We start from the raw sequence: 72,089 nt of genomic DNA on the forward strand, positions 1-72,089 counted from the left end.
GCTGTGGCAAGAAGGTTTGCTGTGTCTGTCAGCGTAGTGTCCAGAGCATGGAGGCGCTACCAGGAGACAGGCCAGTACATCAGGAGACATGGAGGAGGCCGTAGGAGGGCAACAACCCAGCAGCAGGACCGCTACCTCCGCCTTTGTGCAAGGAGGAGCAGGAGGAGCACTGCCAGAGCCCTGCAAAATGACCTCCAGCAGGCCACAAATGTGCATGTGTCTGCTCAAACGGTCAGAAACAGACTCCACAGGTGGGGGTTGTGCTTACAGCCCAACACCGTGCAGGACGTTTGGCATTTGCCAGAGAACACCAAGATTGGCAAATTCGCCACTGGCGCCCTGTGCTCTTCACAGATGAAAGCAGGTTCACACTGAGCACGTGACAGACGTGACAGAGTCTGGAGACGCCGTGGAGAACGTTCTGCTGCCTGCAACATCCTCCAGCATGACCGGTTTGGCAGTGGGTCAGTCATGGTGTGGGGTGGCATATCTTTGGGGGGCCGCACAGTCCTCCATGTGCTCGCCAGAGGTAGCCTGACTGCCATTAGGTACCGAGATGAGATCCTCAGACCTCTTGTGAGACCATATGCTGGTGTGGTTGGCCCTGGGTTCCTCGTAATGCCAGACAATGCTAGACCTCATGTGGCTGGAGTGTGTCAGCAGTTCCTGCAAGAGGAAGGCATTGATGCTATGGACTGGCCCGCCCGTTCCCCAGACCTGAATCCAATTGAGCACATCTGGGACATCATGTCTCGCTCCATCCACCAACGCCACGTTGCACCACAGACTGTCCAGGAGTTGGCGGATGCTTTAGTCCAGGTCTGGGAGGAGATCCCTCAGGAGACCATCCGCCACCTCATCAGGAGCATGCCCAGGCGTTGTAGGGAGGTCATACAGGCACGTGGAGGCCACACACACTTCTGAGCCTCATTTTGACTTGTTTTAAGGACATTACATCAAAGTTGGATCTGCCTGTAGTGTGGTTTTCCACTTTAATTTTGAGTGTGACTCCAAATCCAGACCTCCATGGGTTGATAAATTGGATTTCCATTGATTATTTTTGTGTGATTTTGTTGTCAGCACATTCAACTATGTAAAGAAAAAAGTATTTAATAAGATTATTTCTTTCATTCAGATCTAGGATGTGTTGTTTAAGTGTTCCCTTTATTTTTTTGAGCAGTATATTATCACTTAAAAATACCAGTGTGTCATCACAGCAGCAAGATGTGTGACCTGTTTCCACAAGAAAAGGTCAACTAGTGAAGAACAAACACCATTGTAAATACAACCCATATTTATGTTGATTTATTTAACTATTTGCACATCGTTACAACACTATATAGAAATATGACATTTGAAATCTGTTTATTCTTTTGGAACTTCTGTGAGTGTAATTTTTACTGTTCATTTTTTATTGTTTATTTCACATTTGTTTATTATCTATTTTAATTGCTTTGCAATGTAAACATATGTTTCCCATGTCAATAAAACCCTTTGAACTGAAATGAGAGAGAGAGAGATTTTGCAATTGGTTCTGCCTTCTATCCAGCAGGTGGCATCATGGCGCCGTCTCTAATAATAACTTTAGCATAATAGTTCAACTGTTTTTGGTAGTTAGTCCGCTGTTAGTCACTTTGGGGCTAGTTAGCACAGCTAATCGGATGACACTTGTCAGTATTACTCCCAATTTGGAAAATATTAACTGAAAAACAGCGGTTCATAATCACTACAAATGTCGGTTTTGGCCAGAATAACAGTTGTGTGTGTGTGTGGTTAACTAGCCAATACAACTAACGTTAGCCAGATAGCTATAACGTTAGTTTCTTCAAGTTTTGAACAAGCTAGCAATCATTGTGGTTGTGAATAATCCAGAAGTTGTTAGTTCAACAGGTCGAAGAGGGAGAGAGAGAGACCTCTGAGTCCAGTCGCTTTTCAACCCTTCCCCAGTTACGGGAAAATACCTTTTCGCAAAAGTGGAGGAATAAAAGTATATGTCCCGATCCATATCAGTTATCCTGTTAGAGCTGCAGAATCCACTGCACTGTTTCAGGCGCCATGTTTATGTCCATGTCGCATCAGTGTGCAGGAGGACATGGGACAGATGACTGTAAGGTTAGTTGAAATGGGTATTTTATTTGTCCCTTTTTCCCCATTTTCTATCACAAAGTATAATAGTTTTATATTATAGCCAGTTGAGGGCGATAATGCAACTTTTTGGATACCAACCGCCGTTAAACCCCACCGAAGAAGAACTGCGCATCAACTAACACAGATATTTCACCGGATGTATAAATGTGAAGCATCCGCTTGGCGTTTCAGTGGCCGGTAGTTAGAGAAGATGGAACGATATGGATTTGGCCTAAATTTTGTAAAATTTCTCATCGATGAAACATTTGATCTCAATACAATATTCTGTTCCAAAAACTGCAACATGTTACGAACAGAGTGGAATACGTTTTGTACATTTTATCCTTTGCAATTGTTATTTTTTTTAAATAGTGTTGTTTAGAAGGAGTGCACAGGCGCACTTCACAGAGTAGGCGTTCCCTAACGGAAATATGCAAATACATGTGCTAGAACGCGCCAATAGAATCTCGCTAGCTCGGGCTTGGCTCCGCCCACTATGACTCATATGTTCCGGTTTGAAACGGCGGGTCTGTGGTCTATCTTGGTCTAGTTATAATATCTGTGTCACTGGCGTGAGGGTCAACGTGCAAAGCGTCTGTAGAAAACAACAGCAGAAGCATGAAGGTAAGAACTGCAAAATAAATATTAAATAAACTATTTAAATAAACATCTCTAAACCCAATTAAAATGTACACATGAACGGCTTGTTTCAATGCAAAGTCACTGAATGCTGTGAATACATTGTCTTGGGATGATTTTGAACTGAGTAGCCTGCGGAATGGTTAGCCGTGCATGATTGCATGGCAGACACAGGTTCAAGCCAAGGAACATAGTCCATTTATTGTCATTAGTGCAAAAGGACAAATGAAGCTAACGAGAGTCTCCCTCTTGTTTTGTGCAGTATTACATTATCTGTCTGGTGTAGTCTATCAGGTGGTTACAGGGTTAGTGTTGTAGTCTGTTACAGGGTTAGTGTTGTAGTCTATCAGATGGTTACAGGGTTAGTGTTGTAGTCTGTTACAGGGTTAGTGTTGTAGTCTGTTACAGGGTTAGTGTTGTAGTCTGTTACAGGGTTAGTGTTGTAGTCTGTTACAGGGTTAGTGTTGTAGTCTGTTACAGGGTTAGTGTTGTAGTCTGTTACAGGGTTAGTGTTGTAGTCTGTTACAGGGTTAGTGTTGTAGTCTATCAGATGGTTACAGGGTTAGTGTTGTAGTCTGTTACAGGGTTAGTGTTGTAGTCTGTTACAGGGTTAGTGTTGTAGTCTATCAGGAGGTTACAGGGTTAGTGGTGTAGTCTGTTACAGGGTTAGTGTGGTAGTCTGTTACAGGGTTAGTGTTGTAGTCTGTTACAGGGTTAGTGTTGTAGTCTGTTACAGGGTTAGTGTTGTAGTCTGTTACAGGGTTAGTGTTGTAGTCTGTTACAGGGTTAGTGTTGTAGTCTGTTACAGGGTTAGTGTTGTAGTCTGTTACAGGGTTAGTGTTGTAGTCTGTTACAGGGTTAGTGTTGTAGTCTGTTACAGGGTTAGTGTTGTAGTCTCAGTTACAGGGTTAGTGTTGTAGTCTCGTTACAGGGTTAGTGTTGTAGTCTGTTACAGGGTTAGTGTTGTAGTCTGTTACAGGGTTAGTGTGGTAGTCTGTTACAGGGTTAGTGTTGTAGTCTGTTACAGGGTTAGTGTGGTAGTCTGTTACAGGGTTAGTGTGGTAGTCTGTTACAGGGTTAGTGTGGTAGTCTGTTACAGGGTTAGTGTGGTAGTCTGTTACAGGGTTAGTGTTGTAGTCTGTTACAGGGTTAGTGTTGTAGTCTGTTACAGGGTTAGTGTTGTAGTCTCAGAGTTACAGGGTTAGTGTTGTAGTCTATCAGATGGTTACAGGGTTAGTGTGGTAGTCTGTTACAGGCTTAGTGTGGTAGTCTGTTACAGGGTTAGTGTTGTAGTCTGTCAGATGGTTACAGGGTTAGTGTTGTAGTCTGTTACAGGGTTAGTGTTGTAGTCTGTTACAGGGTTAGTGTTGTAGTCTGTTACAGGGTTAGTGTTGTAGTCTGTTACAGGGTTAGTGTTGTAGTCTGTTACAGGGTTAGTGTTGTAGTCTATCAGATGGTTACAGGGTTAGTGTTGTAGTCTATCAGGTGGTTACAGGGTTAGTGTTGTAGTCTATCAGATGGTTACAGGGTTAGAGTTAGTGTGCCATGTAGCCTCTGTAGGTCTATATATCAGATGGTTACAGGCTTTGGACCTTTGTCTCTTCTCTCCTCTGTCTCTTCTTCTCTCCTCTGTCTCTTCTTCTCTCCTCTGTCTCTTCTTCTCTCCTCTGTCTCTTCTTCTCTCCTCTGTCTCTTCTCTCCCAGCCCCAACAGAAGTTGTTAAACTCAGTAGACTGCTGTGTAGACGAGGCCCTGGAAGGTATTGTCTCCAGCTCTGGATGTCTCTCTCTGCTGAGGGGCCACAGAGTGGTGGTCAGGGCTGACCTGGAGGCCCTCAAGGGCCGGGTGGCCTTGCTGTCTGGAGGGGGGTCTGGACACGAGCCAGCACACGCAGGTAGGACACTCCTATACCTGTATACACACATTCAGACACCAATGTTGCAAAACCAGGGGAAGCCCTGACTGGGACTCGAACCTGATTCCAGCTGCTGTCAACCCAACCATTCTTGATGTCTCTAGACGTGGGTTTGTATGCTCGCGCACACACACACACACACACACACACACACACACACACACACACACACACACACACACACACACACTCACTCTACTGAGGGTCCACGGGGTGGTGGTCAGGGCTGGCCTGGAGGTCCTCAGGGGACGAGTGGCCCTGCTCTCTAGAGGGGGGGCCTGGGCACGAGCCAGCACACACAAGTAGTTTGTCTCTGTCTCTCTCTCTGTCTCTGATCCCCTCTCCCTCTCTCCCTCTCCCCCCTCCCCCCCTCTCTCTGTCTCTGTGTCTCTGATCCTCTCCCCGTCCCCCCTCTCCCCCTCCCCCCTCTCTCTCTGTCTCTGTGTCTCTCCCCTCTCTCCCCCCCTCTCTCTCTCTGTCTCTTATCCCCCCTCCCCCTTCTTCTTCCCCCCCTCTGTCTCTGTGTCTCTGATCCTCTCCCCTCTCTCCCCCCTCTCTCTCTGTCTGTCTCTTATCCCCCTCTCCCCCTCCCCTTCTTCCTCCCCCCTCTCTCTCTGTCTCTGTGTCTCTGATCCTCTCCCCTCTCTCCCCCCCTCTCTCTCTGTCTGTCTCTTATCCCCCCCTCTCCCCCTCCCCTTCTTCCTCCCCCCTCTCTCTCTGTCTCTGTCTCTGATCCTCTCCCCCTCTCTCCCCCCTCTCTCTCTTATCCCCCTCTCCCCCTCCTTCCTCCCCCCTCTGTCTCTGTGTCTCTGATCCTCTCCCTCCCCCCCTCTCTCGTTCTCCCCCCAGGGTATATAGGCAGTGGTATGCTCTCAGCAGCTGTTGCAGGTGGTGTCTTTGCCTCCCCTCCCCCGGCCAGTGTTCTAGCGGCCATTTTGTCTCTACGTGACGCGGGCGTGTCTGGGGTTCTACTCGTCGTTAAGAACTACACCGGAGACCGCCTCAACTTCGGCCTGGCTGCGGAACAGGCCCGTAACCGCGGCGTGGCGGTGGAAATGGTGATTGTGGCGGACGACTGTGCGTTTGATCAGCCCAGTAAGGCTGGGAGGAGGGGCCTGTGTGGGACGGTGTTCGTTCACAAGGTAATGGATAATAGAACAGCGTCATCTCTTTCTGACCATTGTTATAATTAACAGAAGTATAGCATTTTATGTTTAGATGTAGGATTTGAAACACTGACTCGACGTTAACCCCGATCATCTAGGACTGTTTTGATGTTAACACATCATTAAAAGAAAGTCATTGATCTCTTTTCATCTCGCTCAGCTTGCTGGGGCTCTGGCTGAAGAAGGTTGTCCATTGGACGAGATTGTCTCCAAGGTGACAGAGGCAGTGAAGGGCATTGGTGAGATCTACACACACACACACTCACAAGTGTTTCAGCCAGTCAGCTTCTCTTTTCTCTTATCTGTGTCTGTCAGTTTCCTCCTTTTGGTATTCTCAGTGATTTTATGTTTCTACTGTAGGTACTCTGGGTGTCAGCTTGTCTCCCTGCAGTGTTCCAGGCTGTCTGCCCTCCTTTCAACTGCCTGCTGGAGAGATGGAGCTGGGACTGGGTGAGAGAGGGAGGGAGAGCTGGGACTGGGGGAGGGAGGGAGAGCTGGGACTGGGTGAGAGAGGGAGGGGGAGGGAGAGCTGGGACTGGGTGAGAGAGGGAGGGAGAGCTGGGACTGGGTGAGAGAGGGAGGGGAGGGAGAGCTGGGACTGGGTAAGGGGGGGAGCTGGGGGAGAGGGAGGGAGAGCTGGGACTGGGTGAGAGAGGGAGGGGAGGGAGAGCTGGGACTGGGTGAGAGAGGGAGGGAGAGCTGGGACTGGGGGAGGGAGAGGGGGGAGAGCTGGGACTGGGTGAGGGAGGTAGGGAGAGCTGGGACTGGGGGAGGGAGGGAGAGCTGGGACTGGGGGGAGGGAGGGAGAGCTGGGGGAGGGAGGGAGGGAGAGCTGGGACTGGGGGAGGGAGGGAGAGCTGGGACTGGGGGAGGAGGTAGGGAGAGCTGGGACTGGGGAAGGGAGGGAGGGAGAGCTGGGACTGGGGAAGGGAGGGAGGGAGAGCTGGGACTGGGGGAAGGGAGGGAGGGAGAGCTGGGACTGGGGAAGGAAGGAAGGGAGGGAGCGAGAGCTGGGACTGGGGAAGGGAGGGAGGGAGGGAGAGCTGGGACTGGGGGAGGGAGGGAGGTAGGTAGGGAGAGCTGGGACTGGGGAAGGGAGGGAGAGCTGGGACTGGGGGGAGGAGGGAGAGCTGGGACTGGGGGAGGGAGGGAGAGCTGGGACTGGGGGGGGAGGGAGGGAGAGCTGGGACTGGGGAGGGAGGGAGAGCTGGGGGGAGGGAGGGAGGGAGAGCTGGGACTGGGGGAGGGAGGGAGAGCTGGGACTGGGGGAGGGAGGGAGAGCTGGGGAAGGGAGGGAGGGAGAGCTGGGACTGGGTGAGAGAGGGGAGAGCTGGGACTGGGTGAGGGAGGGAGGGAGGGAGAGCTGGGACTGGGGGAGGGAGGGAGAGCTGGGACTGGGGGAGGGAGGGAGAGCTGGGACTGGGGGAGGGAGGGAGAGCTGGGGAGGGAGGGAGGGAGAGCTGGGACTGGGGGAGGGAGGGAGAGCTGGGACTGGGGGAGGGAGGGAGGTAGGTAGGGAGAGCTGGGACTGGGGAAGGGAGGGAGGGAGAGCTGGGACTGGGGAAGGGAGGGAGGGAGAGCTGGGACTGGGGAAGGGAGGGAGGGAGCGAGAGCTGGGACTGGGGAAGGGAGGGAGGGAGGTAGGGAGAGCTGGGACTGGGGGAGGGAGGGAGAGCTGGGACTGGGGAAGGGAGGAAGGGAGGGAGCGAGAGCTGGGACTGGGGGAGGGAGGGAGAGCTGGGACTGGGGGAGGGGAGGGAGAGCTGGGACTGGGGAAGGGAGGGAGGGAGAGCTGGGACTGGGGAAGGGAGGGAGGGAGAGCTGGGACTGGGGAAGGGAGGGAGGGAGAGCTGGGACTGGGGAAGGGAGGGAGGGAGGGAGAGCTGGGACTGGGGAAGGGAGGGAGGGAGAGCTGGGACTGGGGGAAGGGAGGGAGGGAGAGCTGGGACTGGGGAAGGGAGGGAGGGAGAGCTGGGACTGGGGAAGGGAGGAAGGGAGGGAGGAGAGCTGGGACTGGGGGAAGGGAGGGAGGGAGAGCTGGGACTGGGGGGGGAGGGAGGTAGGGAGGGAGAGCTGGGACTGGGGGAAGGGAGGAGGGAGGGAGAGCTGGGACTGGGGAAGGGAGGGAGAGCTGGGACTGGGGGAGGGAGGGAGAGCTGGGACTGGGGGAAGGGAGAGGAAGGGGAGGGAGGGAGAGCTGGGACTGGGGGAGGGAGGGACGCTGGGGGAGGTAGGGAGAGCTGGGACTGGGGGAGGGAGGGAGGGGGAGGTAGGGAGAGCTGGGACTGGGGGAAGGGAGTGGGACTGGGGGAGGGAGGGAGAGCTGGGACTGGGGGAGGTAGGGAGAGCTGGGACTGGGGGAGGTAGGGAGAGCTGGGACTGGGGGAGGTAGGGAGAGCTGGGACTGGGGGAGGTAGGGAGAGCTGGGACTGGGGGAGGGAGGGAGAGCTGGGACTGGATAAATAAGATGTTTGGAATAGATAACTTCTATGGGGGAAAGGGCAGTTAGTTATTAAGACCATGTTGTCTTTCTCCTCAGGTATCCATGGTGAGCCTGGCATTAAGAGGTCAAAGGTCAGTGTAATACAGTTAGTTTACAGTATAGGCTGTGTGTTCCAATTGGCACTCTATCTGGTCAAAAGTAGTACACTTTTTTTTATTTTTTTTTTATTTAATTTAACCTTTTTAACCAGGCAACTCAGTTTAGAACAAATTCTTATTTACAATGACAGCCTACCCCGGCCAAACGGGCGACGCCGGGCCAATTGTGCGCCGCCCTATGGGACTCCCAATCCCGGTCTGTTGTGATACAGCCTGGAATCTAACCGGGGTCTGTAGTGAGGCCTCAAGCACTGAGATGCAGTGCCTTAGACCGCTGAGCCACTCGGGAGCCCAGATATGTAGTGACAGAGTGTTGTATTGAATTGGTTTCCTCAGACGTCATTGTTGGTTTGCCACGATGACCTCTTTTAGGTGACCTCGGCGGATGAGGTGGTGAAGACCATGGTAGACCATATGACCAACCCTGCCAGCCAATCACATCTGTCGCTCAAGTCAGGTACAAGGTCCACCACACTTAATCAGTGCAAAGTTAAACGGTGCCCCCCCTCCTTTAAACGGTGTGTCCCCCCCTCCTTTAAACGGTGTGTCCCCCCCCCCTCCTTTAAACGGTGTGTCCCCCCCTCCTTTGAATGGTGTGTCCCCCCTCCTTTGAACGGTGTGTCCCCCCTCCTTTGAACGGTGTGTCCCCCCCTCCTTTGAACGGTGTGTCCCCCCCTCCTTTGAACGGTGTGTCCCCCCCTCCTTTGAACGGTGTGTCCCCCCCTCCTTTGAACGGTGTGTCCCCCCCTCCTTTGAACGGTGTGTCCCCCCCCTCCTTTGAACGGTGTCCCCCCCTCCTTTGAACGGTGTCCCCCCCTTCCTTTGAACGGTGTGTCCCCCCCTCCTTTGAACGGTGTGTCCCCCCCCTCCTTTGAACGGTGTGTCCCCCCCTCCTTTGAACGGTGTCCCCCCCTCCTTTGAACGGTGTCCCCCCTCCTTTGAACGGTGTGCCCCCCCTCCTTTGAACGGTGTGTCCCCCCCTCCTTTGAACGGTGTGTCCCCCCCTCCTTTGAACGGTGTGTCCCCCCCTCCTTTGAACGGTGTGTCCCCCCCTCCTTTGAACGGTGTGTCCCCCCCCTCCTTTGAACGGTGTGTCCCCCCCTCCTTTGAACGGTGTGTCCCCCCTCCTTTGAACGGTGTGTCCCCCCCCCTCCTTTGAACGGTGTGTCCCCCCTCCTTTGAACGGTGTGTCCCCCCCTCCTTTGAACGGTGTGTCCCCCCCTCCTTTGAACGGTGTGTCCCCCCCCTCCTTTGAACGGTGTGTCCCCCCTCCTTTGAACGGTGTGTCCCCCCCTCCTTTGAACGGTGTGTCCCCCCCTCCTTTGAACGGTGTGTCCCCCCCTCCTTTGAACGGTGTGTCCCCCCCTCCTTTGAACGGTGTGTCCCCCCTCCTTTGAACGGTGTGTCCCCCCCCTCCTTTGAACGGTGTGTCCCCCCTCCTTTGAACGGTGTGTCCCCCCCTCCTTTGAACGGTGTGTGTCCCCCCTCCTTTGAACGGTGTGTGTCCCCCCCTCCTTTGAACGGTGTGTGTCCCCCCCTCCTTTGAACGGTGTGTGTCCCCCCCTCCTTTGAACGGTGTGTGTCCCCCCCTCCTTTGAACGGTGTGTGTCCCCCCCTCCTTTGAACGGTGTGTGTCCCCCCCTCCTTTGAACGGTGTGTGTCCCCCCCCTCCTTTGAACGGTGTGTGTCCCCCCCCTCCTTTGAACGGTGTGTGTCCCCCCCCCTCCTTTGAACGGTGTGTGTCCCCCCCTCCTTTGAACGGTGTGTGTCCCCCCCCCTCCTTTGAACGGTGTGTGTCCCCCCCTCCTTTGAACGGTGTGTGTCCCCCCCTCCTTTGAACGGTGTGTGTCCCCCCCCTCCTTTGAACGGTGTGTGTCCCCCCCTCCTTTGAACGGTGTGTGTCCCCCCCTCCTTTGAACGGTGTGTGTCCCCCCCTCCTTTGAACGGTGTGTGTCCCCCCTCCTTTGAACGGTGTGTCCCCCCTCCTTTGAACGGTGTGTGTCCCCCCCTCCTCCTTTGAACGGTGTGTGCCCCCCTCCTCCTTTGAACGGTGTGTGTCCCCCCTCCTCCTTTGAACGGTGTGTCCCCCCTCCTCCTTTGAACGGTGTGTCCCCCCCTCCTTTGAACGGTGTGTCCCCCCCTCCTTTGAACGGTGTGTCCCCCCCTCCTTTGAACGGTGTGTGTCCCCCTCTCCTTTGAACGGTGTGTGTCCCCCTCTCCTTTGAACGGTGTGTGCCCCCCTCCTTTGAACGGTGTGTGTCCCCCCCCTCCTTTGAACGGTGTGTGTCCCCCCCTCCTTTGAACGGTGTGTGTCCCCCCCTCCTTTGAACGGTGTGTGTCCCCCCCTCCTTTGAACGGTGTGTTCCCCCCCTCCTTTGAACGGTGTGTTCCCGTCCCCCCTCCTTTGAACGGTGTGTTCCCGTCCCCCCTCCTTTGAACGGTGTGTTCCCGTCCCCCCTCCTTTGAACGGTGTGTCCGTCCCCCCTCCTTTGAACGGTGTGTCCCGTCCCCCCTCCTTTGAACGGTGTGTCCCGTCCCCCCTCCTTTGAACGGTGTGTCCCGTCCCCCCCTCCTTTGAACGGTGTGTCCCGTCCCCCCTCCTTTGAACGGTGTGTCCCGTCCCCCCTCCTTTGAACGGTGTGTCCCGTCCCCCCTCCTTTGAACGGTGTGTCCCGTCCCCCCTCCTTTGAACGGGCGTGTCCGTCCCCCCTCCTTTTGAACGGGCGTGTCCCCCCCCTCCTTTTGAACGGGCGTGTCCGTCCCCCCTCCTTTTGAACGGGCGTGTCCCCCCCTCCTTTTGAACGGGCGTGTCCCCCCCTCCTTTTGAACGGGCGTGTCCCCCCCTCCTTTTGAACGGGCGTGTCCCCCTCCTTTTGAACGGCGTGTCCCCCCTCCTTTTGAACGGCGTGTCCCCCCTCCTTTTGAACGGCGTGTCCCCCCTCCTTTTGAACGGCGTGTCCCCCCCTCCTTTTTAATGGCGTCCCGTCTCTCTCTCTGGTACAGGTGACAGTGTGGTTCTGTGCGTGAACAACCTTGGAGCTCTGTCTTGTCTAGAGATGGCTGTTGTTACTAGATCTGCTATCCACTACCTGGGTAAGACTCAGGGCTAAAAACTATTAAAACTAACTGTTATCGTCACTAACGATGTATAATATTGCATTACATTGTGAAAAGCTAATTGTTAACCTCGCATCGTTATTCGTTACCTTGTTTACATTCTCTGTGGAATCTCTTTTTTTGCCATGGTTACAGAGGGTCGTGGGGTGCGGGTTGCCCGGGTGATGTCGGGGTCGTTTATGACATCACTGGAGATGGCGGGAGTGTCTCTGTCAATGATGAGAGCAGACCAGGAGATACTCCGACTGTTTGGTGAGAACACAGTCACCTTGTCGCACTGGGTGGTTGAGAACACAGTCGCACTGGGTGGTTGAGAACACAGTCGCACTGGGTGGTTGAGAACACAGTCGCACTGGGTGGTTGAGAACACAGTCGCACTGGTTGGTTGAGAACACAGTCGCACTGGGTGGTTGAGAACACAGTCGCACTGGGTGGTTGAGAACACAGTCGCACTGGGTGGTTGAGAACACAGTCGCACTGGGTGGTTGAGAACACAGTCGCACTGGGTGGTTGAGAACACAGTCGCACTGGGTGGTTGAGAACACAGTCGCACTGGGTGGTTGAGAAGACAGTCGCACTGGGTGGTTGAGAAGACAGTCGCACTGGGTGGTTGAGAAGACAGTCGCACTGGGTGGTTGAGAAGACAGTCGCACTGGGTGGTTGAGAACACAGTCGCACTGGGTGGTTGAGAACACAGTCGCACTGGGTGGTTGAGAACACAGTCGCACTGGGTGGTTGAGAACACAGTCGCACTGGGTGGTTGAGAACACAGTCGCACTGGGTGGTTGAGAACACAGTCCCACTGGGTGGTTGAGAACACACACACGGAGAATCTCAATTGGTTTTGCTCGCCTCATCTCCTCCATCCTCTCTCGCCTCTTTTTGAAAAAGGTCATAGTTGAAATGAGGAGCTGAGGCGAGGAGGGAACGAATACGCTGGTGTGAAATGAGACTTCTCCACTCGCGCGTCATCGTGCAAATTAATTTATGGAGGAGGAATCCCCAAATAAATGTGGAAAGAGAGGAACTAATAAAGCTAGTCGTGGAAGACATTTTATAGAGGGAAAGGAGACGTGGTAATAGTTTTTAAATGTTCTGATGCTTTTCTCCGTGGAGAAAACAACAGCTGATTGGATTATAAAAGGCCTTGCTGTTCTGAAGAGGAGGGGAAGAGACGAGGACTGGACTCCTCAACCACTTAACGGTTTCCAGGGTGTCAAGGAGGGGACAGACTATTGTCCAATTGAGAATCCCCCCCACACACACACTGCCGATTTTTGTGTATATATAGTGGCCAACCTCTTCAAAGTTAGGAGCGTTTGTCACAAATTAAGTGGGAAACTGTCACCAAAGTCAGCCCAGAATGAAAGTTCTTTCGAACATGACAGTACCTGTGTGTTTGTTTCGCTGTCCTGGTCCACCCAGGCCGCAGGTAAGGTCAAGGATAGCAGGGTTCGGTACACAAATCTGGTTCTCGGTAGGTCCAGGTCTAAACGCCAACAGGTAAGTCCAAAACAGTCCAGCTCGTACACGGTAAATCCAGCCAATGTAGATTGTCTCTTTCTCTATGGTTCATAGATCCTTCCCGCCCTCTCTCTCTCTTCCTGGTTTTTCTTGACCTTTTATCTGTGGGTCGGCTCCACCTTCTGAGGGTTCCCCTTGCTTCTGGGAATTGTAGTTTTGGCAGTCGGCCATTTTGTGATCTGTAGTTCTGATCGGGGTGGCCATTTTAGTGATCGGGCAGAGCCCGTTTATTAGTTCTGCCCTCACATATCTGCCATTTATCACTCGACCCCCTTCTTTGCCACAATATACACACACAAACCTATCGCCATGTAACACTGGCTTGTCATCTCCCTCCCTCCATCTCTCTCTCCCCATCTCTCTCCCTCCCTCCCTCCAACTCTCTCTCCCCATCTCTCTCTCTCCCTCCTTCTCTCTCCCTCTCTCTCTCCCTCCCTCTCTCAGATGCCAAGACCACAGCCCCTGCCTGGCCCAACCTCAGTACTGTGTGTATCAGTGGGAGGAGCTACATTCTGGACCCTCCAGCGAAAGACATGCAAGAGACCTCGCACACAGAAGGTACGGTTAGGACAACACTCACCTCATACAGAAGGTACGGTTAGGACAACACTCACCTCATACAGAAGGTACGGTTAGGACAACACTCACCTCATACAGAAGGTACGGTTAGGACAACACTCACCTCATACAGAAGGTACGGTTAGGACAACACTCACCTCATACAGAAGGTACGGTTAGGACAACACTCACCTCATACAGAAGGTACGGTTAGGACAACACTCACCTCATACAGAAGGTACGGTTAGGACAACACTCACCTCATACAGAAGGTACGGTTAGGACAACACTCACCTCATACAGAAGGTACGGTTAGGACAACACTCACCTCATACAGAAGGTACGGTTAGGACAACACTCACCTCATACAGAAGGTACGGTTAGGACAACACACACCTCATACAGAAGGTACGGTTAGGACAACACACACCTCATACAGAAGGTACGGTTAGGACAACACACACCTCATACAGAAGGTACGGTTAGGACAACACTCACCTCATACAGAAGGTACGGTTAGGACAACACTCACCTCATACAGAAGGTACGGTTAGGACAACACTCACCTCATACAGAAGGTACGGTTAGGACAACACTCACACTCAGCTGACACCTCATACAGAAGGTACGGTTAGGACAACACTCACCTCATACAGAAGGTACGGTTAGGACAACACACACCTCATACAGAAGGTACGGTTTGGACAACACACACACACTCACCTGACACCTCATACAGAAGGTACGGTTAGGACAACACTCACCTCATACAGAAGGTACGGTTAGGACAACACTCACACTCAGCTGACACCTCATACAGAAGGTACGGTTAGGACAACACTCACCTCATACAGAAGGTACGGTTAGGACAACACACACCTCATACAGAAGGTACGGTTAGGACAACACACACCTCATACAGAAGGTACGGTTAGGACAACACTCACCTCATACAGAAGGATACGGTTAGGACAACACTCACCTCATACAGAAGGTACGGTTAGGACAACACTCACCTCATACAGAAGGTACGGTTAGGACAACACTCACCTCATACAGAAGGTACGGTTAGGACAACACTCACCTCATACAGAAGGTACGGTTAGGACAACACTCACCTCATACAGAAGGTACGGTTAGGACAACACTCACCTCATACAGAAGGTACGGTTAGGACAACACTCACCTCATACAGAAGGTACGGTTAGGACAACACTCACCTCATACAGAAGGTACGGTTAGGACAACACACACCTCATACAGAAGGTACGGTTAGGACAACACTCACCTCATACAGAAGGTACGGTTAGGACAACACGCACCTCATACAGAAAGTAGCCTACAGCTAGGACCTGTTGGAATAATATCATGCCTAGGCTGAAGCTCAGTGGGCTAACAGTCTTTGGGCCATGCAGGATACCTGGGTTTAGCTCAGTGGGCTAACAGTCTTGGGCCATGCAGGATACCTGGGTTTAGCTCAGTGGGCTAACAGTCTTGGGGCCATGCAGGATACCTGGGTTTAGCTCAGTGGGCCAACAGTCTTTGGGCCATGCAGGATACCTGGGTTTAGCTCAGTGGGCCAACAGTCTTGGGCCATGCAGGATACCTGGGTTTAGCTCAGTGGACCAACAGTCTTTGGGCCATGCAGGATACCTGGGTTTAGCTCACTGGGCTAACAGTCTTGGGGCCATGCAGGATACCTGGGTTTAGCTCAGTGGGCCAACAGTCTTTGGGCCATGCAGGATACCTGGGTTTAGCTCAGTGGGCTAACAGTCTTGGGGCCATGCAGGATACCTGGGTTTAGCTCAGTGGGCTAACAGTCTTGGACCATGCAGGATACCTGGGTTTAGCTCAGTGGGCCAACAGTCTTGGGGCCATGCAGGGGACCTGGGTTTAGCTCAGTGGGCCAACAGTCTTGGGCCATGCAGGATACCTGGGTTTAGCTCAGTGGACTAACAGTCTTGGGCCATGCAGGGGACCTGGGTTTAGCTCAGTGGGCTAACAGTCTTGGACCATGCAGGATACCTGGGTTTAGCTCAGTGGGCCAACAGTCTTGGGCCATGCAGGATACCTGGGTTTAGCTCAGTGGGCTAACAGTCTTGGGCCATGCAGGATACCTGGGTTTAGCTCAGTGGACTAACAGTCTTGGGCCATGCAGGATACCTGGGTTTAGCTCAGTGGGCCAACAGTCTTGGGCCATGCAGGGTACCAGGGTTACAATCCAGTCAGTCATATTGTTCCCTCACTTTTTTCTACATTTCATTTTTGATCTTTTGAATACGTGTGTGTGTGTGTGTCAGGTCCTCTGTGTTATGATGCGTAAGGCTCTGTGCTCTTCCCTCCTTCAACGCACCAACTGTCACACACACACACACAGCTGTAAATGAATATCTTTCTATGTGTCAGGTCCTCTCAGTGATGTGATGAGGAAGGCTCTGGAAGCAGTGTGCTCTTCCCTCCTTCAACGCCAAGAGGAACTAAACTCACTGGACAGGGCATCCGGGGACGGAGATTGCGGGAACACTCATGCCCAAGCTGCCAAAGGTGAAGACATTCATTGCGTACTTGTAGATACACCATGGAACATTTGTGAACAGTATTCATTTGATAGGATATTTCCTATCCCCACCCCTCCTTTCTCTGTCTCTCAGCCATTCAGGAGTGGCTTCAGAGTCACATTGTTCCTGGGTGCCCGGGGCAACTACTGTCCACTCTCGCCGGATTGGTGCAGGAGAGAATGGGCGGGTCTTCAGGAGCGGTCAGTGATGATACATTTACATATTTTCATAATTGGGTTTGGTTGTCAGTTTTTCATTTGTAATATATGACATGGGTCTGCTTCTCTCTCTCTCTCTCGCTCGCTCTCTTTCTCCTCTCTCGCTCTCTTTCTCCTCTCTCTCTCTCTCTCTCTCTCTGTCTCTGTCTCTGTCTCTGTCTGTCTCTGTCGCACGCTCGCTCTCTTTCTCCTCTCTGTCTCTCTGTCTCTCTCTCTCTCTGTCTGTCTGTCTCTCTCTCTCTCTCTCTCTCGCTCGCTCTCTCTCTCGCTCGCTCGCTCGCTCTCTTTCTCCTCTCTCTCGCTTGCTCACTCTTTCTCCTCTCTCTCTCACTCACTCACTCACACACTCACTCTCTCTCACACTCACTCACTCACACCTCCAGTTATACAGTTTGTTCCTGACAGCAGCTGCTGCTCTTCTGAAGGACGGCGGCGACCCCGCAGCATGGGCCAACGCTATGCAAGCTGGGACAGACGCTATGAGATGGTGTGTGTTCTTGTAATTTCAATTCACTTCTGTAATTTAATTATACTAAATAATAATACATAGATTTTATGTGGCGCTTTTTTAAAAGTTGCTTGAATTGTCTATATATATATATTTTTTTTATTTATTTATTTATTCTAAAGCAGGTTTGTCTGTCTGACAGGTATGGAGGAGCTGATCCTGGAGACAGGACTATGGTAATAGAAACTAAGGGCGTTTTCACAGTTATCTTTAAATTAATTTTCTTTGCACACAAACATCATCATCGCTCTCTCTTGAGGGGTTATAACAGGTGTTATAGCAGTAGTCTAGTGTGAGGGGTTATAACAGTAGTCTAGTGTAAGGGGTTATGTCAGTAGTCTAGTGTGAGGGGTTATAACAGTAGTCTAGTGTGAGGGGTTGTAACAGTAGTCTAGTGTGAGGGGTTATAACAGTAGTCTAGTGTGAGGGGTTATATCAGTAGTCTAGTGTGAGGGGTTATAACAGTAGTCTAGCGTGAGGGGTTACAACAGTAGTCTAGCGTGAGGGGTTATAACAGTAGTCTAGTGTGAGGGGTTATGTCAGTAGTCTAGTGTGAGGGGTTATGTCAGTAGTCTAGTGTGAGGGGTTATAACAGTAGTCTAGTGTGAGGGGTTATAACAGTAGTCTAGTGTGAGGGGTTATAACAGTAGTCTAGTGTGAGGGGTTATGTCAGTAGTCTAGTGTGAGGGGTTATAACAGGTGTTATAGCAGTAGTCTAGTGTGAGGGGTTATAACAGGTGTTATAGCAGTAGTCTAGTGTGAGGGGTTATAACAGGTGTTATAGCAGTAGTCTAGTGTGAGGGGTTATAACAGTAGTCTAGTGTGAGGGGTTATAACAGGTGTTATAGCAGTAGTCTAGTGTGAGGGGTTATAACAGGTGTTATAGCAGTAGTCTAGTGTGAGGGGTTATAACAGTTGTTATAGCAGTAGTCTAGTGTGAGGGGTTATAACAGTAGTCTAGTGTGAGGGGTTATGGCAGTAGTCTAGTGTGAGGGGTTATGTCAGTAGTCTAGTGTGAGGGGTTATGTCAGTAGTCTAGTGTGAGGGGTTATAACAGGTGTTATAGCAGTAGTCTAGTGTGAGGGGTTATAACAGTAGTCTAGTGTGAGGGGTTATGGCAGTAGTCTAGTGTGAGGGGTTATAGCAGTAGTCTAGTGTGAGGGGTTATAACAGTAGTCTAGTGTGAGGGGTTATAACAGGTGTTATAGCAGTAGTCTAGTGTGAGGGGTTATGTCAGTAGTCTAGCGTGAGGGGTTACGTCAGTAGTCTAGCGTGAGGGGTTACGTCAGTAGTCTAGTGTGAGGGGTTATAACAGTAGTCTAGTGTGAGGGGTTATAACAGTAGTCTAGTGTGAGGGGTTATAACAGTAATCTAGTGTGAGGGGTTATAACAGTAGTCTAGTGTGAGGGGTTATGTCAGTAGTCTAGTGTGAGGGGTTATGTCAGTAGTCTAGTGTGAGGGGTTATAACAGTAGTCTATTTTGAGGGGTTATGTCAGTAGTCTAGTGTGAGGGGTTATGTCAGTAGTCTAGTGTGAGGGGTTATGTCATTAGTCTAGTGTGAGGGGTTATAACAGTAGTCTAGTCTGAGGGGTTATAACAGTAGTCTAGTCTGAGGGGTTATGTCAGTAGTCTAGTGTGAGGGGTTATGTCAGTAGTCTAGTGTGAGGGGTTATGTCAGTAGTCTAGTGTGAGGGGTTATAATAGTAGTCTAGTCTGAGGGGTTATAACAGTAGTCTAGTCTGAGGGGTTATAACAGTAGTCTAGTGTGAGGGGTTATAACAGTAGTCTAGTGTGAGGGGTTATAACAGTAGTCTAGTGTGAGGGGTTATAACAGTAATCTAGTGTGAGGGGTTATAACAGTAGTCTAGTGTGAGGGGTTATGTCAGTAGTCTAGTGTGAGGGGTTATAACAGTAGTCTAGTGTGAGGGGTTATAACAGTAGTCTAGTGTGAGGGGTTATAACAGTAGTCTAGTGTGAGGGGTTATAACAGTAGTCTAGTGTGATGGGTTACAACAGTAGTCTAGCGTGAGGGGTTACGTCAGTAGTCTAGCGTGAGGGGTTACGTCAGTAGTCTAGCGTGAGGGGTTACGTCAGTAGTCTAGCGTGAGGGGTTACGTCAGTAGTCTAGCGTGAGGGGTTACGTCAGTAGTCTAGCGTGAGGGGTTATAACAGTAGTCTAGCGTGAGGGGTTATGTCAGTAGTCTAGTGTGAGGGGTTATAACAGTAGTCTAGTGTGAGGGGTTATAACAGGTGTTATAGCAGTAGTCTAGTGTGAGGGGTTATAACAGTAGTCTAGTGTGAGGGGTTATAACAGGTGTTATAGCAGTAGTCTAGTGTGAGGGGTTATAACAGTAGTCTAGTGTGAGGGGTTATGGCAGTAGTCTAGTGTGAGGGGTTATAACAGTAGTCTAGTGTGAGGGGTTATAACAGTAGTCTAGTGTGAGGGGTTATAACAGGTGTTATAGCAGTAGTCTAGTGTGAGGGGTTATGTCAGTAGTCTAGCGTGAGGGGTTACGTCAGTAGTCTAGCGTGAGGGGTTACGTCAGTAGTCTAGTGTGAGGGGTTACGTCAGTAGTCTAGTGTGAGGGGTTATAACAGTAGTCTAGTGTGAGGGGTTATAACAGTAGTCTAGTGTGAGGGGTTATAACAGTAGTCTAGTGTGAGGGGTTATAACAGTAGTCTAGTGTGAGGGGTTATAACAGTAGTCTAGTGTGAGGGGTTATGTCAGTAGTCTAGTGTGAGGGGTTATGTCAGTAGTCTAGTGTGAGGGGTTATAACAGTAGTCTAGTGTGAGGGGTTATGTCAGTAGTCTAGTGTGAGGGGTTATGTCAGTAGTCTAGTGTGAGGGGTTATGTCAGTAGTCTAGTGTGAGGGGTTATGTCAGTAGTCTAGTGTGAGGGGTTATAACAGTAGTCTAGTGTGAGGGGTTATAACAGTAGTCTAGTGTGAGGGGTTATAACAGTAGTCTAGTGTGAGGGGTTATGTCAGTAGTCTAGTGTGAGGGGTTATGTCAGTAGTCTAGTGTGAGGGGTTATGTCATTAGTCTAGTGTGAGGGGTTATAATAGTAGTCTAGTCTGAGGGGTTATAACAGTAGTCTAGTGTGAGGGGTTATGTCAGTAGTCTAGTGTGAGGGGTTATGTCAGTAGTCTAGTGTGAGGGGTTATGGCAGTAGTCTAGTGTGAGGGGTTATAACAGGTGTTATAGCAGTAGTCTAGTGTGAGGGGTTACGTCAGTAGTCTAGTGTGAGGGGTTATAACAGTAGTCTAGCGTGAGGGGTTACGTCAGTAGTCTAGCGTGAGGGGTTACGTCAGTAGTCTAGCGTGAGGGGTTACGTCAGTAGTCTAGCGTGAGGGGTTACGTCAGTAGTCTAGCGTGAGGGGTTATAACAGTAGTCTAGCGTGAGGGGTTATGTCAGTAGTCTAGTGTGAGGGGTTATAACAGTAGTCTAGTGTGAGGGGTTATAACAGGTGTTATAGCAGTAGTCTAGTGTGAGGGGTTATAACAGTAGTCTAGTGTGAGGGGTTATAACAGGTGTTATAGCAGTAGTCTAGTGTGAGGGGTTATAACAGTAGTCTAGTGTGAGGGGTTATGGCAGTAGTCTAGTGTGAGGGGTTATAACAGTAGTCTAGTGTGAGGGGTTATAACAGGTGTTATAGCAGTAGTCTAGTGTGAGGGGTTATGTCAGTAGTCTAGCGTGAGGGGTTACGTCAGTAGTCTAGCGTGAGGGGTTACGTCAGTAGTCTAGTGTGAGGGGTTACGTCAGTAGTCTAGTGTGAGGGGTTATAACAGTAGTCTAGTGTGAGGGGTTATAACAGTAGTCTAGTGTGAGGGGTTATAACAGTAGTCTAGTGTGAGGGGTTATAACAGTAGTCTAGTGTGAGGGGTTATAACAGTAGTCTAGTGTGAGGGGTTATGTCAGTAGTCTAGTGTGAGGGGTTATGTCAGTAGTCTAGTGTGAGGGGTTATAACAGTAGTCTAGTGTGAGGGGTTATGTCAGTAGTCTAGTGTGAGGGGTTATGTCAGTAGTCTAGTGTGAGGGGTTATGTCAGTAGTCTAGTGTGAGGGGTTATGTCAGTAGTCTAGTGTGAGGGGTTATGTCAGTAGTCTAGTGTGAGGGGTTATAACAGTAGTCTAGTGTGAGGGGTTATAACAGTAGTCTAGTGTGAGGGGTTATAACAGTAGTCTAGTGTGAGGGGTTATGTCAGTAGTCTAGTGTGAGGGGTTATGTCAGTAGTCTAGTGTGAGGGGTTATGTCATTAGTCTAGTGTGAGGGGTTATAATAGTAGTCTAGTCTGAGGGGTTATAACAGTAGTCTAGTGTGAGGGGTTATGTCAGTAGTCTAGTGTGAGGGGTTATGTCAGTAGTCTAGTGTGAGGGGTTATGGCAGTAGTCTAGTGTGAGGGGTTATAACAGGTGTTATAGCAGTAGTCTAGTGTGAGGGGTTACGTCAGTAGTCTAGTGTGAGGGGTTATAACAGTAGTCTAGTGTGAGGGGTTATGTCAGTAGTCTAGTGTGAGGGGTTATGTCAGTAGTCTAGTGTGAGGGGTTATAACAGTAGTCTAGTGTGAGGGGTTATAACAGTAGTCTAGTGTGAGGGGTTATAACAGTAGTCTAGTGTGAGGGGTTAGAACAGTAGTCCAGTGTGAGGGGTTATAACAGTAGTCTAGTGTGAGGGGTTATTACAGTAGTCTAGTGTGAGGGGTTATAACAGTAGTCTAGTGTGAGGGGTTACGTCAGTAGTCTAGTGTGAGGGGTTACGTCAGTAGTCTAGTGTGAGGGGTTATAACAGTAGTCTAGTGTGAGGGGTTATAACAGTAGTCTAGTGTGAGGGGTTATGTCAGTAGTCTAGTGTGAGGGGTTATAACAGTAGTCTAGTGTGAGGGGTTATAACAGTAGTCTAGTGTGAGGGGTTATAACAGTAGTCTAGTGTGAGGGGTTATAACAGTAGTCTAGTGTGAGGGGTTATAACAGTAGTCTAGTGTGAGGGGTTAGAACAGTAGTCCAGTGTGAGGGGTTATAACAGTAGTCTAGTGTGAGGGGTTATAACAGTAGTCTAGTGTGAGGGGTTAGAACAGTAGTCCAGTGTGAGGGGTTATAACAGTAGTCTAGTGTGAGGGGTTATGTCAGTAGTCTAGTGTGAGGGGTTATAACAGTAGTCTAGTGTGAGGGGTTAGAACAGTAGTCCAGTGTGAGGGGTTATAACAGTAGTCTAGTGTGAGGGGTTATAACAGTAGTCTAGTGTGAGGGGTTAGAACAGTAGTCCAGTGTGAGGGGTTATAACAGTAGTCTAGTGTGAGGGGTTATTACAGTAGTCTAGTGTGAGGTGCAGGAATAATGACAAGCGAACCTGGGGAGCTTTGTGTTCACATTGTCCGAAAAAAGGGAACCAGACCACGGAATTCAAGTGAACCGAAGTCAGACCACTTTTGAGATGATCTCAGCACGGTTCGGGGGCTTCTTTTGATTGGTTTGACTTCCTTTTGGATTGTTATTAACACTTATTAACAGTTCACAACAATTGTCTGAAAGGGACCAGGGGGGAAATCACCCTGAGGATATGGTTAAAAGAAGATGGGGGAATATGCTTCTATGTAACTGTATGATTGGGCTATTTTTATTTTTTTTGTTTTGTATTTTTGTAAAAGTATCTTAACTGTCTCTTGTCCAGTTGGATGCTCTGTGTCCAGCAGTGGAGGAACTGAGGAGACTAACAACATCGCCTCCTGGTGGTCACATGGCCATTCTGCAGGCTGCTGTGGAGGTACAGTACTACACCTTAGACCCAACTCTTCAATTCCACCATATCGCGTAGACAACCCTGTTCCTGGAGTGCTGCATGTACTGCAGGTATTTTATTCCAGCTAGGCGCCACACCAACCTGACCAACCGAGCTAATTGATCAGTTCAATGATTGCCTGAATTCAACACACCTGGGCCCTAATTTATCAATCATGCTTAGGCACAGATGTATGAGTTAGCCATGCGTGGGATCATTACCATGCAAAGTGTGAAATGGATTAATATTAGCGTTTGCTTGAGAGTGTGTGTGTTCATGTACACAGTGCCAAGTGGTGGACTAAGGGAATTGCTTGTCAAGCGTAGAATGGGGAAAATACATGTTGAATTTTTGAGAGTAATAATTTAAATTAGTAAGTAATAATTAGTTATATTTTATTGTAGTTCCATTGTGACTTCATGCAGAAAAGTACAGCAAATTAGGCCTTAACAAGTGGCGCAGCGGTATAAGGCACTGCATCGCAATGCTTGAGTCGTCACTACAGACCCAGGTTCGATCCCATGCTGTGTCACAGCCAGCCATGCTCGGGAAAACCATGAGGCGGCGCACAATTGGCCCAGCGTCGTCCGTGTTAGGGGAGGATTTGGCCGGGATTTCCTTTTCCCATTGCGCTCTAGCGACTCCTTGTGGTGGGCCGGGCGCCTGCACGCTGACTTCGGTCACCAGCTAGACTGTGTTTCCTCCGACACATTGGTGGGTTAAGTGGGCAGTGTGTCAAGCAGTAGTACGGCTCGGTTGGGTCGTGTTTCGGAGGACGCACGGCTCTCGACCTTCACCTCTCCCGAGTCCGTACGGGAGTTGCAGCGATGGGACAAGACTGTAACTACCAATTGGATATCACGAAACTGTGGAGAAAAAGGGATAAAAGTACAAAAAAACAACAACAAAAAGTACATTGTTAAATTAGAGGCATGTGTGAAAGGTAAACCATTGTGTAAGACTATAAAGTACTGAGATAATGGTAAATCCTATGGCTGACCTGCTCTGTTGGAAGATTTGAAACACTGCATTTAGCAGAGTGGTTTTTAAAGACAGGTGGGACTTTCTTTTTTTTTTAACAGAAAGTACAGATTGGCTCATCAGATATCGTTTTCCAAGGTAAAGATATAAGACCTACGTTAAAAGGGCAAACGCAACATGCTATTCCCGGAACACGTCCTCGGGTTTTTGGCAACGGGCACTTTTTAGCATGAGCTTGCCGATCGGCATCTCACAGCCCCTCGACGAGCCAATGTTTCGGCTGCAATCATCAGCTAAACGAACAGTAACGCGTAAGTTTCCACCGTCGCACAACCGGTTGAAGTCAAGAGGGCTTTCTTTGCCACGATGTCATCAATGGGTTGCCATGATGTCATCAATGGGTTCCCAAATATGAACAGAGCAGTAGACAGCCCCCCCACATCGCCATAAAAGCACCATCCCAAAAGTATTTCTACTACACTAAACAAAAATATAAACGTAACATAAAGTGTTGGTCCCATGTTTCATGAGCTGAAATAAAAGATACCAGAAAGGTTCCGTACTCACAAAAATATAATTTCTCTCAAATTTTGTTAACAAGTTTGTTTACATCCCTGTTCGTGAGCATTTCTCCTTTGCCAAGATAATCCATCCACCTGACAGGTGTGGCATATCAACAAGCTGATTAAACAGCATGATCATTACACAGGTGCACCTTGTTCTGGGGACAATATAAGGCCACTCTAAAATGTGCAGTTTTGTCACACAACACAATGTCACAGATGTCTCAAGTTTTGAGGGAGCGTGCGATTGACATGCTGACTGCAGGAATTTCCACCGGAGCTGTTTCCAGAGAATTGAATGTTCATTTCTCGACCATATGCTGCCTCCGTCATTTTAGAGAATTTGGCACTATGTCCACTATGTCCAACCAGCCTCACAACCACAGGCCACGTGTACAGCGTTGTGTGGGCAAGTGGTTTGTTGACGTCAGTGTTGTGAACAGAGTGCCCCATAGTGACGGTGGGGTTATGGTATGGGCAGGCATAAGCTACGGACAACGAACACAATTGCATTTTATCGATGGCAATTTGAATGGACAGAAATACCGTGATGAGATCCTGAGATCCATTTTAGTTAAGGTATCTGTGACCAACAGATGCGTATCTGTATTCCCAGTCATGTGAAAATCCATAGATTAGGGCCTAATTTATTTAAATTGACAGATTTTTTTTTTCCTCATATGACTCATATTTGCCACTGAGGGGATTTGGGGTAGACGTGTTTTGCACCGGGTGAAAATGAATTGCATTGGTTTTGGAATCGGTCTGCCTTCCGGGCCAAGTGCACCGTGCAAAACCCACAGCGAAGTCGGCTAAAAACGAATTGTGATGTAATAAAGCACGTGGACTAAATACTAGGATTCTATCACATGCGAAAGTGATTTGCTTTTGATAAAAACGCTTTATATGCCTTCCCCAATGAAAACTGGTTTGAAAATTCGAACATATACACTGCTCAAAAAAATAAAGGGAACACTTAAACAACACAATGTAACTCCAAGTCAATCACACTTCTGTGAAATCAAACTGTCCACTTAGGAAGCAACACTGATTGACAATATATTTCACATGCTGTTGTGCAAATGGAATAGACAACAGGTGGAAATTATAGGCAATTAGCAAGACACACCCAATAAAGGAGTGGTTCAGCAGGTGGGGACCACAGACCACTTCTCAGTTCCTATGCTTCCTGGCTGATGTTTTGGTCACTTTTGAATGCTGGCGGTGCTTTCACTCTAGTGGTAGCATGAGACGGAGTCTACAACCCACACAAGTGGCTCAGGTAGTGCAGCTCATTCAGGATGGCACATCAATGCGAGCTGTGGCAAGAAGGTTTGCTGTGTCTGTCAGCGTAGTGTCCAGAGCATGGAGGCGCTACCAGGAGACAGGCCAGTACATCAGGAGACGTGGAGGAGGCCGTGGGAGGGCAACAACCCAGCAGCAGGACCGCTACCTCCGCCTTTGTGCAAGGAGGAGCAGGAGAAGCACTGCCAGAGCCCTGCAAAATGACCTCCAGCAGGCCACAAATGTGCATGTGTCTGCTCAAACGGTCAGAAACAGACTCCATGAGGGTGGTATGAGGGCCCGACGTCCACAGGTGGGGGTTGTGCTTACAGCCCAACACCGTGCAGGACGTTTGGCATTTGCCAGAGAACACCAAGATTGGCAAATTCGCCACTGGCGCCCTGTGCTCTTCACAGATGAAAGCAGGTTCACACTGAGCATGTGACAGACGTGACAGAGTCTGGAGACGCCGTGGAGAACGTTCTGCTGCCTGCAACATCCTCCAGCATGACCGGTTTGGCGGTGGGTCAGTCATGGTGTGGGGTGGCATTTCTTTGGGGGGCCGCACAGCCCTCCATGTGCTCGCCAGAGGTAGCCTGACTGCCATTAGGTACCGAGACGAGATCCTCAGACCCCTTGTGAGACCATATGCTGGTGCGGTTGGCCCTGGGTTCCTCCTAATGCAAGACAATGCTAGACCTCTTGTGGCTGGAGTGTGTCAGCACTTCCTTCAAGAGGAAGGCATTGATGCTATGGACTGGCCCGCCCGTTCCCCAGACCTGAATCCAATTGAGCACATCTGGGACATCATGTCTCGCTCCATCCACCAACGCCACGTTTCACCACAGACTGTCCAGGAGTTGGCGGATGCTTTAGTCCAGGTCTTGGAGGAGATCCCTCAGGAGACCATCCGCCACTTCATCAGGAGCATGCCCAGGCGTTGTAGGGAGGTCATACAGGCACGTGGAGGCCACACACACTACTGAGCCTCATTTTGACTTGTTTTAAGGACATTACATCAAAGTTGGATCAGCCTGTAGTGTGGTTTTCCACTTTAATTTTGAGTGTGACTCCAAATCCAGACCTCCATGGGTTGATAAATTGGATTTCCATTGATTATTTTTGTGATTTTGTTGTCAGCACATTCAACTATGTAAAGAAAAAAGTATTTAATAAGATTATTTCTTTCATTCAGATCTAGGATGTGTTGTTTAAGTGTTCCCTTTATTTTTTTGAGCAGTATATTTTATGGAAAAGAGGTGTATGTTTCTGGACGATGAACCATGCTGCCTTGTTGACAACATGACCGAATGGCCGCAGATTACTGTTCCAATTGAGACGGGGCTCCTCCCTCACAGCGTTTCCCCGGTCACAACACAGCCCGCCTAAAGCAACTTGAATTGTCCTAATGGTCCTCTCTTTGTAGCTACAGTGCCTTCAGAAAAGTATTCTCACCCCTTGACTTTTTCCATATTTTGTTATTACAAAGTGGGATTAAAATGGATTTAATTGTCATTTTAATTGTTTTCCTCTGGGATTCTGCCTCTGCTTAGTTACATTCCATTTATTTTTTTATCCTGGAATACTCCCCAGTCCTTAATGATTACAAGCATACCCATAACATGATGCAGCCACCACTATACATGAACATATGGAGAGTGAGACTCAGTAATGTGTTGTATTGGATTTCCCCCAAACATAACACTTTGTATTCAGGAAAAAAAGTAAATTACTTTGCCACATTTTTTGCAGTGTTACTTTAGTGCCATGATGCAAACCGGATGCATGTCTTGGAATATTTATTATCTGTACAGGCTTCCATCTTTTCACTCTGTCATTTAGGTTAGTATTATGGAGTAACTACAATGTTGATCCATCCTCAGTTTTCTCCAGCCATTAAACTCTATAACTGTTTTAAAGTCACCATTTGCCTCATGGTGAAACCCCTGAGCGGTTTCCTTCCTCTCCGGCAACTGAGTTAGGAAGGACGCCTGTATCTTTGTAGTGACTGGGTGTATTGATATACCATCCAAAGTGTAATTAATAACTTCACCATGCTCAAAGGGATATTCAATGTCTGCTTTAAATATTTTACTCATCTACCAATAAGTGCCCTTCTTTGTGAGGATTGGAAAACCTCCCTGGTCTTTGTGGATGAATCTGTGTTTGAAATTCACTGCTTGGCTGGGGGACCTAACAGATAATTGTATGTGTGAGGTACAGAGATGAGGTAGTCATTCAAAAATCATGTTAAACACTATTATTGCCCACAGAGTGAGTCCATACAACTTATTATGTGACTTGTTAAGCACATTTTTACACCTGAACTCATTTAGACTTGCTATAACAAAGGGGTTGAATACTTATTGACTCAAGACATTTTAGCTAAACCTTTTGAAAAACATAATTTCACTTTGTGTGTGTGTGTGTGAAGGCCAGTGACACAATCTCAATGTAATCCATTTTTAATTCTGGCTGTAACATAACAAAATGTGGAAAAAGTCAGGGGTTTTTGAAGAATACTTTCTGAATGCCCTGTATGTTTTTATATTTACTAAGTCAAGCGGCAACTGATTGAGCCAAATAAAACCTTTTGCTTGTGTTCAATATCTGACACCTGCACCTCTATTCAATATCTGAACAGTTAGTTTGTTTTTCTTAGCCTACAACGGCACAACCAAAAAAAGCTATTTCATGGTACGGCGATGTGTATATATTCCCCACGGGATTTAAAAGGAGGATTTTGACCATGTCGTTTATTAGGGGATGTTTCGAAATGCAAGTAGCCAAGGTCGAGCACTGAGACTGAGAACAATTGGTATTTATCTCCTACCGCATCAACTTTGGTATTTGTCCCCTATCGGTGTGCGTATGATGCTCGTAGGATTGTTTTGATAAATCCAAATTTTTCTATGTCTACGAACATTTTTAAGTTCCGTTCATAAGTAGTATTTTACAATAGTTTTCGACTCAATATTGATAAATATGAAGTGGCAGCGGCCCTCCTGAACCAGGGTTGTCTACCCCCTGATGTAAACCTTTATTTATTTTTTTCTTAGTTCTTTCAGATCAGCAATCACTGAAAAAAAGGATGGGTGTTTGTGTTTAACGTCCTGTCTCCACTCTCCTCCTTTTCTCTCCCTCGTTCTGTCTCTCCTTAGAAAGCTGAACTGGGGGCGGAGTCTACCCGTGACCTCACAGCCAGGGCGGGGAGAGCCAGCTACATCGCCACAGTACGCGTGACCCTTCCTGACCCTGGTGCCGTGGCGATAGCTGCCATCTTGAGAGCGGTGTTCGAAGCCCTGGGAGGACAGAAGTGACGTCAGACGGACAGACACACGTTGTCGTCATCGTTACAGCTGTTAGACATGGTGATCTGTTTGAAAATGTGATATTAGATATTGTGAAAAGGAAGATATTATATTATATAGCATATTATCCATGACATAGAATCATGAATCTGACAAGGGATGATTTCATCATGTAATCTGATAACTGGAGTCTTAACCAGTGAATCATGGCAATGAGGAATGGAAGGGCAAGCGACTCTGTAAGTGAGTCTAAAGTAGATTGTAAATGAGCCATGAACTGAAAGGGTCCAATCACGATGAGAAGAATCTCACACTGAGTCCCCAATCCATTTCATGCGGATGAAATTACCGAACTCATGGAAAACATGAAATGCCCGGAACAATTTTATAAAAGCAGACAGACGATTTGTTCGTTTGACTATGGTGTGATTTTTTTGTGTCGGTAAAATTAATTAATGGGAGAAATGGCGGTGGAAGCGCTTTTTTTTTTATGTGCAAATATTGATGTAATAACCATCATATGGAAGTAAAGTTGGAGTCACGCGATGATCTGCTGTGTGGTCCTCCCACTACGACTCAGGAAACCATGCAGTTTATTAGACTACAGATGTAATAATTGATCAATTTCACAGGGTGGTGAATGTGCAAGGTGAGATTATTTTGGTGACATGATAGATCTGGCCTTGACTAACACAATGAATGATAACTGGCCTTGGCTAACAAAATGAATGATAGATCTGGCCTTGGCTAACACAATGAATGATAGATCTGGCCTTGAATAACACAATGAATGATAGATCTGGCCTTGGCTAACACAATGAATGATAACTGGCCTTGACTAACAAAATGAATGATAGATCTGGCCTTGACTAACACAATGAATGATAACTGGCCTTGACTAACACAATGAATGATAGATCTGGCCTTGACTAACACAATGAATGATAGATCTGGCCTTGGCTAACACAATGAATGATAGATCTGGCCTTGACTAACACAATGAATGATAGATCTGGCCTTGGCTAACACAATGAATGATAGATCTGGCCTTGAATAACACAATGAATGATAACTGGCCTTGACTAACACAATGAATGATAGATCTGGCCTTGACTAACACAATGAATGATAGATCTGGCCTTGACTAACACAATGAATGATAGATCTGGCCTTGACTAACACAATGAATGATAGATCTGGCCTTGACTAACACAATGAATGATAGATCTGGCCTTGACTAACACAATGAATGATAGATCTGGCCTTGAATAACACAATGAATGATAACTGGCCTTGACTAACACAATGAATGATAGATCTGGCCTTGACTAACACAATGAATGATAGATCTGGCCTTGGCTAACAAAATGAATGATAACTGGCCTTGGCTAACAAAATGAATGATAGATCTGGCCTTGACTAACACAATGAATGATAACTGGCCTTGGCTAACACAATGAATGAGAACGCATAACCTGAACCACACAGCTAACCTTAAATTAGGACAACAAAAAAAAGCACATTTTTGTTTTCATGAATTTTTACGCTCTAACCCATTTTGATTTTGTGGCTGTGGTAACTAGTGACAACCGAACTTCTGGGAGCTGGAGATCATCCTCTTCTCCACTACAGCTCTGATATGATTCATTATTGTTTCTTCAAGGCCTTTCGTACAGTCACAAATAAAGTAACTGAGTCCACACAGACCAGTGTATCTATCCACTCCTGCAAAATAACACACAACACACCCACACCATATCCTAACTGTCGCTGACCCACACCATATCCTAACTGTCCCTGACCCACACCATATCCTAACTGTCTCTGACCCACACCATATCCTAACTGTCTCTGACCCACACCATATCCTAACTGTCCCTGACCCACACCATATCCTAACTGTCTGACCCACACCATATCCTAACTGTCTCTGACCCACACCATATCCTAACTGTCTCTGACCCACACCATATCCTAACTGTCTCTGACCCACACCATATCCTAACTGTCCCTGACCCACACCATATCCTAACAGTCTCTGACCCACACCATATCCTAACTGTCTCTGACCCACACCATATCCTAACTGTCCCTGACCCACACCATATCCTAACTGTCCCTGACCCACACCATATCCTAACTGTCTCTGACCCACACCATATCCTAACTGTCTCTGACCCACACCATATCCTAACTGTCTGACCCACACCATATCCTAACTGTCCCTGACCCACACCATATCCTAACTGTCTCTGACCCACACCATATCCTAACTGTCCCTGACCCACACCATATCCTAACTGTCTCTAACCCACACCATATCCTAACTGTCTCCTAACTCTGACCCACACCATATCCTAACTGTCCCCGACCCACACCATATCCTAACTGTCTCTGACCCACACCATATCCTAACTGTCTTTCTCCGCAGTGGCTCTCAAACTCAAACTAGATCTGTCGTTCTGCCCCTGAACCCACTGTTCCTAGGCCATCATTGTAAATAAGAATTTGTTCTTAACTGACTTGCCTAGTTAAATAAAGGTAAAATAAAACTCTAGAGATTAACTTTGGAAGGAAGTATTGTAGAGTGGACACCGGTAGTGGCAATAGTCTCATTCGCACTCTTCTCTCTTTTTTTTCTCTCTACACTGCTCTTTCTCTCTGTACCCCTTCCCCCTTTTATTATGTCTCCCTCCAGCCACGTTCCCTCTACAACAGAGCATTATGGAACCTGGTCTAAAGTAGTGCACTACATAGGGAATAGGGCTCTGGTCTAAAGTAGTGCACTACATAGGGAATAGGGTGCCAGCTCAGATGCATGGCGTGTGTTCTGTTCCCAGAGGAAATAAGTTATCGGAAAAACATTTAAATTGTTTTATTCTGACGTTTTCTTCCTGCTAACTGTTCATCAATGGCAAATCAATAGTCAATAAATTGGGTGATCATATTGGCAAAACATCTCATGGGAGACACACAGGAGAGGAGGATAAAATGGAAAGAAGAGAGAGCGGTATGAGGTAGCGTAAAAATCTCTCTCCCTCTTCTCTCACCTTCCCCATCCCCTTCCCCCTCTCGCTATCTCTCCCCTTCCCCCTCTCACCCCCCTCTCTCTTTCCTTCCCTCTCTTTCCTTCCCTCTCTCTCCTTCCCCCTCTTTCCTTCCCCCTCTCTCTTTCCTTCCCCCTCTCTCTCCTTCCCCCTCTTTCCTTCCCCCCTCTCTTTCCTTCCCCCTCTCTCTCCTTCCCCCTCTTTCCTTCCCCCCTCTCTCTTTCCTTCCCCCTCTCTCTCTCCTTCCCCCTCTCTCCCTCTCTGTACTTCCGCCTCTCTCTCTCCTTCCCTCTCTCTCTCCTCCCCCTCTCTCCTTCTCTCCTCCCCCCTCTCTCCTTCCCCCTCTCTCTCTCTCCTTCCCCCTCTTTTTCTCCTTCTCCCTCTCTCTCTCCTTCCCCCTCTCCTTCCCCCTCTCTCTCCTTCCCCCTATCTCTCTCCTTCCCCCTCTCTCTCTCTCTCTCTCCTTCCCCCTCTCTCCCTCTCTCTCTCTCCTTCCCTCTCTCTCTCTAGCTAGCCTATTTAGGGTGACTCATTGGGGAGCCCAGAGATAGATGTCTGCTACTCAATGGCTATATTAGCATTTAACTGTTGGTGGGGGAAACAAAAAGCCACTACACAACACTAAACAATACATTCATTGCACTATAACAGTGACAAACGATGCCCACAAACTGTTAGGGCCTACATAAAGCTGTCCCAACAGCAGAGTCCCAACAGCAGTCCCAACACCTTACCACTGCTACACCTGGCTATCAGCGGAACCCTGTCTGGCAGCCAAACACTTCATTCAGCTTCATTTAAAAACATAGCTGATATGGCTGACTTGCTTAAACAAATGTGGTTTCTACTGACAATTGAGATGTACAAACTATGGCATAAGGGGACGACAAGCGGATAAGAGGCAATCCGTAATTTAGATTAATACATTAAGAGCGAGCTAGGACGGACGTAGTCAATATAACTATTTGTTCAGCAATTCAGAACATGGGCCATTCTTACAGTATTCTCCCTGTACACCAAGTCAAAACCATAGGATAAATAAAGGGGTCATATAAGCAGACAATGAAATCTCTTACAATATTCAATGATTACATTTCTCTATAACAGGCTATAGGCTACATGTGCACCATCAAGTCAGAACAGTGGGCTAAGTTATGAGGGGGAAAGGGACCAAGTTATTAGAGTGAGGCACATGGACTGTTAACAGCTTACTACATAACATACACTTAGTATTACTTTCTTAGCTACAGTATACATATCTCCCTGGCATATTACATCATTTATGCGGCAGCATACAAGACATTTTAGGACTCACTTTGTTGTGCTGTGCTCACTTCAACAGGACGGTGGCACGGTGGTCCTTTTTGTGGGCTCTAGAAAGAGGCCCAAAATGCCAACTTGGAATTCCAAGTTGGATGACCGTTCCGAAATTATTTCCCGTATTTTCCCAGTCAGAGCTGGTTTTATCAGAGTTCCCAATCTGTCTTAGTTGTCTTGAACTCGCTGAAGTCTGAGATTTCCCAGTTCCGAGTTTCCAGTTGTTTTGAACACGTCATTGTGGATTGACAACAGGGCCAATGTATTCAAACATTTCTGTCCCTTTTTTCAACGTTACCCCCTTTTTCGTGATATCCAATTGGTAGTTACGAACTTGTCTCATCGCTGCAACTCCCCGACAGACTCGGCGAAGGTTGAGAGCCAAGCTGCACTGCTGCTTGACACACTGCTCGTTTAAGCCAGCCGCACCGATGTGTCGGGAGGAAACACTGTCGAACTGACAACCGAAGTCAGCTTGCAGGCGCCCAGCCCAGCCCACCACAAGGAGTCGCTAGAGATGAGACAAGGACATCCCGTGCCGGCCAAGCCTTCCCCTAATCCGGACCTTCTTGGATGTTCTAATGTAAGTCTATGGGGCTTGAATTTCAATCACGGCGCAACTAGAGAACATTATTAACCCTTCCGTATGTTCCACTGGCTGCCTCTCCACCACAGAAAGCACTGAGCTAGACTAAAATACATTACTAACCCTTACGTTCTGTATTTTCCACTGGCTGCCTCTCCACCACAGAAAGCACTGAGCTAGACTAAAATACATTACTAACCCTTACGTTCTGTATTTTCCACTGGCTGCCTCTCCACCACAGAAAGCACTGAGCTAGACTAAAATACATTACTAACCCTTATGTTCTGTATTTTCCACTGGCTGCCTCTCCACCACAGAAAGCACTGAGCTAGACTAAAATACATTACTAACCCTTACGTTCTGTATTTTCCACTGGCTGCCTCTCCACCACAGAAAGCACTGAGCTAGACTAAAATACATTACTAACCCTTACGTTCTGTATTTTCCACTGGCTGCCTCTCCACCACAGAAAGCACTGAGCTAGACTAAAATACATTACTAACCCTTACGTTCTGTATTTTCTACTGGCTGCCTCTCCACCACAGAAAGCACTGAGCTAAACTAAAATACATTACTAACCCTTACGTTCTGTATTTTCGGCTGGCTGCTCCACCACCACAGAAAGCATTGAGCTAGACTAAAATACCTGCATTGTGGAGCTGCTTTAATCAAGAAAACAAAAAATTAGAGCATGTTTGTATGCGGCTTTATTAACTCTGATTTATTTTTTACTTTCTTTACAAACTGATACAGTTGAAGTCGGAAGTTTAAATACACCTTAGCCAAATACATTTAAACTCAGTTTTTCACAATTCCTGACATTTAATCGTTGTGAAAAGTCCCTGTCTTAAGTCAGTTAGGATCAACACTTTATTTTAAGAATGTGAAATGTCAGAATAATAGTAGAGAGAATTATTTATTTCAGCTTTTATTTCTTTCATCACATTCCCAATGGGTCAGAAGTTTACATACACTCAATTAGTATTTGGTAGCATTGCCTTTAAATTGTTTAACTTGGGTAAAAAAGTTTTGGGTATCCTTCCACAACCTTCCCACAATATGTTGGATGAATTTTGGCCCATTCCTCCTGACAGAGCTGGTGTAGCTGAGTCAGATTTGTAGGCCTCCTTGCTCGCACACCCTTTTTCAGTTCTGCCAACAAATTTTCTATAGGATTGAGGTCAGGGTTTTGTGATGGCCAATCCAATACCTTGACTTTGTTGTCCTTAAGCCATTTTGCCACAACTTTGGAAGTATGTTTGGGGTCACTGTCCATTTGCAAGACCCATCTGCGACCAAGCTTTAACTTCCTGACTGATGTCTTGAGATGTTGCTTCAATATATCCACATCATTTTCCTGCCACATGATGCCATCTATTTTGGGGAAGTGCACCAGTCCTTCCTGTAACAAAGCACCCCACAACATGTTGCTGCCACCCCCGTGCTTCACGGTTGGGATGGTGTTCTTCGGCTTGCAACCCTCCCCCTTTTTCCTCCAAACATAACGATGGTCATTATGGCCAAACAATTCTATTTTTGTTTCATCAGACCAGAGGACATTTCTTCAAAAATACGATCTTTGTCCCCATGCACAGTTGCAAACCGTAGTTTGGCTTTTTTATGGTGGTTTTGGAGCAGTGGCCTCTTCCTTGCTGAGCGGCCTTTCAGGTTATGTCGATATAGGACTCGTTTTACTGTGGATATAGATACTTTTGTTCCTGTTTCCTCCAGCATCTTCACAAGGTCCTTTGCTGTTATTCTAGGATTGATTTGCACTTTTTGCACCAAAGTACGTTCATCTCTAGGAGACAGAACGCGTCTCCTTCCTGAGCGGTATGACAGCTGCGTGGTCCCATGGTGTTTATACTTGCGTATTATTGTTTGTACAGATGAATGTGGCACCTTCAGGCGTTTGGAAATTGCTCCCAAGGATGAACCAGACTTGTGAAGGTCAACAATTGTTTTCTGAGGTCTTGGCTGATTTCTTTTGATTTTACCATGATGTCAAGCAAAGAGGCACTGAGTTTGAAGGTAGACCTTGAAATACATCCACAGGTACACCTCCAATTGTCTCAAATGATGTCAATAAGCCTATCAGTAGATTCTAAAGCCATTACATAATTTTCGGGAATTCCCAAGCTGTTTAAAGGCACAGTCAACTGGAATTGTGATACTGTGAATTATAAGTGAAATAATCCGTCTGTAAACAATTGTTGGAAAAATGACTTGTGTCATGCACAAAGTAGATGTTCTAACCGACTTGCCAAAACTAAGAATGTGTGGAGTGGTTGAAAAAATGAGTTTTAATGACTCCAACCTAAGTGTATGTAAACTTCCGATTTCAACTGTATGTGTATGTATTAATGCCAAAATAACATGCTAAACAGGTGGGGCTCACCTGCCCTGAATAACGGCTGCCGCACGGGTGTAAAACAAAACCCGGCGCAAACCAGCCGGAAGCGTGCCAACCTGACAATATACAATACCCCACACAGACATGGAGGGAACAGAGGGCTAAATACACATAGTAATGATGAGATGAAAACCAGGTGAGAAGGAAAACAAGACAAAACAAATGGAAAATGAAAGGTGGAGCGGCGATGGCTAGAAAACCGGTGACGTCGACCGCCGAACGCCGCCCGAACAAGGAGATGGAACCGACTTCGGCAGACGTCGTGACATACAGCATTCAACCCACATTATTTTATTCATTTAACCTTAATTTAACAAGTCAGTTAAGAACAAATTATTATTTACAATGACAATGAAGATCTTGCAACCTTTCGGTTACTAGTCCAACGCTCTAACCACGAGGCTACCTGCCGCCCCTACGCTCTAACCACTAGGCTACCTGCCGCCCCCACGCTCTAACCACTAGGCTACCTGCCGCCCCTACGCTCTAACCACTAGGCTACCTGCCGCCCCTACGCTCTAACCACTAGGCTACCTGCCGCCCCTACGCTCTAACGACTAGGCTACCTGCCGCCCCTACTCTCTAACCACTAGGCTACCTGCCGCCTCCACGCTCTAACCACTAGGCTACCTGCCGCCCCTACTCTCTAACCACTAGGCTACCTGCCGCCTCCACGCTCTAACCACTAGGCTACCTGCCGCCCCTACGCTCTAACCACTAGGCTACCTGCTGCCCCTACGCTCTAACCACTAGGCTACCTGCCGCCCCTACTCTCTAGCCACTAGGCTACCTGCCGCCCCTACTCTCTAGCCACTAGGCTACCTGCCACCCCCACGCTCTAACCACTAGGCTACCTGCCGCCCCTCCGCTCTAACCACTAGGCTACCTGCCGCCTCCACGCTCTGACCACTAGGCTACCTGCCGCCCCCACGCTCTAACCACTAGGCTACCTGCCGCCCCCACGCTCTAACCACTAGGCTACCTGCCGCCCCCACGCTCTAACCACTAGGCTACCTGCCGCCTCTACACTCTAACCACTAGCCTACCTGCCGCCCCTACGCTCTAACCACTAGGCTACCTGCCGCCCCTACGCTCTAACCACTAGGCTACCTGCCGCCCCCACGCTCTAACCACTAGGCTACCTGCCGCCCCTACGCTCTAACCACTAGGCTACCTGCCGCCCCTACGCTCTAACCACTAGGCTACCTGCCGCACCTCCGCTCTAACCACTAGGCTACCTGCCGCCCCTCCGCTCTAACCACTAGGCTACCTGCCGCCCCTCCACTCTAACCACTAGACTACCTGCCGCCCCATGCATTTATGCATTTATTGTAAAAAATTAAATAAAATTAAATACTCTGCGTCCGTCCTAATTTTCCTTCTTCACACCTTTTTTGTCTTGTTTTCTTTCTCTGAGGATGTGTTTCACATGGGTCAGCAGCTTATTCTTCTGGATGAATATTTTACCACAGACTGAGCAGCCATGATATTTCTCTCCTGTGTGAGTCCGTTTGTGCATGGTTAGGTGATGTTTGAGACTGAAGATTTTTCCACAGTCACCACAGCTATATGGTTTCTCTCCTGTGTGAATCCGTTTATGGTTCCTTAGGTTCCCCTTGATACTGAAGCTTTTACCACAGTCTCCACAGCTAAATGTTTTCTCTCCTGTGTGGATCCAACGATGGGTTGGGATCCAATGGTGGGTTGGGATCCAATGGTGGGTTGGGATCCAATGGTGGGTTGGGATCCAATGGTGGGTTGGGATCCAACGGTGGGTTGGGATCCAACGGTGGGTTGGGATCCAACGGTGGGTTGGGATCCAATGGTGGGTTGGGATCCAACGATGGGTTGGGATCCAATGATGGGTTGGGATCCAATGGTGCAGTCAAGTCCTACTAGGTAGCTAATTACGGCTGAGTTGTGGCTGGAAACATTGTTTTGATTATCTGGAGGGTCACAGGGATTTTCGAGACACTTTAAGTGGGTCACAGTGCCAAAAGGTTTGATATCCACTGGTTTAGAGTCACTCTCTCTGTTCTCCAGTCTGGGTTTGGGGAAGAGTCAAGGACCAATGTGGGTCCTCCTGATCACATTCACTTGTAACCCTCTCACCAGGCTTGAATATGACTCTCACAATATTAACATATGTAGAGTATCTCAGCAGCATGGGATGTTAGGTGAGAAGGACATCTCCAATAAGAATTCCTATTGTAAACTATCTAGGGTTATGACAATAGGGTATTAACTTCAGATTAAATGATTATAGGTTTCTGTTATTGAATCAGGATAAACCATCCCATGCATTAAATTAAATTGAAACAATCAATGACTCCACCAAGGCAATATACATAACGTTCCATATGTGTATTAAAACATTTTCAAACACAAATACATTTTCAGACACAACATGAAAAGAAATAAAAAAATAATCCCCAATGAGTCCAAATTATTTCAAGTTTGCTTAAATAAGTTGGCGCGCGTTGGAACTCAAAAAAAAAATGACGACACCCAAAAATATCCTGAAGCACCTCACGTTGTGGTTACTCACTACTTGGTAGATATTCTCTCAGCGAAGTATGGCAGTTCCATGCAGGTTTCCTCACAAAGTCCAAGGCAAGCACAGCTACCCATGCAGACAGTACTCCTTAGCCGTAACCGATATCCCCATGGCAACACGAACTCGTTAAGCTTCCCAAGCAATTATCTCCCGGTGTCACACGATGCTAGGCTAACCTCAAGGCTGGCAAATACCTCCACGACGAGACGGTAGCTTCAGTCTTTACTTAGTTTTAACAAAATTATAACAACTCTTTTATTAAATAAAACATGTATTTCCCTTCATGTCTTAGTAGCTATGGGTTTTGTTGTAGTTCTGTCGTCTTCTTTTATAATTTTTCTTCACCAACCGTCCTGAGGTAAAACGTCCATCCTTTCATCAACATCTTTTTTCCCCAGGCCTCCCGTTAACCAGGTCAACTCCCATTGGCCACAACTTAACAAACAACCTTATTGGTCAAAACGTAAACTTCAAAGTAAAACAAACTATTCACTTATACATTAAATAAATATTTTTTCAAAAAGCATAATGCATTAACAACATTACAGTTTAGGAGCAATTCAATCATCTTTTAAATATAATACCAATTAATTATAACAAGTAAACTCAATACCTGGTTCAAACAAGGGTATTACACACTTTTCACACAGGAAGGAGGTAATTTGAACTCCATGACATCAGCCTCAAGCCCTTGAAGCTGCTCTTCCTACTGACTGGTCCTGACTTCCTCCTGTTCCTCTTTAATCTGTGTGGGCTCTGGATTCTCCTGCCCCAGACTGGGGCTCCATTCCTGCTCACAGTGCTGCTGCTCAGGGGGGAACCTCCTCTTTAGAGACAGAGAGCGAGAACTGGCAGCAGTCTGGAGGGAAGGAGAGGAGGAGCAAAGGTTAGCTATACAGCCTTTAGACATCACGGTTGGTGTCAATTCAAATTTAAAATCAGTGAATTCAAGAAGTCAAACTCCTAATTCAATAATACACTGCTAACGTGATGACATCACAAGGCCTCAAAAATGTAAACAAAACAAGTACTGGAGACGAGGAACTTTTTAAAACGCTATTTACCCATCACTGGTTTTCACTGCATTTCTAAGTACTTTTTTTTAGATTAGCTAAAACTGCAGCAAGAGATAGGAAATTGGTCTACAATGCTGGCTATATCATTATTAGTAATGTTGACGTCTCTGGAGTGATATTTGGCTGTGTGCAGGTCAGGCTAACACGGGTACAAGACGTAGCTAGCCATAATAAGGTTTGTTTTTTTGAGAAAAGTCAGCTAACCTTGTTGTTAGCCACCTAGGTATACAGTGTCTTCAGAAAGTATCCACACCCCTTGACTTTTTCCACGTTTTGTTGTGTTACACGTTAAAATTAAAATGTAGTCGATAGTCATCTTTGATCTACACAAAATACTCTGTAATGTCAAAGTGGAAGAAAAATTCTAACATTTAAAGAAATAAAATACGAATATATCTTGATTAGATAAGTATTCACCCCCCTGAAGTAATACATGTTGCATTTGTCAGTGATTACAGCTCTGAGTCTTCCTGGATAAGTCTCTTAAGAGCTTTGCACACCTGGATTTTACAATATTTGCCCGTTATTCTTTTTACAATTCTTCAAGCTCTGTCAAGTTGGTTGTTCATAATTTCTAGAAAGCCATTTTCAAGTCTTGCCATAGATTTTCAAGCCGATTTAAGTCAAACTGGGCCACACAGGAACATTTAATGTTGTTTTGGTAAGGTAAGCAACTCCAGTGTAGAATTGGCCTTGTGTTTTAGGTTATTGAATTAATCTCACAGTGTCTGTTGAAAAACAGACTGAACCAGGTTTCCCTCTAAGATTTTTCCTGTGCTTAGCTCTATTCTGTTTATTTTTATCCTAAAAAATCTCCTTAGTCCTTGCTGATGACAAGCATACCCATAACATGATGCAGCCACCCTACCATGCTTCGAAAGTGGTACTCAGTGATGTGTTGTGTTGGATTTGCCCCAAACATAACACTTTGTATTCAGGACAAAAAGTACATTTCTTTGCCACAATTTTTTTGCAGTATTACTTATGTGCCTTGTTGTAAACAGGATGCATGTTTTCGAAGAAAAACAATTCTGTACAAGATTCCTTCTTTTCACTCTGTCATTTAGATTAGTATTGTGGAGTAACTGATTTACAATGTTGTTGATCTATCCATATTTATTTTATTTATTTATAGGGGACAATGCACATTAATCAACATCACGATTACAATAATGCAACCTTCATGTAAATGTGCCGGGTTAGTGAAAAGCTAATTTGCCTTTCTAGTCCTTTGGGTGGGTAAGGGCCTTTACACAGCCACTATACACATACTCACTAAAACAATACAAAATACCAATACATAACATCCAATAATGTATCATTCTAACAACAACACTATCATCAACTGTCGTCTTACATATGAGGAACCACGGATAACTCATGTGTACAGGTTTGGATCGATTTGAGCCATGTTTTCAATTTAAATGTAAAAGTACAATAGTCAGTGCAGCTTCTCTAGTCCAATGGCATTGCATTCCAGTATATTGTAGCTCTAACAGAGAAGACCGATTGGCTGATTTTACTTTGTTGAAAAGGGACAACATAATCCTCTCTAGTTACTGCCCTTGGAGGTGCTTTCCTTGAGTATGATATGCCGGCATAGGGGTGGAGGGGCAAGACCATGCAGGATCTTAAAGACAAGGTTTGCATCTACATACTGCTTAAAGCTATCCAGACTTAAATCAATTATGTTTGTAAAATATATGACAATGGTGGTAAATGTTTGGTTTGTTATCAAAAATCTTAAGTGGTTGTTTGTAGAGTGATTCAATTGGTTTCAGAATAGCAGCTCCTGCTTGTGATCAGCATGTGAGGCAACATCTCAGATCTGAGAAGATCACAGCATGCAGGAGGCAGGAAGGTCCACCTTCACATGTTTCTTAAATGTCAAGAGTCCAAAATGACATAGAGAGACCTGAAGTTAGATACAACTTTCAGATTCTCCCCATTAACAAGAACTGGTTGGGAAGAATCAATGGATTTCTTAGAGGAATACATTTTTACATTTTAGTCATTTAGCAGACACTCTTATCCATAGCAACTTCCAGTAGTGAATGCATACATTTTCTTTTTTCCTTTTTTGTACTGGGAATCAAACCCACAACCCTGGCATTGCACACACCATGCTGGTGTTGCAAACACCATGCTCTACCAACTGAGCCACAGGGAAGACTGACAAATCACTTTGCCATTTCCTTTCGCTTCATTGATCCCTCTAAGAAAGAACTCTGATTTTGCTCTTTTTAAAAATATATATTCTTAACCATGTTATTTCTCAGTGCTGTACATATATGTCTGTTATCATTCTGACCAGACTTCAGTGCTTTTTTTCCCCAAAGAAAGCTCCTGTTCTCTCATGTGCCTCCAGAGGTCCTCGTTGAGCCACGGTAGAGAGGTTTTCCGTCTTGGTTTACGTTGACATTTTCCTAGTAAAAGAGAGGTATCCACTTTGTCAATGGCTGTATCCAGACTCTGAGTCTTCATTGCTTAATTGGGGCTATGTGGGACGCTAGCGTGCCACCCGTGGTGCACCCTATCAACAGCAGGTGCATTTCAAGAGCGGCAAATTTGAAACCAAATAAATGTCAAAATTCTAATTTTTCAAACATACACTCTTTGAAAGATAAACATCTCCTTAATCTAACCACGTTGTCCGATTTCAAAAAGGCTTTACAGCGAAAGCAAAACATTAGATAATGTCAGCAGAGTACCAAGCCAGAAATAATCAGACACCCATTTTTCAAGCTAGCATATAATGTCACATAAACCCAGAAGACAGCTAAATGCAGCACTAACCTTTTACAAACTTCATCAGATGACACACCTAGGACATCATGTTACACACAGCATGCATTCTTTTGTTCAATAAAGGTCATATTTATATATAAAAACAGCATTTTACATCGGCGTCTGAGTTGACTAACTATTTTCCCCTCAAATGCGTCCCGGGAAACAGCGCATAATTCCATTAATTACTATTCGAAAACAATTTTTTAAATGTATATTGTCAATCTAACATTTATAGATGAATATCTCTTGAGAACACCTGTCATACCAGATTTTAAATTAACTTTACTGGGTAATCACACTTTGCGATAAAAGGAGATGCGATACTCAGAAAATGAGCCTGGAATACTAGCGCCGCGCCATCTTGGAACAATCGCATGTCACATCTCATCTTGTATAATATTGTCAATAATCGCCTACCTTTAGTTGTCTTCATCAGAAAGCACTTCCAGGAATCCCAGGTCCACAACAGATGTATTTTCGGTCGAAAAAGTCCATAATTCATGTTCCATTAGCCTGCTGTTGGTAGCGTGTCCTAGGGCTATCTCCAAATCTTCCGACGTTCGCGGGACAGAAGTTTAGGAAAATGTACTTTTCCCCTAATCTAGGTTCATTCAAACATGTCAAACGTTGGAAAACATTAATCTTCAGGGCCTGTAACACCAAGAGAGCCAATAAGATTCGACGGGGACGATTGCAGAGTGTTTTGAAACATTTCCAAAGGTGGGGGTAGACAGGGCCGCCGACGTCATAATGGTGATGGCCCATCCCCTGTGACCAATTTCCAACGCGTCTCATTCACTGAGTTTCGACTGTATAAGGCTCAAACCACTGTGAAAAGACTGGGGACATCTAGTGGAAGCAATAGGAAGTGCTCAGTGAACCATTGCTCACGGTGTGATTAATAGGCAAAGTGATGAAGTCGAGTCCACAATTCAGAATTACACTTCCTGTTTCAATCGGTCTCGGGGTTTTGACTGCCATATGAGTTCTGTTATACTCACAGACACCATTCAAACAGTTTTAGAAACTTTAGGGTGTTTTCTATCCATATATAATAAGTATATGCATGTCCTAGCTTCTGAGTTTGATTAGTAGGCCGTTGAAAATGGGAACAAATTTTTTTCTAAATGCGCTGTGGCGCCCCCTATCCTAGGCTATCCCCAAGATTAACATATCAGACCAGGCAATTTCACTTATAGCTGCATCGTAGTTACTCTGCTCACTTTTCAGGATTTTTTTTATCGTACTGTTGCACATTAATATGGTTCTTTCTAACAACCAATGTAACATTGTGGGTCAGATATGCCAGTTAGTAAGTTAGTGGACTTAGTTATTCGATCAGGTCTGTTAGTAAACACCAGATCAATTTGAGTCTGGGGATGACTGTGTTACTCTGGTTGGTCCTTGTATTATTTGAGTCAGGTTGAAATAATCGGTTTGAGGATTTTTATCCCGCAAATGTTGTTTTCCCAGTTTATATTGAAATCGCCCATGAAGATGATCACATTCTTTAAGCATGGCATTTTAGATGGTCATAAAACAAGGTATCAGATGTTGTTGGTCGATATAATCCAATAATAGTGAGAGACATATGAAGTGAGAGGAAGTCATTCTGCTCCATACATTCAAGGTCATTGGCATGTTTCCATATGATACAATTGCATTTAAAGTTATATTTCATGTACATACGCAATCCACACCCTCTGCCCTATCCCCTGTCCCTCCTGAATATGGAATATCCAGGGACGTTAAAGGCAGAAGTAGAAGAAGATTTCTTCAGCCATGTCTCAGAGAAACAGGGGGAAAAAATGAAGATTAGAGTCATTCAATAAATGTTCTACCTGATCACTATTAGAAATAATGCTACGAATATTCAGATGACCTCCCAATATTCCTCTAGGCTTGGAACGATGGTCCCAGAGCATTTTAACCTGATTAACGGTTTGGAAACGTTTTATGGTACAATGTTTTCTAATAACTGGGTTAAAGGAACTGAGTTTCTGTCTCAAAGGTGGGTTTTGTTTGGGACATGTATCAAGAGTTGGCAGTAAAATAAATGTATCTGCAGATTGCTAATTCTCTTGAAAAGCCACGTTAGTGACAGAGGTTATGCTCACATACAATAAGTCCTTCTCTGAACCCGGTAAAAAAGACTACTCACATATAGATTATTTCAATCATTCATGTTCCACCATTCATCAATGATTTTGGTCTGGATGGCTAATTAGGGGGACTTGTCTCCACTTTTCCCAGAGTTACATCCTCCATATCAGCCTTTTTTTTCTGCAGGTGACCTAACTCCAGACTCTGATGGGTAGCTTAGTACCCTGGGCCGCTGGGTACCCTGGGCCGCTGGGTGCCCTGGGCCGCTGGGTACCCTGGGCCGCTGGGTGCCCTGGGCCGCTGGGTGCCCTGGGCCGCTGGGTGCCCTGGGCCGCTGGGTGCCCTGGGCCGCTGGGTGCCCTGGGCCGCTGGGTACCCTGGGCCGCTGGGTGCCCTGGGCCGCTGGGTACCCTGGGCCGCTGGGTGCCCTGGGCCGCTGGGTACCCTGGGCCGCTGGGTGCCCTGGGCCGCTGGGTACCCTGGGCCGCTGGGTGCCCTGGGCCGCTGGGTGCCCTGGGCCGCTGGGTGCCCTGGGCCGCTGGGTGCCCTGGGCCGCTGGGTGCCCTGGGCCGCTGGGTGCCCTGGGCCGCTGGGTGCCCTGGGCCGCTGGGTGCCCTGGGCCGCTGGGTGCCCTGGGCCGCTGGGTACCCTGGGCCGCTGGGTACCCTGGGCCGCTGGGGTGTTTAGTTGATTCCGGATTGTTTGAATGAAGGGCAGCATTGTTGTTTGGCTGCCTTCTTTTGTGTTCCGCAGAGAGTTGCACTGCCTTCGAGCGGTCCCTAATTAACCTTTTTGTCACTGGTCTCAGTAGACACTTTTTCCACAGCTTCATTACTGGCATTTTTCCTCTTCTTCTTCTTGGTTTTCTTGTAATGAGAGGTCACTGTTGTAGACTCTGGCTCACCAGGTACCAACTCCAATGTTTCATTCACTCCGTCTTTGTCCTTGGGAGCCGAGGAGTTTATCCTCTTTAATCTCAGTCTCACGTTCAGTCATTTCAGCTGTGATATGTGATACGTCTGCCCTACTCATGGGGACAGGATTGTTGTCCTGCACATAGTGTGAAAACATTTCCTCTATGCACCTTTATGTTGTCCAGTATAGTAGGACTGTACTCTACCATCTCCTGACCCCCTCTAGTGTGGGATTGTGTCTGCCAGTCCTGTCAACACGCAGAACCTTGTCCGTCATAAAATCCTTTGACCCATTGAGGGCCCGTCTTTACAGACCGTGTTATAGGAATGGTGGGGGCTTCTTCAACCAATACAAAACCATCTCCATTGGAGCAGTTTGTAAGTTCACCTTTGCATCTTATCATGCGCCTCATCACCCTCTCCCCACCACCTTACATCCAGCTTTAGCCAGAAACTCAGTCACAACACTATCATCTGCTGATTAAGGTCTTTCATTGTAACTTGAATTGAGTTCTGGTCAGCCATGTGCAGCTTCAAACTGAATAGACTATTCTCTATGATCACAACATGTTATTCCTCTGATCAGAAGCTTTGCCCTTGCTTTTTTACTGAGAAGATATACACGCCAGAGTCCATGTACTCTCTGTACTAACCTCAAGTGGTTTGGATGAATTTCCTGTAGAGCTCCTCCTCCTTAATGAGGTTGGCTATGGCCTCCTCTGTCAGGATTTCTCTCTCCATGATAAAAAGAGGTAAAACAGTCTCCTTTGGGGAATTTCCACCCACAACCTTGCTCCAGTTCTCATTTTCCTTGACATGAGTTTTTGCATCGCTGGAAATAGCCACAACTACAGCAGCCATTTTAATTGTAGTGTTAAAAATATATATCAACAAAACTATGGCATTATCACAACCATTAAATTCTGTAACTGTTTTAAAGTCAACATTGGCCTCGTGGTGAAGTCCCTGAGCGGTTACCTTCGTGTCCGTTAACTGAGTTAGGAAGGACGCCTGTATCTTTGTAGTGACTGGGTGTATCCAAAGCCTAATTAATAACTTCACAATGCTCAAAGGGATATTCAGCTTCTGCTTTTTATTTTACATGGGGAAAAAAACTCTTTTTTTTTTTTTTTTGCGGTTGAATCAGTGCTTAAAATGCACTAACGTCTAAACTTTCACGAGAGATTAAAGTTCACTCAACATTCTAGAGCAGCGGTCATCAACTTTGGATTGCGATCTACTGGTCGATCTCCAAGGCGATAAAGTCTTGTGCTCCTTTTTTTTAAATGATTTTTTTAGGGCTGTTGCCGATAGTTGCATCCGATTCAGCTGACCAGAGCTGCCCTGAGCTGTTCTGAGCTGTTCTGAGCTGTTCTGAGCTGCCCTGAGCTGTTCTGAGCTGTTCTGAGCTGCCCTGAGCTGTTCTGAGCTGTTCTGAGCTGTTCTGAGCTGCCCTGAGCTGTTCTGAGCTGCCCTGAGCTGTTCTGAGCTGTTCTGAGCTGTTCTGAGCTGTTCTGAGCTGCCCTGAGCTGCTCTGAGCTGTTCTGAGCTGTTCTGTTCTGAGCTGTTCTGAGCTGTTCTGAGCTGCCCTGAGCTGTTCTGAGCTATTCTGAGCTGTTCTGAGCTATTCTGAGCTGTTCTGAGCTGCCCTGAGCTGCCCTGAGCTATTCTGAGCTATTCTGAGCTGTTCTGAGCTGCCATGAGCTGTTCTGAGCTGTTCTGAGCTGCCATGAGCTGTTCTGAGCTGTTCTGAGCTGCCCTGAGCTGTTCTGAGCTGTTCTGAGCTGCCCTGAGCTGTTCTGAGCTGTTCTGAGCTGCCCTGAGCTGTTCTGTTCTGAGCTGTTCTGAGCTGTTCTGAGCTGCCCTGAGCTGTTCTGTTCTGAGCTGCCCTGAGCTGTTCTGAGCTGTTCTGAGCTGTTCTGAGCTGCCCTGAGCTGCCCTGAGCTGTTCTGAGCTGTTCTGAGCTGTTCTGAGCTGCCCTGAGCTGCTCTGAGCTGTTCTGAGCTGTTCTGTTCTGAGCTGTTCTGAGCTGTTCTGAGCTGTTCTGAGCTGCCCTGAGCTGTTCTGAGCTGTTCTGTTCTGAGCTGTTCTGAGCTGTTCTGAACTGTTCTGAGCTACAAACTCTGCCTTCCCGGCGGACCCAGAGAGCAAACCAAGTAAGTTTAACACTGGCCAATCGGATGTCTCAGATTACCGGGTGTGCAGTAAATTAGCAGGCATAAAAGGCGGCTCCGGTAAAATGGATACTGTGAGATTTCAAAACGTTTAAAACCATAACTAGAGAGAGTCTGTAAACGCAGACAGAAAAGAGATGTTTTTATGAGTGACTTCATGTTTAATAAGTTTTTACTCAGCGTTGTCAACACTTCTATTCAACCCTTTTATGAGCCATAAAATGTGTGTTCTTCCTATTTCCACTCAGCGCTACAACAAGCACTGCAGCAGCAATGAACGAGTAGGGAAGTGTATCTATGGGCTTGAGTTGTTGTTATTATTAGCCGCTTGGGTCTTTTTTCATATCAAGGAATATTTCACTTCCTCTGTTCATAGGAGTAACAACATGAATTTGTGCACGGGGCATAATTAATGCAACGAGACTTGAGTTTTCGCCATCAGCTGAAAGACGGTGTCCCTTTTTGGTCAGTGTCAGTGGAGGAAAGGGAGAGAGGAGGGATGTTGAGAGACGGACCCTCAGTCCGCTGCTCTCTCCCTCCACCAGAGAATGTGAGCAGAGCGAGCAGTGGAGCGTGCTCAATTTGACTGGAGCATCGCCCCCGGACCAGCATGCATCTGTAGTCTACTTGTGTGCTGCTATAGCCCCTTTGCTTTAGCTACTGTCATGGAGTTCACTAAATATTTTCATGAAGATGCTGATAAAACACACAGTTGCTAAATCAAGGTGACTTACAAAGATGAGGACCAGGAGCAACAGAGGGAGAGTGGTGATGTAGTGATGTAGTGGTGATGTAGTGGTGATGTAGTGATGTAGTGATGATGTAGTGGTGATGTAGTGATGTAGTGATGAGGTGATGTAGTGATGTAGTGGTGATGTAGTGATGTAGTGATGATGTAGTGATGATGTAGTGATGTAGTGATGATATAGTGGTGATGTAGTGATGAGGTGATGTAGTGATGTAGTAGTGATGTAGTGATGTAGTGGTGATGTAGTGATGTAGTGGTGATGTAGTGATGTAGTGGTGTAGTAGTGGTGTAGTGGTGATGTAGTAGTGATGTGGTGATGTAGTGATGTGGTGATGTGGTCATGTAGTGATGTGGTGATGTGGTGATGTAGTGATGTAGTGGTGATGTGGTGATGTGGTGATGATGTGGTGATGTAGTGGTGATGTGGTGATGTAGTGATGTAGTGGTGATGTAGTGAAGTGGTGATGTAGTGATGTGGTGATGTGGGGAGTGGGTAGTCGCGGGTAGTCGCACTTCGCTTCGCTCCACAGGTGATATTACATTTCATTACATTACAACGGTTTGATTTGTTTGATCTGAGCAATTTTTTCTTAGCTAGCTACATAGCCGTCTTTGTATCAAAGATAATTGTGTAGTTTAGAGTAATTATCGAGGTTAGCTAGCCAGCCAGCTGTTTTCGTCCTCCTAACTTAGTCAACACTGCTAGCTAGCCAACCATTCAACTTCTACCGACTAGCAGCACTGTAGAAACTATTACATTACAACGGAACGACTTGATTAGTGTAGTGCTAGCTAGCTACACAGTTGTCTTTGCTGTCTTTGTATCTAAGATAATTGTGTAGTTTAGAGTAATTATCGAGGTTAGCTAGCCAGCCGCGACGCGACGCCGTTGTCCAGACTCCAGACTTAGTCAACACACCTCGTCATCATCAAACCCACTGCTAGCTAGCCAACCTTTACTGACTAGCAGCACTGTAGAAACTAATACATTACAATGGAACGATTTGACTAGTGCAGTGTTAGTTGTCTTTGTCATAGTTTGATAATTGTGTAGTTTAGAGTAATTATCGAGGTTAGCTAGCCAGCTATTTTCGTCCCCTGCGACGCCATTTTTGCAAACCTAGCCAACTATTACCGACGAGCAGCATTGTAGAAACTAAATACATTACAAAGGAACGTCTTGATTAGTGCTATGTTAGCTAGCTACATAGTCGATTTTGTATCATGATAAGGTGTAGTACTGAAACTATCGAGGTTACCTAGCCAGCTACACGTTCAAACAAAGTCAACAACGCAGCCACTGCTAGCTAGCCTACTTCACCAGCCAGCTGTACTGTATCATCTTCGTCATTTTAGTCAATAAAATTTTTGCAACGTAAGCTTAACTTTCTGAACATTCGAGAAGTGTAGTCCACTTGTCATTCCAATCTCCTTTGCATTAGCGTAGCCTCTTCTGTAGCCTGTCAACTATGTGTCTGTCTATCCCTGTTCTCTCCCCTCTGCACAGGCCATACAAACGCTTCACACCGCGTGGCCGCTGCCACTCTAACCTGGTGGTCCCAGCGCGCACGACCCACGTGGAGTTCCAGGTCTCCGGCAGCCTCTGGAACTGCCGGTCTGCGGCCAACAAGGCAGAGTTCATCTCAGCCTATGCTACCCTCCAGCACCTCGACTTCTTGGCACTGACAGAAACATGGACTACCACAGATAACACTGCTACTCCTACTGCTCTCTCCTCGTCTGCCCACGTGTTCTCGCATACCCCGAGAGCATCTGGCCAGCGGGGTGGTGGCACTGGAATCCTCATCTCTCCCAAGTGGACATTCTCTCTTTCTCCCCTGACCCATCTGTCTATCTCCTCATTTGAATTCCATGCTGTCACAGTTACCAGCCCTTTCAAGCTTAACATCCTTATCATTTATCGCCCTCCAGGTTCCCTTGGAGAGTTCATCAATGAGCTTGACGTCTTGATAAGTTCCTTTCCTGAGGATGGCTCACCTCTCACAGTTCTGGGTGACTTTAACCTCCCCACGTCTACCTTTGACTCATTCCTCTCTGCCTCCTTCTTTCCACTCCTCTCCTCTTTTGACCTCACCCTCTCACCCTCCCCCCTACTCACAAGGCAGGCAATACGCTTGACCTCATCTTTACTAGATGCTGTTCGTCCACTAATCTCATTGCAACTCCCCTCCAAGTCTCCGACCACTACCTTGTATCCTTTTCCCTCTAGCTCTCATCCAACACTTCTCACTCTGCCCCTACTCGGATGGTATTGCGCCGTCCCAACCTTCGCTCTCTCTCTCCCGCTACTCTCTCCTCTTCCATCCTATCATCTCTTCCCTCTGCTCAAACCTTCTCCAACCTATCCCCTGATTCTGCCTCCTCAACCCTCCTCTCCTCCCTTTCTGCATCCTTTGATTCTCTATGTCCCCTATCCTCCAGGCCGGCTCGGTCCTCCCCTCCTGCTCCGTGGCTCGACGACTCATTGCGAGCTCACAGAACAGGGCTCCGGGCAGCCGAGCGGAAATGGAGGAAAACTTGCCTCCCTGCGGACCTGGCATCCTTTCACTCCCTCCTCTCTACATTTTCCTCTTCTGTCTCTGCTGCTAAAGCCACTTTCTACCACTCTAACCCTAGGAAGCTCTTTGCCACCTTCTCCTCCCTCCTGAATCCTCCTCCCCCTCCCCCCCCTCCTCCCTCTCTGCGGATGACTTCGTCAACCATTTTGAAAAGAAGGTCGACGACATCTGATCCTCGTTTGCTAAGTCAAACGACACCGCTGGTCCTGCTCACACTGCCCTACCCTGTGCTTTGACCTCTTTCTCCCCTCTCTCTCCAGATGAAATCTCGCGTCTTGTGACGGCCGGCCGCCCAACAACCTGCCCGTTTGACCCTATCCCCTCCTCTCTTCTCCAGACCATTTCCGGAGACCTTCTCCCTTACCTCACCTCGCTCATCAACTCATCCTTGACCGCTGGCTACGTCCCTTCCGTCTTCAAGAGAGCGAGAGTTGCACCCCTTCTGAAAAAACCTACACTCGATCCCTCCAAAGTCAACAACTACAGACCAGTATCCCTTCTTTCTTTTCTCTCCAAAACTCTTGAACGTGCCGTCCTTGGCCAGCTCTCCTGCTATCTCTCTCAGAATGACCTTCTTGATCCAAATCAGTCAGGTTTCAAGACTGGGCATTCAACTGAGACTGCTCTTCTCTGTGTCACGGAGGCTCTCCGCACTGCTAAAGTCAACTCTCTCTCCTCTGCTCTCATCCTCCTAGACCTATCTGCTGCCTTTGATACGGTGAACCATCAGATCCTCCTCTCCACCCTCTCCGAGTTGGGCATCTCCGGCGCGGCCCACGCTTGGATTGCGTCCTACCTGACAGGTCGCTCCTACCAGGTGGCGTGGCGAGAATCTGTCTCCGCACCACGTGCTCTCACCACTGGTGTCCCCCAGGGCTCTGTTCTAGGCCCTCTCCTATTCTCGCTATACACCAAGTCACTTGGCTCTGTCATATCCTCACATGGTCTCTCCTATCATTGCTATGCAGACGACACACAATTAATCTTCTCCTTTCCCCCTTCTGATAACCATCTCTGCATGTCTGGCAGACATATCAGTGTGGATGACGGATCACCACCTCAAGCTGAACCTCGGCAAGACGGAGCTGCTCTTCCTCCCGGGGAAGGACTGCCCGTTCCATGATCTCGCCATCACAGTTGACAACTCCATTGTGTCCTCCTCCCAGAGTGCTAAGAACCTTGGCGTGACCCTGGACAACACCCTGTCGTTCTCTACTAACATCAGGGCGGTGACCCGATCCTGTAGGTTCATGCTCTACAACATTTGCAGAGTACGACCCTGCCTCACACAGGAAGCGGGGCAGGTCCTAATCCAGGCACTTGTCATCTCCCGTCTGGATTACTGCAACTCGCTGTTGGCTGGGCTCCCTGCCTGTGCCATTAAACCCCTACAACTCATCCAGAACGCCGCAGCCCGTCTGGTGTTCAACCTTCCCAAGTTCTCTCACGTCACCCCGCTCCTCCGCTCTCTCCACTGGCTTCCTGTTGAAGCTCGCATCCGCTACAAGACCATGGTGCTTGCCGACGGAGCTGTGAGGGGAACGGCACCTCCGTACCTTCAGGCTCTGATCAGGCCCTACACCCAAACAAGGGCACTGCGTTCATCCACCTCTGGACTGCTCGCCTCCCTACCTCTGAGGAAGCACAGTTCCTGCTCAGCCCAGTCAAAACTGTTCGCTGCTCTGGCACCCCAATGGTGGAACAAGCTCCCTCACGACGCCAGGACAGCGGAGTCAATCACCACCTTCCGGAGACACCTGAAACCCCACCTCTTTAAGGAATACCTAGGATAGGATAAAGTAATCCTTCTAAACCCCCCCTTAAAAGATTTAGATGCACTATTGTAAAGTGGTTGTTCCACTGGATATCATAAGGTGAATCCACCAATTTGTAAGTCGCTCTGGATAAGAGCATCTGCTAAATGACTTAAATGTAAATGTAAATATGGTGATGTAGTGATGTAGTAGTGATGTAGTGGTGATGTAGTGATGTATGTGGTGATGTAGTGATGTAGTGGTGATGTGGTGATGTAGTGATGTGGTGATGTGGTGATGTGGTGATGTGGTGGTGTAGTGATGTGGTGATGTAGTGATGTGGTGATGTAGTAGTGATGTAGTGGTGATGTGGTGAAGTAGTGGTGTAGTGGTGATGTAGTGATGTGGTAGTGATGTGGTGATGTAGTGATGTGGTGATGTAGTGGTGATGTGGTGATGTGGTGATGTAGTGGTGTAGTGATGTGGGGATGTAGTGGTGATGTAGTGGTGATGTAGTGATGTGGTGATGTAGTGATGTAGTGATGTAGTGGTGATGTGGTGTAGTGGTGATGTGGTGATGTAGTGATGTGGTGATGTGGTGATGTAGTAGTGATGTAGTGATGTAGTGGTGATGTAGTGGTGTAGTGGTGATGTGGTGATGTAGTGATGTGGTGATGTAGTGATGTAGTGGTGATGTGGTGGTGATGTGATGATGTAGTGGTGTAGTGATGTGGTGATGTAGTGATGTGGTGGTGATGTAGTGATGTAGTAGTGATGTAGGTATGTGGTGGTGATGTAGTGATGTAGTGGTGATGTACTGATGTGGTGGTGATGTTGTGATGTAGTGGTGTGGTGATGTAGTGGTGATGTGGTGATGTTATGATGTGGTGATGTAGTGGTGATGTAGTGATGTGGTGATGTAGTGGTGATGTGGTGATGTTATGATGTGGTGATGTGGTGATGTGGTGATGTAGTGGTGATGTAGTGATGTAGTGGTGATGTGGTGATGAATTGATGTGGTGATGTAGTGGTGATGTAGTGATGTGGTGATGTGGTGATGTAGTGGTGATGTAGTGGTGGTGATGATGTGGTGGTGATGTAGTGGTGATGTGGTGATGTAGTGATGTGGTGATGTAGTGGTGATGTAGTGATGTAGTGGTGATGTGGTGATGAATTGATGTGGTGATGTAGTGGTGATGTAGTGATGTGGTGATGTGGTGATGTAGTGGTGATGTGGTGGTGATGATGTGGTGATGTGGTGATGTAGTGATGTGGTGATGTAGTGATGTGGTGATGTGGTGATGTAGTGATGTAGTGATGTAGTGGTGATGTAGTGGTGATGTAGTGATGTAGTGGTGATGTGGTGATGTAGTGATGTGGTGATGTGGTGGTGATGTAGTGATGTAGTGATGTGGTGGTTATGTAGTGATGTAGTGGTTATGTAGTGATGTAGTGGTGATGTAGTGGTTATGTAGTGATGTGGTGATGTAGTGATGTAGTGGTGATGTAGTGGTGATGTAGTGATGTAGTGGTGATGTAGTGATGTAGTGATGTGTTGATGTAGTGATGTGGTGGTTATGTAGTGATGTAGTGGTGATGTAGTGATGTGGTGATGTAGTGATGTGGTGATGTAGTGGTGATGTAGTAGTTATGTAGTGATGAAGTGGTGATGTAGTGATGAAGTGGTGATGTAGTGATGAAGTGGTGATGTAGTGGTGTAGTGGTGATGTAGTTATGTGGTGATGTAGTAGTGATGTAGTGGTGATGTAGTGGTGATGTAGTGGTGATGTGGTGATGTAGTGGTGATGTGGTGATGTAGTAGTGATGTAGTGATGATGTAGTGGTGTAGTGGTGATGTAGTGATGTGGTGGTGATGTAGTGATGTGGTGATGTAGTAGTGATGTAGTGATGTAGTGGTGATGATGTAGTGATGTAGTGGTGATGTAGTGGTGATGTGGTGATGTAGTGGTGATGATGTGGTGATGTAGTGATGTAGTGGTGATGTAGTTGTGTAGTGATGTAGTGGTTATGCAGTGATGTAGTGATGTAGTGGTGATGTAGTGATGTAGTGGTGATGTAGTGATGTAGTGGTTATGTAGTGATGTAGTGGTGATGTAGTGATGTAGTGGTGATGTAGTGATGTAGTGGTGATGTAGTGATGCAGTGATGTAGTGTCCACAACTAAAGAATCATTGTGGAACCTGAAGAGACCAGTATCCTGAATCAAACCAAATCAAATCAAATTGTATTAGTCACATGCGATGAATACAACAGGTTTAGACCTTACAGTGAAATGCTTACTTACGAGCCCCTAACCAACAACTCAGTTTAAAAAAAAATACAGATAAGAATAAGAGATAAAAGTAACAAGTAATTAAAGAGCAGCAGTAAAATAACAATATCGAGACTATATACAGGGGGGTACTGGTACAGAGTCAATGTGCGGGGCCATAGTTTAGTCGAGGTAATTGAGGTAATATGTACATGTAGGTAGAGTTATTAAAGTGACTATGCATAGATAATAACAGAGAGTAGCAGCAGTGTAAAGAGGGGGTGGGGGGGGGGGATGGGACACTGCAAATAGTCTGGGTAGCCATTTGACTAGATGTCCAGGAGTCTTATGGCTTGGGGGGATAGAAGCTGTTAAGGAGCCTCTTGGACCTAGACTTGGCGCTCCGGTACCGCTTGCCGTGCGGTAGCAGAGAGAACAGTCAATGACTAGGGAGTCTTTGACAATTTTTAGGTTCTTCCTCTGACGCCGCCTGGTATATAGGTCCTGGATGGTAGGAAGCTTGGCCCCAGTGATGTACTGGGCCGTTCGCACTACCCTCTGTAGTGCCTTGCGGTCGTAGGCTGAGCAGTTGCCAAACCAGGCAGTGATGCAACCGGTCAGGATGCTTTCGATGGTGCAGCTGTAGAACCTTTTGAGGATCTGAGGACCCATGCCAAATGAAAGCAGCATGATGGTGTACTTACTACATGCACATGCTAACAGAAAGGAACCAGCTGGGTAGCTAGCTAAGTGTGTCGTAGGCCATAATTGATTTTGGCCCAATAGGCCTGGCATATTCCCACGTACAATGAGCTTTCCGTATTTATTGGGTTATTTTTTGCATAAAAACCTTTTGGACTACCTACAGAAAAATAAAAAAAAACAACTCTGCATTTCTGCCCAGCCTGTCAAGAGCATCCTGAAGGGTGTTAATCATCCCCAGTGGCTCTGAAAAGTGCTGACAGGATGTTCTCCGCTGATGGTCTGCTCTCCAGGCACCATCACATGAGCCTGAAGCCCCAGACTGGCCAAAATCCTGTTCCTAAAAATGAATTCAAAAAATGAATTCTTAATGAATTCTTAAAAATGAATTCTAAAAATGAATTCTTACAAATGAATTCATAAAAATGAATTCTAAAAATGTATTGTAACAATGAATTCAGCGGCACTAATAAGTAGTTTTTCGTTTAATTTGTATTTAATTCTAAGTAAGTCACTGCCTATATAAGCAATTTATAGACTTTAATGATTGAATAAAACAAATTGTTGTTTAAATGCTGAGTGGTTTATGTCCCTACCAGCCTATTGAGTCTCACTCACAAATGCTTCACAATGTATTTATTTGTAGGCCATAGCCTTGAAATAATTGAAATAATATAGCCTAAATAATTCATTTAGTTCCTTCTTAGTCTCCCTGTCTGTCACATCCTGACCAGTAAAAGGGGTTATTTGTTATTGTAGTTTGGTCAGGGCGTGGCAGGGGGTGTTTGTTTTATGTGTTTCGGGGGTTTTGGTGTATGTTCTATGTTAGTACATTTCTATGTCCGTGTCTAGTTTTTCTATTTCTATGTTTAGGGGTTTTTGTTTGACCTTCAATTGGAGGCAGCTGTTTCTTGTTGCCTCTGATTGGAGGTCCTATTTAGTAGAGTTTAGTAGAGTTTTTTCAGCTTGTGTTTGTGGGTGGTTGTTTTCAGTCTAGTGTTTTGTACCTGACGGAACTGTTCAGCTGTTGTTCATTTCCTGTTTTGTTTTCGTGTTCAATAAAAGTTAGAAATGAGCACTCAACCCGCTACGCCTTGGTCTACTCCCTTCGACAGCCGTTACACCTATTTAGGGTGTTTATATGCTGTTTAATATGACATGTAGCCTATTTTAAATGAGGAGCACTTCTTACATTCACCTTTTCATTCAAATCCATATGGTTTGGTTTCAATACTTCTTCAAAACCAAATGGTAGGTCCAGGTAGTCACAACAATAGATGGGTGTTGGTTAAATTGTGATTTGAATGAATGGAGAGAATTTGGAGCCCATTTTATTTATTTTTTTCTCCTGTGAGTGTAGAGCGGTTTATAGGGAGTGGTTGGAAAGCACATGGAGCACCATGGGTAATGAGCGTGAGCGGGATTTTGAACTGATAAACACTGCTCACGTGGCCCTCCGCTGAGACTGACCATCAGATGCAGGCATCATCAGCCCAGTAAAATAAAAAGCAAATGATTTAAATGTGTGCTCACTTAGCTGTGCCTCACAAGTAATACAACAACGGATCTATTCAATTTTGAAATATAATTACAATGCATTGGCAGGGCAAAGCAAAGCAAATATGAGGTGATAATCTATTGGGCCTATAGCTTACTGCACACACCTCGTTGCTACAGTACTGCTATAAATTGTTTAATATTGCATAGGCTTAAGTTTTTATGTCACGTTAAAAATAATCTGAGCGGTAGATCCCGGCTTGCATTTTGACTCAGAAATGAATCTTGACTCTGAAAAGGTTGGTGACCACTGTTCTAGAGTTTTCCCTGTTATTAACACTAGTAACGTTTCCCTTTACTGTGGCAATTGTAAGGAATCAATGCAATGTTAGCCACTTTCAATGCAACATACCAAAACAAAACAAACTATGCAAGAGATTTTGTTGTAGGCAGAAAACATTGGAGTAGGATTATATTGCATTGACACACTACTCTACCATAGTCCTCACAGACCGGTGAGGCATAACCAACCAATCAGAGTTGCAGTAGGCCTATATGTAAATAGACCATTGTCATATATGGTTCTGTGTCATTTACTTTGAACTGGACTGTGTTTACAGTATGAGCGGTCGTGAGTAGATGCGCTTGTTTTGAGTTCAAAGCGAGAGCTGCATGTAACAAAGTGTGCACATTTGTACATATCCTTTGCTAGTTAGTGAGTTATAGCCCAGTTATAGATCATTTGTAGTCAGCAATAGGGGAGGGATTGCTTCCTACAAGAGCACAAACATACATTTCTAGACATCTAGTGAGTCAGGTAAAGAGCTTTTTTTCTGTCTTAAAGGGACAGTGTTGTATTTTGAGACAGGCTTGATTAAGCTAAATAGCCAAAAGGCAAAGGGTAGCATCATTTTGTCTGATTCTCTGTAATAATGGTGTGGGAATAATAATGCATTTTATTTTGTAAAGTTGTTTCTTGCATCAAACAACACAACAACATTTTCAGTCACCTCCTTGTCTAAAGGACAAGTGGATCAACAGGTTAGTGTCAAGCCCTGCATGTTTTTTTCCAAAGTCTGATGGAATGTAGGTCTACATTGAACACCACACATTGGCTGCTACTGTAGTCTGAATGATAGAACAGGATATTTCCATGTTAAAATATTATGGGATGCATTTTCCCCATTGTGTTTGATGGTAGGCCACTCTGATAGGTCTAGATTATGATTAAATAGCCAGAGTAGCCTACTCTTCCACAGTTAAAACTGTAACTTAAAGCGGCTACAGCCTCAGTGTTCACAGTAAAACTGTAACTTAAAGCGGGTACAGACTCAGTGTTCACAGTAAAACTGTAACTTAAAGCGCGTACAGCCTCAGTGTTCACAGTAAAACTAACTGAAAGCGGGTACAGCCTCAGTGTTCACAGTAAAACTGTAACTTAAAGCGGGTACAGCCTCAGTGTTCACAGTAAAACTGTAACTGAAAGCGGGTACAGCCTCAGTGTTCACAGTAAAACTGTAACTGAAAGCGGGTACAGCCTCAGTGTTCACAGTAAAACTGTAACTGAAAGCGGGTACAGTCTCAGTGTTCACAGTAAAACTGTAACTTAAAGCGGGTACACTCTCAGTGTTCACAGTAAAACTAACTTAAAGCGGGTACAGCCTCAGTGTTCACAGTAAACGCACGCTGGAAGTTGCACAGAATTTTCACAACGTTCAAGTTTGCGCTCAGCAGAACTGAAATTTAAACTGAAATGCCGAAATTAAGCTAGCTACTAGCTGGTTTAATTTCTCTCACGATTACTCAGCCAACAAAATGTTCATAAAATAGCATATTATTTATATAAAAAGTTAGCTGTCTAGCTGTGTTATCCCAGTCTCAAGCTGACCCAGAGTCAGTGATATCACATTTCCATAAGTATTCAGACCCTTTACTCAGTACTTTGTTGATGCACCTTTGGCAGCGATTACAGCCTCGAGTCTTCTTGGGTATGACGCTACAAGCTTGGCACACCTGTATTTGGGGAGTTTCTCCCATTCTTTTCTGCAGATCCTCTCGAGCTCTGTCAGGTTGGATGGGGAGTGTCGCTGCACAGCTATTTTCAGAATCCTGAGTGGCGCAGCGATCTAAGGCACTGCATCGCAGTGCTAGAGGGATCACTACAGACCCGGGATTGATCCCGGGCTGTATCACAAGCGGACGTGATTGGGAGTCCCATAGGGCGGCGCACACTTGGCTGTGTGCTTAGGGTCGTTGTCCTGTTGGAAGGTGAACCTTCGCCCCAGTCTGAGGTCATGGGCGCTCTAGAGAATGTTTTAATCAAGGATCTCTCTGTACTTTGCTCCGTTCATCTTTCCCTCCATCCTGACTAGTCTCCCAGTCCCTGAAAAAAATACCCACAGCATGATGCAGCCTCCACCATGCTTCACCGTAGGGATGGTGCCAGGTTTCCTCCAGACGTGACACTTGGCATTCAGGCCAAAGAGTTCAATCTTGGTTTCATCAGACCAGAGAATCTTGTTTCTCATGGTCTGAGAGTCTTTAGGTGTCTTCTGGCAAACTCCAATCGGAAAAAAATTCTAACAACCTGTTTTTGTTTTGTCATTATGGGGTAATGTGATGTCATTATGGGGTTTGTGATGTCATTATGGGGTATTGTGATGTCATTATGGGGTGTTGTGATGTCATTATGGGGTGTTGTGATGTCATTATGGGGTGTTGTGTGTAGATTTGCTGAGGTGAAAATAATGTATTTAATCCATTTTAGAAGAAGGCTGCTATTGTAACAAAATGTGTAAAAAGTCAGGGGGTCTGAATATTTTCCGAAGGCACTGTATATGATCACACTGGTAATAGATCATTTGTTGTATTACTTGTGAGGCACAGCTGAGTGAGCATAATGATCCACTGGACTGACGGCCTGCATCTGATGGTCAGTCTGAGGGGAGGGAGGGAGCAGAGTTACTCGACTCACCGCCCTTCTTCTCTCCCTCCCTCCACTGAGAAACAGGGACACAGTCTTCCAGCCGTCCTTCAGACACATGAAATGGTTCAAAATGGGAACACATTGACTTCCCAGCACTGCTGGCTACCATCAACAGCGCCAAACGAAAAAAGAAAAAAAAAATTGGAACGCATAAATGTTTGGTGATCGACTAGGAATGGCTTGGAGATCAGCCGGTTGGCGACCACTGTTAAAGACAATTTAGTGTTTATATGGTTAAGATTGGAAAAAAAGCTGATTTTAGTTCACCTTAGATCTCGTTTTATTGATTGATTTAATTAAAGGTTTTGTTGAGTCTGTATTTTGAGTTATTTATTTAATTAAAGGTTCTGGGGCCTTCCCTTTAATTACAGGGGCCTTCCCTGTGGCTCAGTTGGTAGAGCATGGTATTTGTAACGCCAGCATGGTGTATGCAACGCCAGGGTTGTGGGTTCGATTCAGTACAAAAAAAATAAATAAAATGCATGAAATGAAATGTATGCATTCACTACTGTAAGTCGCTCTGGATAAGAGCGTCTGCGAAATGACTAAAATGTTAAAAAAAATTCTGTTCACTGTATTTTGAGTTATTTATTTAATTAAAGGTTCTGTTCACTGTATTTTGAAAATAATTATATTTTTATGTAAGACATTAATCCCCCCCCCCAAAAAAATGTAAGGCCATAAAATGCTGATGGTTGATATTTGTTGTCATATGAGTGGGAGTAACCGTGGATGTTTAATAGGCATCAATTATAACACACACACACACACACACACACACACACACACACACACACACACACACACACACACACACACACACACACACACACACACATACAGTCTGTCAAAGTCGGTCCACCCCCCACTTTCACATGCCCTACAAGTCTATCTATCGTTGATATTCCATGTTACCATTTCACTGGTAAGATGTCAAATATATTGTGTTTAAATAAGGCTTGCAGTCTGGGGTTACTGGACTGTGAGATTCAGACATAATTATTGAATTATTCAGGTTTCATGTCTTGCTGCTATTGTGTGTGTGTGTGTGTGTGTGTGTGTGTGTGTGTGTGTGTGTGTGTGTGTGTGTGTGTGTGTGTGTGTGTGTGTGTGTGTGTGTGTGCACATGCGACTACTCAGAGATGTTGCTTGAATCATCGTGGTATGTGGATGGTTGACTCTCTTGCTTCCCAAATCTCTCTCTCACTCTTTCTCTCTCTCACACACACACACACAAACACACTTGCCAGGGTATCTATTGCTGCTGTTAAAAGATACAAACCCCAGTGAAAAAAAATGTGACCTCTGCATCAAGCACACACAAGCACACACACACACACGCACACGCCTGCATGCTGTTAACAGAGACAATCCTTTATTTTCCTGTTAAAACCATCATTCCATCTGTGCATTCCCCTATTTCCTATGTAGTTCACTGCTTTGACAAGAGCCTTGTGGGAGGGAGAGAGAGATTGAGAGAGAGAGAGAGAGAGAGAGAGAGAGAGAGACACACAGAGAGAGAGAGAGACAGAGAGAGAGAGAGAGAGAGAGAGAGCGAGAGAGAGACATATGTTTCCCATGCCAATAAAGCCCTTTGAATCAAATTGAATTAAGAGACAGAGAGAGATTTGGAAAGCGCTCTGTGTTTTATCTCAAACCCCCAAGGTACAATTAACAGTAGCCTAACCTACAAAACCGGACCAGTCAGTTATTGCCAGTTGAAGCCTTCAATTTAATTCACAAAGATCTTATAGATGCTTATTGGTGTTAGCCGATGTGTTATCTATTTATTTTTTATTTTTTATTGTCAAAATCATGTTTTGTATTTTAATTCTGTGCAAATTAAACAATTTATTTCATAAAAAATAATATGTCAGCGGGTCACAATATATATTACATCGTGTAACCTAGGCTACTAGGTTACTGGGTTACTAGGTTACCAGGTTACTCAAACATGTTAAAATGTGGAAGAAGACAGAAGATATTGTGCTGTGGAGAGTAAAATCTCAGAGGAAATGTTTCTAGAACCGTAATAAACCCTGTTAGGTAGACCCATAGTGATTATGATGGATGATTGTCTTGAGAATAGAACAGAAATAGGCTGGAAACTTAAGTAGTCTGCTAAGTGGTGACTGGCGACTGTATCACCGTTATCAGGGACCATCAACTAGCAGCGGCATGATGCTTTTCTTCAGCGGATAGTCTGGGGACCGTCACATTTTCTATTTATTTAACCTTTATTTAACCTTTATTTAACTAGGCATAACAGAAAAAAATACAAATAATTGTAGACTGAAAATGAACCGCAATAAACCCAAACAGATTTAATATTTGACTAAAACATAATAATTTCAACTGTTACTTGAAATGAAAATCACTTGGAGCCGATTTACTGGCCTTTTTACAGTCTTTAATATCCAACAATTAAAAAACGTTTTCAGGGACCCAAAATAGAACCAGCAGCTAGGAACGCTGTGCTGTGTGGTCAGTAGTAGGCCTATGGTGCCGTCAGCAGCGAATGGACTGTTCAAATGTGGACGGAAAGAGAGAGAGAGAAATATATATATATAGAGAGAGAGAGATGAGCACTGCAGAGAGAGAGAGATAGAGAGAGACAGACAGACAGACAGACAGACAGACAGAGAGGAGAGAGAGACAGAGAGGAGAGGGAGAGAGAGAGAGACAGAGAGAGAGAGGAGAGGGAATCACTAGCGGAGTTGCGTTTGGAGAGAGGGAGGCACTAAAGGAAGAGAGAGAGCGAGAGAGAGAGTACGCGGAAAGGGCCAACAAAAAAAAGACGAGAAAGAAGAGAAGAGGAAATAAATCAGGACTATCATTTGTTTTGTCTACGTAACGTTAAGTTATCTGTAGAAAACGGACAAGTCGACCGCTTTTCATACGTTCATACAACACCACGAGGACAGAAACGGGAGAACCGCATGGAATATATTCTCTTTGTACTCAACCGGAGAGGAGACTACAGCTGCTCTCTAGGCTTTGCCATTCATTTATTTTTATACACCGAATTGTCATAGTGTAAATAGCTAATTTGATAGGCTATTTTTGATGGTGATTTTGATTTGGAAACCACGAAGTGAATCTAATGCCATGCTCTTTAACAAGAAGGGAACAATAGCGTAACAGAGACTTGACCAGGTCCATTTTCTATCTACTCCTGTAGAATCAATGCCTTTTTATTAACAACCACACAACACGGCGAACAATCACACAACAACGCGTCTAAATCCACTCTACCAACAGGACTTCCAGGATTTTCTTCAGCGGACCGACCATGGCTGCGGTTACCAGCCCAGAGACGAGTCCTCAACCCCGGGTGTATTTCCAGACGGCGGCCGCCGGTTCCACCGAAGAACCGGAGACCCCCGTTCGGAAGCAAGGGCGAGTAACCGTGAAATATGACCGGAAAGAACTGAGAAAGAGATTGAATCTGGAGGAATGGATAATCGATCAGCTAACGGATCTGTACGACTGTGAGGTGAGACACCGATAAATACATAACACAACGATTAGGTTGTATGTCGCAAATGTTACCCTCCCTTTAAAGTGCACTATTTTTGACTAGATGCAATAGGGGCTATGGTTAAAAGTAGTGTACTATTGAATAGGGTGCCAATTCGGGGTCATAAAGGCTATTGTAATGAACTAATTGAATCTATCGATTGGGCTTAAGACCCCCCTGAGGCCTAATAATCCGTTTATCTGGTATTTAATTTGAAAGTAGAACAACATGGGTGTAATAAGGAATAAACATCACAGACTAAACATCAGTGTCATCATAGCATGACATGACCTTTCTATTAGGCCTGTCGCCTGTCGCCTGTAGCCTGTAGCCTGTCGTCTCTAGCCTGTCGCCTGTAGCCTGTCGCCTGTGGCTTGAAACCTGTGGCCTGTGACCTGTAACCTGTAGCCTGTAACCTGTAGCCTGTAACCTGTAGCCTGTCGTCTGTAGCCTGAAACCTGTGGCCTGTGACCTGTAACCTGAAGCCTGTAACCTGTAACCTGTAGCCTAACTCAACAACTATATATCCCATTAGGAATAGCTAAATAGTATGCTATAGTCAAGTCAATCATGTATATCCTAGCCACTGGACTGTTTACATTGACCCCCCCCTCCATTTGTTTTTACACTGCTGCTACTCGCTGTTTATTATCTATGTATAGTCACTTCACCCCCACCTACATGTATATATTACCTCTAACCTGTACCCCTGAACACTGACTGTACCCCCTGTATATAGTCTCATTACTACCCTGTACCCCTCCACACTGACTGTACCCCCTGTATATAGTCTCATTACTACCCTGTACCCCTCCACACTGACTGGTACCCCATGTATATAGTCTCATTACTACCCTGTACCCCCTGTATATAGCCTCATTACTACCCTGTACCCCTCCACACTGACTCAGTACCGGTACCCCCTGTATATAGCCTCATTACTACCCTGTACCCCTCCACACTGACTCAGTACCGGTACCCCCTGTATATAGCCTCATTACTACCCTGTACCCCTCCACACTGACTCAGTACCGGTACCCCCTGTATATAGTCTCATTACTAGCCTGTACCCCTGCACACTGACTCAGTACCAGTACCCCCTGTATATAGCCTCATTACTACCCTGTACCCCTGTATATAGTCTCATTACTACCCTGTACCCCTGCACACTGACTCAGTACCGGTACCCCCTGTATATAGTCTCATTACTACCCTGTACCCCCTGTATATAGTCTCATTACTAGCCTGTACCCCCTGTATATAGTCTCATTACTTCCCTGTACCCCCTGTATATAGTCTCATTACTACCCTGTACCCCTCCACACTGACTCGGTACCGGTACCCCCTGTATATAGCCTCATTACTTCCCTGTACCCCCTGTATATAGTCTCATTACTAGCCTGTACCCCTGCACACTGACTCAGTACCGGTACCCCCTGTATATAGTCTCATTACTACCCTGTACCCCTCCACACTGACTCGGTACCGGTACCCCCTGTATAAAGTTTCCACACTGACTCGGTACCGGTACCCCCTGTATATAGTTTCCACACTGACTCGGTACCGGTACCCCCTGTATATAGTCTCATTACTAGCCTGTACCCCTCCATACTGACTCAGTACCGGTACCCCCTGTATATAGTCTCATTACTAGCCTGTACCCCTGCACACTGACTCGGTACCGCTGCCCCCTGTATATAGTCTCATTACTAGCCTGTACCCCTCCACACTGACTCGGTACCGGTACCCCCTGTATATAGCCTCATTACTAGCCTGTACCCCTCCACACTGACTCAGTACCGGTACCCCCTGTATATAGTCTCATTACTACCCTGTACCCCTCCACACTGACTCAGTACCAGTACCCCCTGTATATAGTCTCATTACTAGCCTGTACCCCCTGTATATAGTCTCATTACTAGCCTGTACCCCCTGTATATAGTCTCATTACTACCCTGTACCCCTCCACACTGACTCAGTACCAGTGCCCCCTGTATATAGTCTCATTACTAGCCTGTACCCCCTGTATATAGTCTCATTACTACCCTGTACCCCTCCACACTGACTCAGTACCGGTACCCCCTGTATATAGCCTCATTACTACCCTGTACCCCTCCACACTGACTCAGTACCGGTGCCCCCTGTATATAGCCTCATTACTACCCTGTACCCCCTGTATATAGCCTCATTACTAGCCTGTACCCCTCCACACTGACTCAGTACCGGTACCCCCTGTATATAGCCTCATTACTACCCTGTACCCCTCCACACTGACTCAGTACCGGTGCCCCCTGTATATAGTCTCATTACTAGCCTGTACCCCTCCACACTGACTCAGTACCGGTGCCCCCTGTATATAGCCTCATTACTACCCTGTACCCCCTGTATATAGCCTCATTACTAGCCTGTACCCATCCACACTGACTCAGTACCGGTACCCCCTGTATATAGCCTCATTACTACCCTGTACCCCTCCACACTGACTCAGTACCGGTGCCCCCTGTATATAGCCTCATTACTACCCTGTACCCCTCCACACTGACTCAGTACCGGTGCCCCCTGTATATAGCCTCATTACTACCCTGTACCCCTCCACACTGACTCAGTACCGGTACCCCCTGTATATAGCCTCATTACTACCCTGTACCCCTCCACACTGACTCAGTACCAGTACCCCTTGTATATAGTCTCATTACTACCCTGTACCCCTCCACACTGACTCTGTACCGGTACCCCCTGTATAAAGTTTCCACACTGACTCGGTACCGGTACCCCCTGTATATAGTTTCCACACTGACTCGGTACCGGTACCCCCTGTATATAGTCTCATTACTAGCCTGTACCCCTCCATACTGAGTCAGTACCGGTACCCCCTGTATATAGTCTCATTACTACCCTGTACCCCTCCACACTGACTCAGTACCAGTGCCCCCTGTATATAGTCTCATTACTAGCCTGTACCCCCTGTATATAGTCTCATTACTACCCTGTACCCCTCCACACTGACTCAGTACCGGTACCCCCTGTATATAGCCTCATTACTACCCTGTACCCCTCCACACTGACTCAGTACCGGTGCCCCCTGTATATAGCCTCATTACTACCCTGTACCCCCTGTATATAGCCTCATTACTAGCCTGTACCCCTCCACACTGACTCAGTACCGGTACCCCCTGTATATAGCCTCATTACTACCCTGTACCCCTCCACACTGACTCAGTACCGGTGCCCCCTGTATATAGTCTCATTACTAGCCTGTACCCCTCCACACTGACTCAGTACCGGTGCCCCCTGTATATAGCCTCATTACTACCCTGTACCCCCTGTATATAGCCTCATTACTAGCCTGTACCCATCCACACTGACTCAGTACCGGTACCCCCTGTATATAGTCTCATTACTACCCTGTACCCCTGCATATAGCCTCATTACTAGCCTGTACCCCTCCACACTGACTCAGTACCGGTGCCCCCTGTATATAGCCTCATTACTACCCTGTACCCCCTGTATATAGCCTCATTACTAGCCTGTACCCATCCACACTGACTCAGTACCGGTACCCCCTGTATATAGCCTCATTACTACCCTGTACCCCTCCACACTGACTCAGTACCGGTGCCCCCTGTATATAGCCTCATTACTACCCTGTACCCCTCCACACTGACTCAGTACCGGTGCCCCCTGTATATAGCCTCATTACTACCCTGTACCCCTCCACACTGACTCAGTACCGGTACCCCCTGTATATAGCCTCATTACTACCCTGTACCCCTCCACACTGACTCAGTACCAGTACCCCTTGTATATAGTCTCATTACTACCCTGTACCCCTCCACACTGACTCGGTACCGGTACCCCCTGTATAAAGTTTCCACACTGACTCGGTACCGGTACCCCCTGTATATAGTTTCCACACTGACTCGGTACCGGTACCCCCTGTATATAGTCTCATTACTAGCCTGTACCCCTCCATACTGAGTCAGTACCGGTACCCCCTGTATATAGTCTCATTACTAGCCTGTACCCCTGCACACTGACTCGGTACCGCTGCCCCCTGTATATAGTCTCATTACTAGCCTGTACCCCCTGTATATAGTCTCATTACTAGCCTGTACCCCCTGTATATAGTCTCATTACTACCCTGTACCCCTCCACACTGACTCAGTACCAGTGCCCCCTGTATATAGTCTCATTACTAGCCTGTACCCCCTGTATATAGTCTCATTACTACCCTGTACCCCTCCACACTGACTCGGTACCGGTACCCCCTGTATAAAGTTTCCACACTGACTCGGTACCGGTACCCCCTGTATATAGTTTCCACTCTGACTCGGTACCGGTACCCCCTGTATATAGTCTCATTACTAGCCTGTACCCCTCCATACTGACTCAGTACCGGTACCCCCTGTATATAGTCTCATTACTAGCCTGTACCCCTGCACACTGACTCGGTACCGCTGCCCCCTGTATATAGTCTCATTACTAGCCTGTACCCCTCCACACTGACTCGGTACCGGTACCCCCTGTATATAACCTCCACACTGACTCAGTACCGGTGCCCCCTGTATATAGTCTCATTACTACCCTGTACCCCTCCACACTGACTCGGTACCGGTACCCCCTGTATATAGCCTCATTACTAGCCTGTACCCCTCCACACTGACTCAGTACCGGTACCCCCTGTATATAGTCTCATTACTACCCTGTACCCCTCCACACTGACTCAGTACCAGTACCCCCTGTATATAGTCTCATTACTAGCCTGTACCCCCTGTATATAGTCTCATTACTAGCCTGTACCCCCTGTATATAGTCTCATTACTACCCTGTACCCCTCCACACTGACTCAGTACCAGTGCCCCCTGTATATAGTCTCATTACTAGCCTGTACCCCCTGTATATAGTCTCATTACTACCCTGTACCCCTCCACACTGACTCAGTACCGGTACCCCCTGTATATAGCCTCATTACTACCCTGTACCCCTCCACACTGACTCAGTACCGGTGCCCCCTGTATATAGCCTCATTACTACCCTGTACCCCCTGTATATAGCCTCATTACTAGCCTGTACCCCTCCACACTGACTCAGTACCGGTACCCCCTGTATATAGCCTCATTACTACCCTGTACCCCTCCACACTGACTCAGTACCGGTGCCCCCCTGTATATAGTCTCATTACTAGCCTGTACCACTCCACACTGACTCAGTACCGGTGCCCCCTGTATATAGCCTCATTACTACCCTGTACCCCCTGTATATAGCCTCATTACTAGCCTGTACCCATCCACACTGACTCAGTACCGGTACCCCCTGTATATAGCCTCATTACTACCCTGTACCCCTCCACACTGACTCAGTACCGGTGCCCCCTGTATATAGCCTCATTACTACCCTGTACCCCTCCACACTGACTCAGTACCGGTGCCCCCTGTATATAGCCTCATTACTACCCTGTACCCCTCCACACTGACTCAGTACCGGTGCCCCCTGTATATAGCCTCATTACTACCCTGTACCCCTCCACACTGACTCAGTACCGGTACCCCCTGTATATAGCCTCATTACTACCCTGTACCCCTCCACACTGACTCAGTACCAGTACCCCTTGTATATAGTCTCATTACTACCCTGTACCCCTGCACACTGACTCGGTACCGCTGCCCCCTGTATATAGTCTTATTACTAGCCTGTACCCCTCCATACTGACTCAGTACCAGTACCCCCTGTATATAGTCTCATTACTAGCCTGTACCCCCTGTATATAGTCTCATTACTAGCCTGTACCCCCTGTATATAGTCTCATTACTACCCTGTACCCCTCCACACTGACTCAGTACCAGTGCCCCCTGTATATAGTCTCATTACTAGCCTGTACCCCCTGTATATAGCCTCATTACTAGCCTCTACCCCTCCACACTGACTCAGTACCGGTACCCCCTGTATATAGTCTCATTACTACCCTGTACCCCTCCACACTGACTCAGTACCAGTGCCCCCTGTATATAGCCTCATTACTAGCCTGTACCCCCTGTATATAGCCTCATTACTAGCCTGTACATAGTACCCCCTGTATATAGCCTCATTACTACCCTGTACCCCTCCACACTGACTCAGTACCGGTGCCCCCTGTATATAGTCTCATTACTAGCCTGTACAAATGGTACCCCCTGTATATAGTCTCATTACTACCCTGTACCCCTCCACACTGACTCAGTACCGGTACCCCCTGTATATAGCCTCATTACTACCCTGTACCCCTCCACACTGACTCAGTACCGGTGCCCCCTGTATAAAGCCTCATCACTGACCGTGTACCCCCTGTATATAGCTCTCCACACTGACTCAGTACCGGTACCCCCTGTATATAGCCTCATTACTAGCCTGTACCCCTCCACACTGACTCAGTACCGGTACCCCCTGTATATAGCCTCATTACTAGCCTGTACCCCTCCACACTGACTCAGTACCGGTGCCCCCTGTATATAGCCTCATTACTAGCCTGTACCCTCACACTGACTCAGTACCCCCCTGTATATAGCCTCATTACTAGCCTGTACCCCATCCACACTGACTCAGTACCGGTACCCCCTGTATATAGTCTCATTACTAGCCCTGTACCCCTCCACACTGACTCAGTACCGGTGCCCCCTGTATATAGCCTCATTACTAGCCTGTACCCCCTGTATATAGCCTCATTACTAGCCTGTACCCCCTGTATATAGCCTCATTACTACCCTGTACCCCTCCACACTGACTCAGTACCGGTGCCCCCTGTATATAGCCTCATTACTACCCTGTACCCCCTGTATATAGTCTCATTACTAGCCTGTACCCCATCCACACTGACTCAGTACCGGTACCCCCTGTATATAGTCTCATTACTAGCCTGTACCCCTCCACACTGACTCAGTACCGGTGCCCCCTGTATATAGCCTCATTACTACCCTGTACCCCCTGTATATAGCCTCATTACTAGCCTGTACCCATCCACACTGACTCAGTACCGGTACCCCCTGTATATAGCCTCATTACTACCCTGTACCCCTCCACACTGACTCAGTACCGGTGCCCCCTGTATATAGCCTCATTACTACCCTGTACCCCTCCACACTGACTCAGTACCGGTGCCCCCTGTATATAGCCTCATTACTACCCTGTACCCCCTGTATATAGCCTCATTACTACCCTGTACCCCTCCACACTGACTCAGTACCGGTACCCCCTGTATATAGCCTCATTACTAGCCTGTACCCCTGCATACTGACTCAGTACCGGTACCCCCTGTATATAGTCTCATTACTAGCCTGTACCCCTGCATACTGACTCAGTACCAGTACCCCCTGTATATAGCCTCATTACTACCCTGTACCCCTCCACACTGACTCAGTACCGGTGCCCCCTGTATATAGCCTCATTACTACCCTGTACCCCTCCACACTGACTCAGTACCGGTGCCCCCTGTATATAGCCTCATTACTACCCTGTACCCCTCCACACTGACTCAGTACCGGTACCCCCTGTATATAGCCTCATTATTACCCTGTACCCCTGTATATAGTCTCATTACTACCCTGTACCCCTCCACACTGACTCAGTACCAGTACCCCTTGTATATAGTCTCATTACTACCCTGTACCCCTGTATATAGCCTCATTACTACCCTGTACCCCTGTATATAGTCTCATTCCTACCCTGTACCCCTCCACACTGACTCAGTACCGGTACCCCCTGTATATAGTCTCATTACTAGCCTGTACCCCTGCATACTGACTCGGTACCGGTACCCCCTGTATATAGCCTCCTTATTGTTATTTTATTGTGTTACTTTTTTATAATTTTTTTACTTTAGTTTATTTGGTAAATATTTTCTTAACTTTTCTTGATTTACACTGTTGGTTAAGGGCTTGTAAGTCAGCATTTCATTTGATTTGTAGAGGGACGGAAAGCTTCTGAGCTGGCAATGACCCACATTCTATTCCTAGCAGGGACTTACAGCTACCATTCAGAGAAAGAGAGGAAGGGAAGGAGAGAGGGATGGATGGATGAAGGAGAGGGGGATGGATGGATGAAGGAGAGGGGGATGGATGGATGAAGGAGAGGGGGATGGATGGATGAAGGAGAGGGGGATGGATGGATGAAGGAGAGGGGGATGGATGAATGAAGGAGAGAGGGATGGATGAATGAAGGAGAGAGGGATGGATGA

At 46.8% G+C, this 72,089-nt stretch overlaps 2 protein-coding genes across 2 annotated transcripts in view; both read left to right on the forward strand.

The window, feature by feature from the left end:
* The first annotated feature begins 2,456 nt into the window (after positions 1-2,456).
* tkfc (triokinase/FMN cyclase) lies at positions 2,457-30,554 on the forward strand. The gene is made up of 16 exons (XM_014206392.2): positions 2,457-2,751; positions 4,471-4,660; positions 5,531-5,823; positions 6,008-6,086; positions 6,208-6,297; positions 8,387-8,421; positions 8,821-8,905; positions 11,452-11,541; positions 11,701-11,817; positions 13,534-13,647; positions 16,054-16,191; positions 16,299-16,405; positions 16,807-16,910; positions 17,074-17,107; positions 22,602-22,694; positions 28,699-30,554. Exons 1-16 carry the CDS (start codon positions 2,746-2,748, stop codon positions 28,855-28,857), a joined length of 1,734 nt encoding a protein of 577 aa, XP_014061867.1. The 5' UTR covers positions 2,457-2,745; the 3' UTR covers positions 28,858-30,554.
* Positions 30,555-63,062: 32,508 nt separating this feature from the next.
* The window catches only part of LOC106608460 (protein phosphatase 1 regulatory subunit 14B), a 38,633-nt gene continuing 29,606 nt past the window's right edge, over positions 63,063-72,089 (forward strand). Inside the window, exons 1-2 of the mRNA XM_014206391.2 lie at positions 63,063-63,519; positions 63,625-63,859. Coding sequence (XP_014061866.1) covers positions 63,656-63,859 — 204 coding nt within the window. The 5' untranslated portion in view covers positions 63,063-63,519; positions 63,625-63,655. The remainder of the gene's footprint in view (positions 63,520-63,624; positions 63,860-72,089) is intronic.

This window comes from Salmo salar, chromosome ssa07, assembly GCF_905237065.1.
Source record: "Salmo salar chromosome ssa07, Ssal_v3.1, whole genome shotgun sequence".
NCBI classification, from domain to species: Eukaryota; Metazoa; Chordata; class Actinopteri; order Salmoniformes; family Salmonidae; genus Salmo; species Salmo salar.

What these genes read in the sequence shown, in the direction of transcription:
- tkfc (XM_014206392.2), top strand. An exon ending in AGAGATGGAGCTGGGACTGG is followed by an intron (nt 6,298 to 8,386) that starts GTGAGAGAGGGA and finishes CTTTCTCCTCAG; the next exon opens with GTATCCATGGTGAGCCTGGC. An exon ending in ATCCTGGAGACAGGACTATG is followed by an intron (nt 17,108 to 22,601) that starts GTAATAGAAACT and finishes TCTCTTGTCCAG; the next exon opens with TTGGATGCTCTGTGTCCAGC.